The 72089-nt window shown below is 44.7% G+C and overlaps 1 long non-coding RNA gene across 1 annotated transcript; it reads left to right on the forward strand.

Moving 5' to 3' along the window:
• The first annotated feature begins 21857 nt into the window (after positions 1-21857).
• Positions 21858-27526, forward strand: LOC143773424 (uncharacterized). The gene is made up of 5 exons (XR_013215179.1): positions 21858-22229; positions 23491-23693; positions 24546-24697; positions 25863-25971; positions 27230-27526. It is a non-coding gene; the product is annotated as an uncharacterized LOC143773424 (long non-coding RNA).
• The last annotated feature ends 44563 nt before the right edge of the window (positions 27527-72089 follow it).

The following is a 72089-nucleotide window of genomic DNA, read 5'->3' on the forward strand; positions in this document are numbered from 1 at the left end:
TAAGGTTCAAACACATGCGAAAAATGTAAAAAAATCTGTTGCTGATTTGTCCACAAATCCATAGCGAATCAGTGGCAAAATTCAAAATTGGATTTGTCATGAGTTTCATCCTTTGCATTACAAAAGGTGAAATTTGTGATGAACATCCATAGAAAGAACTATTTTTTTTATGCCGCACGTGAAGGAGGTTAGATAAAAATCTCATTGACTTTTCTACACTGTGGATTTTCCATTTGCAAATCTGATTAAAAAATCCAAAGCATTTTCCAGTATGTGCGAAAGCAAACAAAGAAATGTTTTGGCAGCTGCAAAACATTGAAAATATATAAATAAAAACATCATAAAAAATGTAATAGATACAGTTGCAATGAAAATTAGTTTTATTAGCAAAATTTATTAACAAAAGTTTATAAGGGACCAATCAAAGAAAGAATTTAAATGGCTCAACACAAGTAAAATAACAAGCGGTTTCTCCAAATTGAAGACAAATTGAAAACTTTTAATAACTACTGCAGTCTCAGAGTTATGGGACCCTCTGCAAAATCCAAGAAATGAGCCAGAGCATAAGTTGGTGTGCGTGCAATGTATAAGAGCATGTTCACACTGTGGCCATTTCAAAGACAAAACCCAAGAAAAAGAAACTAAACTGTTATAAAAAAAAAAAGTCCCCCTAACTGTTAATTATAAGCATTTTATAAAGGCTGAGTCACACATAACGATATCGTTAACGATATCGTTGCAACGTCACGCTTTTGGTGACGTAGCAACGATCCCGCTAACGATCTCGTTATGTGTGACAGCGACCAACGATCAGGCCCCTGCTGGGAGATCGTTGGTCGATGGGAATGATCAGGACCTTTTTTTGGTCGCTGATCACCCGCTGTCATCGCTGGATCGGCGTGTGTGACGCCGATCCAGCGATGTGTTCACTTGTAACCAGGGTAAATATCGGGTTACTAAGCGCAGGGCCGCGCTTAGTAACCTGATATTTACCCTGGTTACCATTGTAAAAGTTAAAAAAAAACAGTACATACTCACATTCTGATGTCTGTCACGTCCCCCGGCGTCCACAGGGTTAAAACTGCTTTCGGCAGGAGCGCTGGTAATGCACGCGCTGCTGCCGAGAGCATTCCCTGCACTGACTGTGTCAGCGCCGGCCGTAAAGCAGAGCACAGCGGTGACGTCACCGCTGTTACTGCCGGCGCTGACACATTCAGTGCAGGGAAGTTCTCGGCAGCAGCGCGTGCATATTAGCAGCGCTCCTGCCGAAAGCAGTTTTAACCCTGTGGACGCCGGGGGACGTGACAGACATCAGAATGTGAGTATGTAGTGTTTTTCTTTTTTTACTTTTACAATGGTAACCAGGGTAAATATCGGGTTACTAAGCGCGGCCCTGCACTTAGTAACCCGATGTTTACCCTGGTTACCCGGGTGCTGCAGGGGGACTTCGGCATCGTTGAAGACAGTTTCAACGATGCCGAAGTCGTTCCCCTGATCGTTGGTCGCTGGAGAGAGCGGTCTGTGTGACAGCTCCCCAGCGACCACACAACGACTTACCAACGATCACGGCCAGGTCGTATTGCTGGTCGTGATCGTTGGTAAGTCGTTTAGTGTAACGGTACCTTAAGTCCCCTTTAGGGCTCAATGATCTTCATGGCTGCAGTATTTCATAGATTTTCGGACCAGTCGACCAAAAAATCTACTTAGCTCCCAAAAGGAAATCTGTCACCAGATTTTTGACACCTAATATGAGAGCAGCATAATATAGACACAGAGGCTCTGATTCCAGCGATGTGTCACTTGCTGGGCTAGTTGCTGTAGTTTTTTTTTATTATACTTTTATCAGCAGGAGATTATCACTAGAGGACTAGTAAACCTGCTGCCAGGTAGTCCTCCATATTCATGAGCTATGTATAACCCCACCCCAGTCACTGATTGGCAGCTTCCTGGCTATGCACAGTGTACGCTGAAAGCTGCCAATCAGTGTTGTGGGTGGGATTATGTAGAGCTCAGCATTCTGAGAACTGCTTGATCTGCAGCAAAGAAAACTGCGATTTTATCAAAAGTGCAGCAAGCAGCCCAGTAAGTGACATATCGCAGGAATCAGGGACTGTGTTCCTACAAACTGCTGGTCTTATATAGGGTAGGGAAAACATGGTGACAGTTTCTAGGTGTGTGCCTCTTATGGAATTTGATGCATCTTAGTCCAGCAACAAATGTTTTATCAAAGCTGAGATATAAAACATCCGTGCTGATGAATCACCCTAGGTTTTCTTTTGACAATACATTGGGTAGAGAATAGTTGTATCACTAAAGCAGTACAGAATTCATATCCATACAATGTCTTTGAAGGACCTCATCAGGGTGAACACAGTGCTGTGATAGTTTTCTGGTGTTTTGTGCCTTAATTCTAGTAAACATTTCTAAATATCTGCCTAAATGCTAGATAATGTGGCAACATTTGCTGGTGTGGTAGAAAAATGGTAGGTTATTATGCTGTAAAAAAATGTATTGCCGCCTAAGGGTAAATTCATTCTGCCCGTTGCACTAATAACTGTCTGACTAGTGAGCCATGATATGAAACAAGACACATAAGCTTAATATATGCATTTTTACACTCCGTTTTTTACCCTGTAAAGTTTTGAAGGCTTTGAGGGATTTTTTTCCAGTTTGGAAATATCATTTTTAGGTTTTCTAGGTAATATGAAGTATTTTTAAAGCAGTTAAACAGTTTTAAAAAATTATAGAGGTAAAGTCGCCCTCATTGATCCTCCACAGTTCCAGTTCTAACGCTTACCGGGCCACGATGGTCTCTACTTTCTGGTCTCATCTCAACATGGCCGTAAATTCTTGTCGGCCAACCACCCTCAGACTAAGGCCTCCTTCACACGTTTATTTAAAACTAGTAATGGAAAAAACAGCACTGGTGTCATCAATGTTTTGGATCGGTGTGTTATCGGTGAGCCATCCCTGTTTTTCCAGTATGGATGAAGAAAGAATGAAATTACAAAGCTTCTCTGATACTTTGCAATGTTAAACACGGGCAGCACAGGAGTGGTACATGGATGCTACACAGATGCCATCCGTGTGCTGCACATGTTTTCCACGGACCCATAGACTTGTATTGGCCCTCGTCATTTGTGCTGCCAGAAAACGATGGACATGTCTTCGTGTGGTTCACATGGACACGCGGATGTGTGAAGGTCACTGCAGCGCCCCAGAGTCCTGGTCGTTGCAGTACTGTGGCTCCGCCACTAAGGGGAGCTATGGTACGTCTGATGGCACTGAAGGAGTTCATCTGACCAGGTATCACAGACACCAATACATTTCACAGTTGGGCCTCCAGGGGGAGCTAAGGGTTCTATTCATTAGGCCACTCCCCACCATTGTGGGTAAACTGGGGGTCAGGCAGGAAGTTAGTGCAGAAAGCTGACTGGGTTGGAACCAGGCAACACCTTGTGGCAGAGGGTGTTGTGGGGGAAGATTCGGTAGGGTCCCTGTCAGGGGTGGGATCCTGACAGAGGCCTGGCTACAAGAAGGAATGTAACGGGACCGTGCCTGCTCAGCATAGCGGCGGTGCCTAAGGAAGGATTAGAAGCGAGATAGATTGTGCTGAGTGAGAAACGAGATCAAAGCAAGAAGGAGAATACCAGTAGGAGTCGTGCTGTGAGACCGAGGCAACATCCTACTGAGGCGCACAACCGGCGGCCGGAACGCCGAGGGAGTATTACAATATTCAGCTTCAGGCAATACTCTAAACCAACGGCAGGACAGTCAGTCTAAGGCGGGCTGTCTCACCCAAATCACCTATGCAGTCTTGGGGGGCAACTTGTGGAGAGGGGCGACTCTAGGGTCCCGGAAGAGCTCGGAGCCTACCCGTCATACGGGTGCCGTCCTAACCGCAACATCAGGGAGGGACGGAGGATTAGCAGAACATCATCTAATCGAGTTGTGAGGGAACTTAAGAAACGGACACAACAGTTGTGGGGACTTTCCGTAAGCACAGCAGGGAAGGACCGCAACACCTAGCGCTAGAAGGAAGGCACAGATTTCCACCTGTTAAGAGAACTCTGGAGGTGCCATTGGACCGGCCGGACTTGCGCAGCCTGGTTATCCGGATTCCGGACTGAGGACCCAGAGATCTTCAGTAAAGAGGTAAAGAGACTGCAACCTGGTGTCCTCGTTATTTACTGCACTGCACCACCACCACCACTACCACCATCCATATCTATTATTCACTGTACGCCCCTCGGCAGGGTCACGGACCGGGCCTAGCCACCGTGACAACCCCAGAGCAGAGACTCAGAGGCCCGGTACCGGGTACCCCTGCGGCAGTGGGGGCGCTACATCACCACGGGTTATAATGGTACATGGGGTATAAATGAAACAAACGGATGTCACACTTCCAGAAACACGTATATGTGCAGGAACCCTAAGGCAGGCTACCACCAGTCAGTTACGAGCTGAGCTGACATTACTGACCATTTGCAGGACCAGACAGGACCAAGAAATTTAGACCATGGAGGACCAAGTAGGTTTTGCATCAAGGGCGTCAGGGAGTTGGGGAAGGTGAGAACTACTTCTTTGATCCCTTTACAAAAATATTTTTTTCCTGAAAAGAACATTTAAGATTTTACAGTGTTACAGACTTTACAATGTACATTGTCCTACTTGAAAACTTTCCAACTCACCCAAAATTTTTGCTACCTCCAGAAACGCTCTGCTGATAAGATGGTGAGTTTAGAGCTACGTATTTCATGCAGTACTTAGATTTTGGGAACAAAAAGCAAGCTACAGTCTTCCAATACCTTTAAGGTGCACTAAACTAAATTAAGCTAGACGAAATATAATAAATGATATTAGTTATACACATTAATTGTACAGTTCGTATCATTTGTTGGGATATCAAATACTTCTATATCATTTGTATTGGGACATTTTATTTATTGTAAAAATTCTGTATGTGATTTTTTTTTTTGCATTATGTTTTTCTTTCTGTTACTTTTTTTGGAATTATATTGGTGTTTTTCATTTTGATTATTTTTTTCCTATAATTTGCAGGCACATACATGAATCTGCATGCCATGATATTTGGTTGTATACTAGTAAAACACAAGCAGTTTTGAGAACCTAAGCGTACCCTTAGAGAGAATGTGCCATTAGAAAATAACCTATTGTTTTCATATCAGTATTTACAGTACATTAAAAATGAAATGCCCTTTTGGTTACAAGCAAATTGATGGGGTTCAAGTCGTGCGATCTTCATCAATCGCTTAATCCTCTCCCTCCACTGCTGCTCCTGTCTGCTGAGTTGTGCACCTCTTGGGAGGGGATGTTGAGGTGATCTTGTGGACCCCCACAAACCTGTTTGTAATTATAAGAGCACAGAAATATGATGATACCTTATAAAGGTTTGGTTCCTCTGTAAGGCATAGGTGATGACACAACCTGCGGCCAAAACCGACTGTCGATCGGCCACATGTTCATCTATTGACAGTTCCTTAATTGTCTGTTTAGACTGGCTGTCCGCGCTAAGAATGCACAAAGACCAGTAATCAGTAATAGATCGTTATGTGTGCATAGACTACTGTTGTTCTCAGCAGCACATGTTCTGTCTACACAGGGTGATGCGCTGTTGAGAACGATGATTTTCAAGCAAGCTTAAAAATCATTTCACCTCATGAACAAGCGTTTTGCTGGTTTGTTTGGTGATCGTCAGCCTGATTATACAACCCGAATATGGGAAATAAGCATTCCCTACTTCATGTTTTGTACAGAAAATTCTTTATTGTAATCCTGTCGTTACAGACAGGATCAAAGTGACTGAGAACACTTCTATTTACTGTAAATACCACAGCATCCACCATAGATCGTCTGTAATGGACACAACTCACCTCCTCCACAGTTGTCTTTGCCCAGATTTCATCATGCCTAGAAAACTCTTCTTTAGAGGTCCATGTAGCTGCTGTGACTCATATGGCTAAGATTTCTTAAAAAATTAACCAAAATTTTGTTACAAACAGTGGATATAAATAGTCTACATACCCCTGTTAAAATGTGAAGTTTTTGTTATGGAAAGAACTCATACCATGAAGAATTATTTCAGAACTTCTTCCACCTTTAACCTCTTACCAACATATGATGTATAGTTAAGTTATATGTCGGCTCCCTAACTTTGATGCTCAGGAACTGAGCTCATGTAGCGCCCCCACTGCCGCAGGGCCGAGGGGTACCGGGCCTCTTGAGTCTCTGCTCTGGGGTTGTCACGGTGGCTAGACCCGGTCCGTGACCCTGCTGAGGGGCGTACAATAATAGATATGGATGGTGGTGGTGGTGGTAGTGGTGCAGTGCAGTAAACAACGAGGACACCAGGTTGCAGTCTCTTTACCTCTCTACCGAAGGCTTCCGGGTCCTCAGTCCGGAGTACGGTTAACCGGGCTGCGCAAGTCCGGCCGGTCCGATGGCACCTCCAGAGTTCCCGTTGCAGGTGGAAATCTGTGCCTTCCTTCTAGCGTTTGTGTGTTGTGGTCCTCCCCTGCTGTGCTTACGGGATAGTACCCCACAACTGTTGTGTCTGTTTCTCGTGTTCCCTCACAACAACTTGATTCTGATGTTCTTCTTAATCTCGTCCCCCAGATCTTATGGTAGGACGCACCCGTATGACGGGAAGGCTCGGAGCTCTTCCGGGACCCTAGAGTCGCCCCTCTCCACAAGTTGCCCCCTATGTCTGCGTAGGTGATGTAGGTGAGACAGCCAGCCTATAGCTCTCTGTCCTGCCGTTGGTTTGAAGTAATGCTTAGAGCTCTGTACTTCCTCGGCGTTCCGGCCACCGGTTAGTTACGCCTCAGTAGGATGTTGCCTCGGTCTAACAGCACGACTCCTACTAGTATTTCTTCCTGTTGCGTTGATCTTGTTTCTCACTCAGCACAATAAATCTCGCTTCTTGTCCTTTCTTAGGGCACCGCCGCTATGAAGTGCAGGCGCGGTCCCGTAGCTTTCTCTCTGTTTGCCAGGCCTCTGTCAGGATCCCACCCCTGACAGGGACCCTACCGAATCTTCCCCTGCAACACCCTTTGCCACAAGGTGTTGCCTGGTTCCAACCCAGTCAGCGTTCTCTCTAACTTCCTGCCTAACCCCCAGTTTTACCAGACTGTGAGGAGTGGCCTAATGAATAGTACCCTTAGCTCCCCCTGGAGGCCAGACTGTGAAATATATTGGTGTCTGTGATACCTGGTCAGATGAACTCCTTCAGTGCCATCAGACGTACCATAGCCCCCCTTAGCGGCGGAGCCACAGTACTGCAACGACCAGGACTCTGGGGCGCTGCACTCCCCCCCGGTTAAATCCAGTACTCCTGGACTGGGAAGAAAACAACAATAGATGTCAGCAAAAAGACATACAATTTTGAAAATGCAAGTACAAGTCAACTTTTTAACAGAGCTTCCCTTTATGGGAGGTGAGGACACTTGAACGTTACAAACATGGTTAAATACTTTTTAAATAACTTTACTATAAATAACTTTTCTTACCCAACCGGGTATTCTACTAAGTGCAAAATTTTGAACATTAATCCAACTTTGCCTTTAAGGACGTACTCGCTAAATCCACTAAAGACCTTCTTATATCACATATAAGGCTAATTAACTTTTATGCATTCTCCTTCTTTAAATCTGCAGGACCGCCTGTCCTAACTGCTCCAGACCTACTGCCTCTCCTTTCTGTTACAGGACCGCTCCTTTCCGCCCGAGCCTACTGTCCTTCCACTACTATACACAGTATAGAACATATCATTTTTCTTTCAGTGTAGGATCACTGAGCCATCTCTATATGGCTCCTAGGAGGACTCACTACTAACCCCTACGGGTTCACTTCCTGTCCTCATTCTTCTATTAACATTATTGAACATTTCTTACAATCAACTAGTTGGTTACATTTAACTTTCACATATCAACATCATCAATACTTTCTTTTCAAGACATTATTGCCATTCAACCATCTTAAGGCAACACTGTTCATAAGTGCAGGATGTGAACATCCCCTTTAAGAGGGGACCAAGTCTCTATGAGGTAGTGCAACTTTTCAAGCTGCAAGTCCGTATGCAGCAAGGACTCCAGTGCAGGTTCCAAGAACCGTATCTTCACAAAGAGTCCGTCTTTTATGTAAAACCAGTAGAGAGCACCCTTAAGAAGGTGCCATCTATATACAAGGAGTTTGTATCATGCATTGTTCATGATTCAGCAGTTCTGGATAACTTGTGCAAAAACGTAGAAAACAAACAAAAATAAGAAACAATAGGGATCCCGGGTCAACAAAGGGATCCCTTTAAGAGTAACCCTAAACGGGTTTTAGCAGCAAAATAGCAGAGAAAAACAATGAACTATTTACAATCATTAAAGCATTTTTGCTTACTCTGATGGTGGCTGAGCAGGGGGTGGTCTTCTATCCCCGGCCGATGCAGCACCTGTGCTGGTAGTTGGTCTCTCAGGTGCCATCAGATCAGCCGGTGTCTGGATTTGAAGGCTAACCCTGCTTGCAAGCTCGGCGGCTGCTACAAGGCGGACGGTGGTGATAGTAACGAGATCTGCCAAATCTGGATCAATCGGGGTCACGGCAACAGGTGACGCTCCCTCAGGCTCACACCGGTGGACGTTCCGAGCGCACCATCCTTGTGCATTCCGGCGGCGAGTGTAGGTCACCTGATCCCCCCTTTGTAATGGGTCACCATCTCGACTGCAGCAGGGAGTTTTTACGTTGTAACTAGTAACGAAGACATCAGTTGGTAGTCCCGGTTCCTGTATGGAGCCCCAACCCCTCTTTGGGTGGAAGGCTAGCACAGTCCCCCGCTTTACCACGTCGTTCCTATTGTGCGCAGGCTTCCTGCGTTGCGCCTTCGGCATATCAAATTGCTCTGTTTCGTCTCGGTTTTTCCAGTGTTGGATCAGACATTGTTTATACTGTTCCCAAGTGAGCACAGCAAGGGTGAGGCTCTCCCCCGGAGCTCCATACGGCTCGTTCCAGGGGGTGTCCCACCGGAGGATCACCCCATCTGGGCCCACATCTATGGGTTCCCCCATCTTGGTCAGTAGGGGAGGTACCAGCTTCCCCATCACGTCGGGGGTGAGGACCACCCGTTCCACCGTAAAGGCGCGGTTATTGTTGCTGGGGTGAGGAGCGGTCACAGGAGCGGGATCGGTCAGGGGAGCCGGATCGGTCGGGAGAGCAGAATCAGCCGGGGGAGTAGGGGTGCCGTCCATACCTGCGCCTGATGTGATTCCACCGATGTCGATCTGTTCCGCTGACGAGGACACTGGAATCGGCTGCAGCCCGGACCGCGGCTCTTCCGGAGTGGCCTCTTGATGTGCCTCCGCCCTCCATGGCTCCGTGGCTGGGATAGGTAAGCTCGGCTCCTCCACTGGCGGCTCCAAGGAGTTCTGGTCCTTCACTGGCAGTGGACGCGAGTCCGCCTCTGATGGGTGAGGGCAAGCCGGGATCACCTCGCCGTTTCTCGGGCACTTGCTGCTCATCGTCGCTATCTGGCATTCGGCGGCAACGCATGCACCTGGCTCCGCCATTTCTCCGAGGTCGGGCTCATTCTTCACCTCGCTCCCGCCGTTGCAAATCAGGGGGCGGTTCTCCTCTGCTGCTGGGTAGGTCGTCCTCTCGCAGCAGGAGTCGGAGGGGGCGGTCGCTACTTCTGGCGCCGCTTTGGTAGTCTCCTCCCATGGCACGCCCTTCTTCTTCCTCTGCGCTCCCTGTGGCGCTGCAATGGCGGCGACTTTTGGCGGGAACTTTTGGCGGTAAATGGCAGCACACAGTCTTTGCAATAAAGTACAGTCCAAGCACAGTAAATCACAGTTCCAAGGCACACACGACCCGATTCCTCAGGCCTAAGTAAATCCTGTTTGCGACGCCAAGTTTGTAGCGCCCCCACTGCCGCAGGGCCGAGGGGTACCCGGTACCGGGCCTCTTGAGTCTCTGCTCTGGGGTTGTCACGGTGGCTAGACCCGGTCCGTGACCCTGCTGAGGGGCGTACAATAATAGATGTGGATGGTGGTGGTGGTGGTAGTGGTGCAGTGCAGTAAACAACGAGGACACCAGGTTGCAGTCTCTTTACCTCTCTACCGAAGGCTTCCGGGTCCTCAGTCCGGAGTACGGTTAACCGGGCTGCGCAAGTCCGGCCGGTCCGATGGCACCTCCAGAGTTCCCGTTGCAGGTGGAAATCTGTGCCTTCCTTCTAGCGTTTGTGTGTTGTGGTCCTCCCCTGCTGTGCTTACGGGATAGTACCCCACAACTGTTGTGTCTGTTTCTCGTGTTCCCTCACAACAACTTGATTCTGATGTTCTTCTTAATCTCGTCCCCCAGATCTTATGGTAGGACGCACCCGTATGACGGGAAGGCTCGGAGCTCTTCCGGGACCCTAGAGTCGCCCCTCTCCACAAGTTGCCCCCTATGTCTGCGTAGGTGATGTAGGTGAGACAGCCAGCCTATAGCTCTCTGTCCTGCCGTTGGTTTGAAGTAATGCTTAGAGCTCTGTACTTCCTCGGCGTTCCGGCCACCGGTTAGTTACGCCTCAGTAGGATGTTGCCTCGGTCTAACAGCACGACTCCTACTGGTATTTCTCCCTGTTGCGTTGATCTCGTTTCTCACTCAGCACAATAAATCTCGCTTCTTGTCCTTTCTTAGGGCACCGCCGCTATGAAGTGCAGGCGCGGTCCCGTAGCTTTCTCTCTGTTTGCCAGGCCTCTGTCAGGATCCCACCCCTGACAGGGACCCTACTGAATCTTCCCCTGCAACACCCTCTGCCACAAGGTGTTGCCTGGTTCCAACCCAGTCAGCGTTCTCTCTAACTTCCTGCCTAACCCCCAGTTTTACTAGACTGTGAGGAGTGGCCTAATGATTAGTACCCATAGCTCCCCCTGGAGGCCAGACTGTGAAATGTATTGGTGTCTGTGATACCTGGTCAGATGAACTCCTTCAGTGCCATCAGACGTACCATAGCCCCCCTTAGCGGCGGAGCCACAGTACTGCAACGACCAGGACTCTGGGGCGCTGCACTCACATCTTTGCCAGCAGATGATAGCTGTGATATTCAGCCATCAGCAGCCTCTAACAGCCCCGAGTGGTGCAGAGCTCCACCCCAGCTGATAACCTGTTAAATTGCCAATTTCAGTTTTTGACAGTGGAATTTACAGAGCACTGACGGAGGGGGGGGGCTCATCATTCCATGTACCCATTAGCACCCCAATGATGCCATTGTAAGAAGAAGGACCGGACCGGGAGTACCTGTCTTGCGCTGGGTACGGAGCTGTTGGGGCTGTCTCCTCTGTTATCTGGGAGAAAACTTAGAGACCCTGACCGACCTTTGCACGACAGAGCAAGGGGCATGGTTACTAAGAAAAAGCAGACAGACTTGGCGCAGAGATACAGTGCGCGGCAGGGACAAGAGAGTGCTCTGACTACTGAGCACCGAAATAGCGCAGGCCCGCGCTCGTGCTTCCCTACAGTAACTCACAAAGACTGTGACCAGTATCTTGCCATGTGCCCGCTGGCTCCTGCGAGCCGAGGACCTCCAGGCCCATGAGTGACAAGCGCACACTGCTTAAGAAAGACCGGGTGACTCACTGCCACCTGTGCTCTCATCCCCCGGTATACATCTGCCGAGCCACTATAGGCTCCATTAAAGGCAGGGTTCATATTGCATTAGGGCAGTCCATTCAACGCATGCGTTAACCGGACTGCGTTAACGCAAGTGCCATTAAAGATCGCGTTATGCGATCAACCTAGCGCAGATGCTCCATCTGAGCTAGCGGTGACGGACCCTGAAACACTGCAGACGGTCCGTCACAGAATGACGGCACATCGCTAACGCATGCCGATTATGACATGCGCTAGTGATGTGCTACATAATTGCAGTCAATGGGTGCGCTAACGCATCCGATACATAGCGTTAGTGCCGCTATGTAACGGATGCTGTCAGCGCATTGCCATTAACGCAATGTGAACCCAGCCTTAGTGTTGTGGACTGTACTACACCCTGCGCAGCAAACCCCGGACCAAGGAACTCGCTAAATACGCTGAGGACAAGCCGCTGCCGACGGGATTCTACTCAAGGACACCTACAGGACGACACAGGATCCATCCCGCGCTGACCATATTGGCCCCACTGTACCTATTGTGGACTCTTCAGTCAGGAAGCCGTCAGACTGATAAGTTAACTCTTGAGAACTGTTGTTATCTCTTATACACCTTACCCCATCCCGTATACCAAACTGTTAAACCCCAGTTTTACCCTACCCCCTCCCTGCATGGAGTATACCCCTGTTCCAGTAAACCAAATTAACTCTTGCTCTGGCTCCTGTTCGTTACTGCATCCCGCAACCTGCTCACACCATCACAGGGTGCCAATCGATTGCTATGATAGCCTGTCATACAATCAAAGAATATTAGAGTAGGAAGGGACCTCAAAGGTCATCATGTCCAACCCCTTGCTCAAAGCAGGATTCACTAAACCATCTCAGACAGATGTCTGTCCAGCCTCTCTTTGAAGAATTCCGCTGAATTAAAACTCACCACCTCTTGTGGTAGCTTGCTCCACTCATTGATCATCCTCACTGTCAAAAAGTTTTTTCTAATAACTAATCTGTATGTTCTCCCTTTCAGTCTCATTCCATTGCTTCTCGTGTTTCCATGTGCAAATGAGAATGAGGATGATCCCTCTACATTGTGACAACCCTTCAGATATTTGTAAGTCTCCTCTTAGCCTTTTTTTGGCAAGCTAAACATTCCCAGAACCTTTCCTTATAGGAAATATTTTGCAGTCCTCTCGCCATCCCAGTAGTTCTTCTCTGAACTTGTTCTAGTTTTTTAACCCCTTAATGACCCGAGCTTTTTTCGGTTTTGCGTTTTCGTTTTTAGCTCCCCTCCTTCCCAGAGCCATAACTTTTTTATTTTTCCTTCAATATGGCCATGTGAGGGCTTATTTTTTGTGGGACAAGTTGTACTTTTGAACGATACCATTGGTTTTACCATGTCGTGTACTAGAAAACAGGAAAAAAATTCCAAGTGCGGTGAAATTGCAAAAAAAGTGCAATCTCACACTTGTTTTTTATTTGGCTTTTTTGCTAGGTTCACTAACTGCTAAAACTGACCTGCCATTATAATTCTCCAGGTCATTACGAGTTCATAGACACCAAATATGTCTAGGTTATTTTTTATCTAAGTAGTGAAAAAAATTCCAAACTTTGTTAAAAAATAAATAAAATAAATTGTGCAATTTTCCAATACCCGTAGCGTCTCCATTTTTTGTGATCTGAGGTCGGGTGAGGGCTTACTTTTTGCGTGCCAGCCTGACATTTTTAAAGATACCATGTTGGTGCAGATATGATCTTTTGATCGCCTGTATTTTATTTTAATGCAATGTCATGGCGACCAAAAAAACTTAATTCTGGCGTTATGAATTTTTTTCTCTCTACGCCGTTTAGCGATCAGGTTAATCCTTTTTTATTGATAGATCGTGCGACTCTGAACGCGACAATACTAATTATGTGTATGTTTGTTTTTTTATTGTTTTATTTTGATTGGGGCGAAAGGGGGGTGGTTTGAACTTTTATATTTTTTTTATTTTTTTCATATTTTTAAAAGCATTTTTTTTACTTTTGCCATGCTTCAATAGCCTCCATGGGAGGCTAGAAGCTAGCATAGCCTGATCGGCTCTGCTACATAGGGGCGATGCTAAGATCCCCTCTATGCAGCAAAATTACTGCATTACTATGGGCGCCGACCACTGGGTGGCACTCACAGCAATCCGGCATCAACATCCAAAGTGGTCTGCTGGAGACCTCTGGTTGTTATGCCTATGCACCAATGACCCCCTGACCCCTGATCACGAGATGGGGGTCAGCGGTGCGCACATTTTCGGCCGCATGGCAGGAAGCGCTTGTTAAATGTAGCTCTCACAGTTTGACAGCGGCATTTAACTTGTTAATAGGCACGGGCGGATCGTGATTCTGCCCGCACCTATTGCGGGCACATGTCAGCTGTTCAAAACAGCTGACATGTCCCGGCTTTGATGCGGGCTCACCGCCAGAGCCCGCATCAAAGCTGGGGTTCTGCCATCAGACGTACTATTCCGTTTAAGAAGTTTATACCCTTCAGGTACTTTACAAGAATTTTTGGAATGTGGAAAAAAAATGAACATTTAACTTTTTTTCACAAAAAAATAAATTCAGATCCAAATTTTTTTATTTTGAGATGGGTAACGGAAAAATAGACCCCAACATTTGTTGTGTAATTTCTCCTGAGTATGCTGATACCCCATATGAGGGAGAAAACAACTGTTACGGCAGGGCTCGGAAGGGAAGGAGCACCATTTGACTTCTTAAATGTAAAATTTCCTTGAATCGATAGCAAACATCATATTCCATTTGGAGGCCCCCTGATGTGCCTAAACAGTGGAAACCCCCCACAAGTGACCCAACTTTGGAAACTAAACCCCTCAAGGAATGTATTTAGATGTGCGTTGAGCACCTTAAACCCCCAGGTGCTTCACAGAAGTTTATAACGTTGAGCGGTGAAAATATTAAAATCACATTTTCCCCACAAAAATGTTATTTAAGCCCAAATTTTGCATTTTCATAAGGGTAAAAGGAGAAATTGCACTGTACAATTTGTACAACAATTTCTTCTGAGTACGCCCATACTCCATATGAGAGAGAAAACTACTGTCTGAGTGCACGGCAGGGCTTGGAAGGGAAGGAGCATCATTTGACTTTTTTAATTGAAAATTTCCTGAAATCATTAGTGGACATCATGTCCTGTTTGGAGAGCCCCTGATGTGCCTAAAGAGTGGAAACCCCCCATAAGTGACCCCACTTTGGAAACTAAACCCCTCAAGGAATGTATTTAGATGTGCGTTGAGCACCTTGAACCCCCAGGTGCTTCACAGAAGTTTATAAGGTTGAGCCGTGAAAATAATAAAATCACATTTTCCCCGCAAAAATGTTATTTTATCTCCAAATTTTGTATTTTCATAATGGTAACAGGAGAAATTGCACCATGCAATTTGTACTGAAATTTCTCCTGAGTATGCTGATACCCCATATGTGGGGGAATACTACTTTTGAGGCACAGTGCAAAGCTCAGAAGGGAAGAGCGCCATATTGGAGTTCAGATTTTGCTGGAATGGTTTGAGGGTGGCATGTCCCTTTGGCAGAGCCCCTACGGTGCCAGAACAACAGAAACCCCCTATTTGTGAACTAATTTTACAAACTACACTCCCCAGTAAATTAATCTAGGGGTGCAGTGATCATATTAACACAACATGCGCTTCACAGAATTTTTATAGCATTGAGCGGTGAAGAAAGAATAAATTACATTTGTTCCACTAAAATGTTTTTTTAGCCCAAAGTTTTTCATTTTTCTAAGGGCAAATAGGAATTCTTTTTACAACAAACTGAAGTCCATTTTTTCTTGAGTGTGCCAATATCCTACATGTAATCGGGAAATATTTTTCAGGCACAGTGCAAAGCTCAGAAGGCAAGGAGCGCCAGATTTATGTTATGGTTTGCAGGTGCCATGACCCACAGGGAGAGCCCATGAGGTGCCAGAACAGCAGAACCCCTCATAAGTGACCCCATTTTACAAACTACACCTCAATGAATTCATCTAGGGGTGCAGTGATCATACTGACACCGTGGGAGTGCTGCAGAATTTTATACCATTGGGCAGTGAAGACCAAATACCTGTAACTACATTTTTACCAGCAAAATTTAGTTTTAGCCCCAGATTTTACATTTTCACAGAAGAAGTGGGTACAAATGGCACCATATTTTGTGCCACAATTTCTACTGAACGTGGCAATACTCCATATGTGGCTGTACAGTACTGCTTAGCCATACGGAGAGACTCAGGAGGAACGGAGCGCTATTTGCCTCCTCAAGAGTGTGAACACAGCCTCAGGCCCCTTTCACCCATCAGTTTTTTGCCATCAATCACAATCTGCTGGCTCAACGGATCGACGAGATCAGATTGTGAAAAACTGATGCGACGGATTCGTTTTTTTTGACGGATCCAACTAGCGATCTGGCTAATTGGATCCTAAATAAATTGGAGCTAATTTGACGGATCCAGGGCCAATAGGCTTCCATTAGAGCAAACGACAGACGACGACGGATCCATCACTGTCCATTTTTTCGACATACACAAAAAACGTTACTTTGTCCATTGTCTCCGGCCGCCAGACAAACAATTTTCGACAAATCCGTCTTCGACAGAGGCCATCCGTCGCCGGATCCGTTTTTTTCAAATTTCGACGGATTGCGACCGATGGCAAAAAACTGATGTGTGAAAGAGGCGTTAGAGAGAAATAAGTACCGTAGGTGCTTTATGATGAGTCATCAGATCAGGCAACCATATACAGTATCGCACAGGGGCTCTCTAATGTCAGTGTCCGCCCCCACATGTACCTCCTGGCCTTGATTGTTTTCTGTCTTTGTTCTCTTTCATACATATGTTCAGTTGAATTTTAGACTGTACGGAAAGTTCCAAAAACTGAGATTTGTGGCGTAATTTTGTGAACTCATCTGCTCTCCTAGTTGAGCGTAAAAAGCTGTAACTAAGGTGTAAAGTTAATAAACAAAAAAGTTGCACTCTATCGTGCTAAAGCATGTCAATGTGAAATATATGAAATATGAATAGCAATACGGCTTCTGGATACTAGGAAAAAATGAGACGCTTAGCAGATAATTTGGCTAATTCGTGCATACCAATCAACCAACGACAAGGTGGTCTCAAAAGTGATGGGTGTAAAGTTATAAAGGTAATCTACTCTACCAGGCCAAGAGGTCCTTGCCTGACCCTGCAGTGATCTACACACAGCAGAACTGGGGCCATGGTTCATCCCCAATGACATACCCCTGCATAATGCTTGATAGACTGTTCAGTCCTATCCTCGTCACCATGTCGCAATATGTAATAATTTTGCCATGCACCCGTATGACTACAGGATTAAAGGGAATCTGCCACCAGATTTTTGCCACCTAATCTAAAAACAGCATAATTTAGATATAGAGACCCCAATTTCAGTGATGTGCCACTTATTGGGCTGCTTGCTATAATATTGATAGCAATCACAGTTTTATCAGTAGGAGATTATCAGTAGTGAACTAGTATACCTGTTGCCATGTAGTCTTCCATATTCATGAGCTCTGTCAAACCCTGCCCCCACAACTGAATGGCAGCTTTCTGCAAATGCACAGTATACACACATGTTGTGAATTCTGCTTTTGGGTTCCCTCCGGTGGTAGTAGGTGGTAATGCAGTTGTCTCTGGGTTGCAGTCCTGGTCAGGTGTGTCTGCTGATTGCAGTTCTGACTGGGGTATTTAGGTGTGCAGGATTCATTAGTCCTTGCCAGTTGTCAATTGTTGTGGGGAGGTGTTGGACCTCTGCCTGGTTCCTCCTGTCATTCTGCCAAATCAGCAAAGATAAGTGTCTGTTTTTTTTTTCCTGTGGCACACATGCTGTGTGCTTCACAATTCAGTGCTATTCTTTGTGTTTTCTTGTCCAGCTTAGATTGTGTCAGTATTTTCTCAGTCTTGCTGGATTCTCTGGAGTGGCAAATATACATTCCATGTCTTTAGTTAGATTGTGGAACTTTTTGTATTATCTGTTGTGGATATTTTTGGAAGGGTTTTAATACTGACCGCCTAGTAATCTGTCCTATCCTTTCCTATTTAGCTAGAGTGGCCTCTTTTGCTAAATCCTGTTTTCTACCTGCGTGTGTCTATTCTTCTCCTATTCACAGTCATTATTCGTGGGGGGCTGCCTATCCTTTGGGGGTCTGCTCTGAGGCAAGATAGCATTCCTATTTCCATCTATAGGGGTATTTAGTCCTCCGGCTGTGTCGAGGTGTCTAGGGTTTGTTAGGTACACCCCATTGCTACTTCTAGTTGCAGTGTTAGTTCAGGATTTGCGGTCAGTACAGGTTCCACCGACTCCAGAGAAAGTTTTCATGCGGCTCCAAGGTCACCGGATCATAACACACACACTGCTGCCACTGTGGGCGGGGTTATACAGAGCTCAGCATTCAGAGAACTGCTAGATCTGCAGGAGATAAAACTATGATTTTATCAAAACTGCAGCAAGCAGCACAGTAAGTGATATATCGCTGGAATCAGGGTCTCTGCGCTATATCATAGTATTTTCAGATGGGATAACAAAAACCTAGTAACATATTCCCTTTAAAAGATGATTAAGATATATCTCATGCACATAGTTTGCAATTGTCCATATATAAGAAACAAAGGAGACAGCTCTTTAGAACAAATAAGTGGCTGCATCATTAAACTAATATATCAGCAGTCAGTATATTGATATAGTGGGAGCCACCACAGGAGAACATTCACATCATGGCTCGGCTGAGTATTAGAGCGCATTAGCTATAGCACAATCATTGTGTCCATGATAATATATCTCATGTTATCCACTGCACACAGGTATCTGTCACATGTAGGTTGTGGTTAGATAGATAGATAGATAGATAGATAGATAGATAGATAGATAGATAGATAGATACACATAGCCTTCCATATAATATAATGGTGCAGACATAGCCTTCCATATAATACAGGTGCTTCTTACAATATTAGAATATCATCAAAAAGTTAATTTATTTCAGTTCTTCAATACAAAAGTGAAACTCATGTATTATATAGAGTCATTACAGACAGAGCGATCTATTTCAAATGTTTAATGTCTGTTAATGTTCATGATTATGGCTTACAGAGAATGAAAATCCAAAAGTCATTATCTCAGTAAATTAGAATACTTTATAACACCAGCTTGAAAAATGATTTTGAAATACGAAATGTTGGCCTACTGAAATGTATGTTCAGTAAATGCACTCAACACTTGGTCGGAGCTCCTTATGCATCAATGAGGCGATCAGTCTGTGTCACTCCTGAGGTGTTATGGAAGCCCAGGTTGCTTTCATGGAAGCCTTCAGCTTGTCTGCATTGTTGGGTCTGGTGTCTCTCATCTTCCTCTTTACAATACCTCATAGATTCTCTATGGCAGACCTGGGCAAGATGCGTTGTATAGTTGACCGATGCACAGTGACACCATCTGCAGCAAGTTGATGCTGCAGCTCTCTGGAGATGGTCTCATTATTGTCCTTGACTGATCTCACCATTCTTCTTCTCTGCCTTTCTGATGTTTTTCTTGGCCTGCCACTTCTGGCCTTAACAAGAACTGTACCTGTGTTCTTCCATTTCCTTACTATGTTCCCCACAGTGGAAACTGACAGGTTAAACCCCTGAGACAGCTTTTTGTATCCTTCCCCTGAACAACTATGTTGAATAATCTTTGTTTTCAGATCATTTGACAGTTGTTTTGAGGAGCCCATGATGCCACTCTTCAGAGGAGATTCAAACAGGAGAACAACTTGCAAGTGGCCACTTTAAGTAGCTTTTCTCATGATTGCATACACCTAGCTATGAAGTTCAAAGCTCAATGAGGTTACAAAACCAAAAAAGGTGCTTTAGTAAGTCAGTAAAAAGTAGGTAGGAGTATTTAAAACAAGAAAATGATAAGGGTGCCCATACTTATGCACCTGTCAAATTTTGTTTGAATGCAGATTGCACATTTTCTGTTAGTACAATAAACCTCATTTCAAGGCAGAAACATTACTGTGTCCAACAGTTATTAGATATATGAAACTGAAATAGCTGTTGCAAAAAAAACTATTTTTATAAAACATTAAGCTTAAGATTAATAGGGGTGCCCAAACTTTTTTATATGACTGTATATATTTTTGTGTGTGGCATTAGATAGATAGATAGATAGATAGATAGATAGATAGATAGATAGATAGATAGATAGATAATCAGTGGTGTGGGTGGGGTTACACAGGGTTCATCACTCAGAGAACTGCTAGATCTCTAGCAAATAAAACAGCGATTTTACCAAATGACAACAAGCAGCAGAGTAAGTGACACATCGCTAGAATCAGGATTTCTGGCCCTACATGATACTGCCCTCAGATGGGGGGGCAAAACCTTATGATCATCAGGTACCCTTTAATAACACATGCTTGGTGGGAGTGTGGGGAACATGTGTGATTCAAATGTCTTCTTCCATAGCAGAGGGGGCAATTCTGGAATTGTAGCATGCACTGAATTCGTCATATTGGGCTGCTCAGCCTTCTGTTTTCTTACCTCCTGCACTATGGCATCTTTTGTCAGTCATTATTGTATGACCATTAGGAACACCAGGTAGTTGGATCCCAAATAAGTACAATTTTACTGCAGATCTTCATTGCAATGTTCTTCGGCGCAGCATTTGTCCTTTCATTGTTCCAGTCTCAGTCATTAGCGGTGGCATCGGGACACATTGGTTGGCGGTTGTTTCACCAACATATTTTCTGCTTTAATTAACAGAAGCTCAACAGATTGATTAATTAGCATTAAAACGCATCCGGCATCCAGTATCTGATTGTGCCCAGATTACTGCAATTATATTATAAGTGGAGAACACAGGAGCCCGTTGTCCCAGGTGACATTGCGCTAGAAATATTGACCACATTAATAAAAGTGAAGGCTGGGTCTCCAGTTTCTAATACAAATTACTGCATTAATTGATAATATATATTGAACTATTGCACATGTCAAGTATACTATCAAAGGGATTTTCCAATCCTTGATGGAATTGGTGTGCTTCTGTCCGCAGCAGTCACCAGATGTGTCATCATTATGTCTGTGCGTAATGAGGGATGACACAAGTATTGGGGATACATGTTTGTCACAAATGAAGGGCCCATATGCAAAACAGTCTAATAATGTGTCTATGACATGGCAGTGTATGGTCAATTCGCTTCAATCAACCCCCCACCCCTCCATTAATTCACTTCCGAGCCCCCGTACCTCACAAATTATAACAAATAACACACAGGAGGCTTTCCTTGGATATAATTGCCCACAATGGCCATTTATTAGCAAATAATACCAATCACCTAATTTAAATTACCGGAATTGATGGAGGTCTTTGAAGCTACAAGATCTGGCACATGTAAACCATGCAATTATTTCACCTTCAGCCGTAACCCACTGCTCGAGGACACCACACCACCATCAGTGGTAAGAAGAATGCCACCACTGGCTCCCAGGGTACACCCCCGTCCATATATGACTTTAGTCTAATGTGATTGGGAGCTTTACGTGTAATGTACACAATGATATCCCTTTATAGGGACAGTAAGTAGTGTGAAGTCAAAGGACAGGCATAAATAACTACGGTAATGTTACAAAACGAGACCAACAAAACAATGTACATAAACAATTTCCAATATTGGATTATTGCACACAGAGATGTCATGGTACGGTAATAATTCACACATTTGTGTCACAGAACAGAGCTAATAAATATTATTGTCACAGAAAAGAGCTAATGAACATAATTTTGTCACAGGTAATGGACAAACGACCAGTGATATCACAGTATAAGAACGATAAATACATCACATAGGACAAGATTTATGTACAATAGTGATTTCACAGCACAAGACTTATATATATCTTGGAGTAATATAATGATGCCACAACGATGATGTCACTTCACCGGAATAATAAGTACAGCAGTCAAGGATAATGTACACAGTGATGTCACAGTATAGCATTAATGAATACAGTGATGCTACAATTTAGTTAATTAACACAACAGTCACAAGGATAATGGACATGGTGCTATCACAGTAGAGAAGTAATAAAAACAATGATGTTGCAGTTCAGGGATAATTTACACAGAGATGTCACAACTGATGAGTGGCAAACACCAGTATTCCTAGAATTCTCCTGGATGAGAGAGGACTTGCTGGGAACGTCACACACTAGGGTCCGGTTCCAACTCCAAGATCTGCACCCTTTATAAAAACTGGATGTTCCTGCTTCAATAAAAGCAAATAAGACTGAAAGGTCCAGCTCAAGACAAGGCTGTCATGATTTAGCAGGACAAAATGAGGCCACAGGATGACAGAAGTAAAGGAGCAATGACGGGTCACAAAGTAACAAAAATATTAGTAATCTAGAATATTTGGCTGAGGCTAAAACACAAAAAGAACAGAACGGGAAGGAAGCACAACATCTGCTCTGCTAAGTACCAACATCTGCTCCACAGAACTCCAAGTCATCAGTTATAACAACATATTCAGCCTATTGCCATTTTACATCTCATATAAGTGGTAATAGCAGCATTTTATGAGCAATGAATAGTGCAAGCCTTTTATTCTTTAAATCAGCAAAAATGATCTTTTGTATCATAACATAACATGGCATGCCGACCCCATGAGGAAATGCTCATGTACTGTCATATATTGACTTGCACTTGATGAATTACATTTCCTAATTCATTAGAAAGTGTGTTTTACAAGTGCAAAACCTTTAGATTACTAAAAAAACATTAGTGGGTGTATTCCCACTAAGCCAAACAGTGATTTTGTGGGCAAAATGTAAGTGTTGTGTGCGTACCATTATGTTTGTGCTATTGATCTTGTCCATGGGCCACAAGATCAATAGCACAAACATAAAATTACCTAAAGCCCGCCGTTACAATTTGTCTGGGCCTGAACACACTGCCCCTGGAGCTGGTGGATTTTTCTTTGTAAAGAAGAAAGATAGTGGTATCTGTCCTTGCCTTGATTTCCAAGAACTGAACAAAATCATGGTTAAGAATATTTGCCCACTTCCACTCACCAATATAATCAGCTGATGGGGGCTAAGTGGTTTTCGAAAACTGGACCTTAGATGGGCTTACAATTTGTTATGCATCTGGAAGGGTCATGAGTGGAAAACTGCATTTTTAACATCCAAGGGTTTCATTAGGGGTTTCTCAGAGTGCTAAACCTCTTACTGATCTTACAAGTAAGTGGTAATCTCAATGTTTGGCCACTGGATGCTATTAGGGCTTTTGAAAACTTAAAAGAGTGTTTTATGTCTGCTTCTGTTCTTCTTCAATCCGATCTCCAAGAACCATTTATTATGGAGGTGGATGCTTTGGGGTAGGAGCTGTTTTATCTCAGGGTTCCAAAACTCTGACCAACTTGCAGGCATGATCATTTTTATCAAGAAAATTTTCATCTGCTGAAAGAAATTATGATGTTGGGAATCATGAATTACTTGCTGTTAAATTACTTTTGCAGTTCTGTGGTGACTGACCATAACAATTTAGTGTATATTGAATCAGCTAATCAGCTAACTCCTAGACAGGACAGGTGGTCCTCATTTTTCCCTAGGTTCAATTTCTCTATCAGGTTCAGACTGGGGTCCAAAAATGTGAAGGTTTGACGCATTGTTACCCAGTCTTAGTTTATTGTCTCCTCCAGAACCACCATCCTGCATTCTCCCTAAGGGTATTGAGGTTTCTGTGGTATCCTCAGAAATGGAGGCTGAGATCGTAAAGTCAAGTTATTTGTATCTGTGTACCCAAGATTGCATCTTTTGCAGGAGTTTCATGATTATGAAAGAAGGAATATAAACCAGCTCACCCATGATGCATAAGCCAAGTTTCGGGAGCACGGACCCGCTGTGTCCAGGCGTGTAGAATCCAAGAGAAGAAAATGTCCAGCTTCACCGAATCCATGAAAAAAAGTTTTCTTTATTCACAAACTTAAACATGGAGGATACAAACTTCAGCACAAACCATATGGGTAAGAATCTCAACGCGTTTCTGGAGACTAAGCTCCCTTAATCATGGTCATATAGGTTACTGACGCGGGCGTGGTGGCATGACCATTGAGAGCCCGAGAGTCAAAGAGAGAGAACCCCCGTTTTTTTCTGAAAATAGCTATGTACCCTAACAGAGTGTGAATTTCCCCTGATGATTCTAAGAATTGATGAAACGCGTTGGGACACACAGGGACAAGTAGGGCTGATGTTGTAAGGGTCAGCTGTGGACTTCCCTTGTAAGGGCGGGAGTTAATGGGGACAGGGCCATATTAGCCTTTACAGTGCATAACAGGTTGAGAGTGCCCCACTCCTGTGCATGGAGACCGGCTGCCTGGAAAATGAGGAAGTAATGGTCGGTACCTGAACTGCTGATGGAGGAGATTTTTCCTAATTATTTTGTTTTGTTAAACACTGTGGAAATTGATACATGCACCTAAGCAAGCAAGTCCACATGGAGATCGTGATAAGTGCTCTATGGATCAAGTATCGTATATGTTATGAGGATCCTTTGATTTAGCCTCACGGTCCATAAATATATGTGATTTGGTATCCTATCTAAATGTTGATTGGAATTGGAATTACTCACTATTATACGATATAGGGTGTCTATTATAGGAGACATTGGTACACCTATAGTGCTTGGTCGGGTTGGACATATAGTGGATAAGTGAGTTTTTATATTTTATTTACACTTGGTCACTATTTTCTATAAGGTAGTTTTAATAGATATAATTAAAGGTTATATTTTAAATTTATTCTCTATGCTGGTTGATATTTGAAGGAGAGAGAATGTTGGGCTTTGACCCTTTATCACGTTGTTGGTTCATTACCAGGCAGTGGTACAATGCAATGCTACTGTAGAGAAAAGAGGAATCATACCTTCTGGGAATCGCTACTGCACCCCCGATGTTCTACCGGCCACTCTTGAATTGGTTACAGGGCAACAAAATGAGTACAAGCAGGACTGAGACATTGCACAGGATATGTAAGTTATTTAAAATCACCTATTGTTTAAATCCAGTTTTTGTGTTACTTTTTTTATGTTGGCAATGTTTTTTTTCTTCATATTTAGGATCTTTATTTAAAAAAAATATATATGCAAAATTAGCAATCCTGAAATTCTCCCACTTGCCACTGGGGCTTTTTTAGACTCTTCTTATTCTTTCAGGAAGAGTTGAGGGCTCTATATTAGTACAGGCAGGATTATGCTGACAAGTAATTAGGTGACTTGACTTCACATCTGACCCTGCTCTCATCCCATCACAATGGCCTTTGTACAGGCTCATTTCACACATCAATACAATTGTGACCAGTGCCGGATTACCAATTCGGAATGATAGGACCTATGGACATTTTGTCTTTTGGGGGTTTTGTGCAATGGATGAGAAATAATATATATTTGATATAGAAAGATATTTACAATCAGCGTGCCGGCCCAGATGACGTACGTTGGGGATCAGCTGGAGCAACAGAGCTCCGATGTGAACATTATAGCAAGCGGCAGTGAAATGATGTTTTGTCTGTTGTTGGGTATATTTGAGAATTCACGAGTAGTATAGGAGGGGCATCTGTGTGATAGGGCATGGAAACGGTTTGATTGGCCAGAATAGAGGTGAAGGAGTAGAGCAGAGGTAAGTGGCCGCAAGTTCTTGACGGCTCCAGATCATAGTAAGACATTCATTGGCAAAGCTTCGGGAACACAGACGAGTATGTATAGGTTGATACCTGAGGTTGACCTTAGCTAATTAACTTTTTGGGGTTATAATAAAGTTTGATTAACTTAATTTTGTTCTGTTTAATACAATTTATTTGGTGTATTACAATTGTTGTTAGTAAATTTAAAAGGAGTATTAGGACATGATTTGCTGTAGGGGCCCCAAATGTTCGACTGCCTAAGTGCCTCCACAAGGTTTATCCATACTGTTTGTGGCTTTGTACATGTGTTATTTCCTGAAACAATATTAAGCTAAAATCTAAAAAAGCCCCCTTTTTAATACAGCTTGTGATATGTAAAAACAAAAAAATAACATTGCCAAAAATGAAACAGAAATACATTCAAAGCAAAAACCTGATTTAAACCATATATAATTCTCTAATTACATTTTCTTTTAAATCCTTTTAATAAGTTCCAAATCTATTTTATTATACAGAGCTCGAAATCCCCATAGTATCATGGCTATCTGCATCCCCCTCCAGGGAAGTTCATAGAGAATGCATAGGTGTTTATACCACCCCTAATGAACTCTAACACATCCAGAGGTAGGGAGCCTGTCTTAATGAGGACAGTAAATTTTATTATTTAAAGAAAGTGCATTAGCATTTCAACCCTTTAAAGCTGTTGATACAACAAAGATGTCCATGAAAGTTGGAGCAGTTTATACATACCTTGATTGATGGCTACGATAATTGTGTGACTGACAAAAAGAAGTTTTAATCCTCTGCACACTGGAATTGCAAGTGGCCAGGGTCATTGCGACTCCCTTCTGCTCTAGAGTGCTGCTCTGGCATTCTCTTGGATGGACACTACAGGTGTCCCTCAGAGCAGAGGGAGATCGTTCAGTGCAAAAAGCTTTGGACAATTCACCTAGCAATCTCTCTCTACTCTACTTTATTTTTTTGTTTTACCTATGCCTGTGTTGATTTCTTTTTGTTTGAGAATCCCAGTGCATGCTAGGATACGCAAACAAGATGTCATCAGGGGGCAGAGGCTGTGGTTATTGCCAAAGCCTCTGTCCCCACCCTGAAATGAAGAGTTATCAGTAACACCTATTTCAGGGACTGGGCTAGTCCCAACTCTACTGAGCACACATCAGTTGTTAATTCCAATGTATGCTCAGTTCCAGCTCGCTTGTCACTGTGTAGAATCCTTTTCAATGCACAGTGACAGTGCGCTCCCTCACCTGTCTCTAATGAAAAGTGACAAGAGAGCGCACTGTCAATGCATTGTAAGTAGAGAACCCGATGAGGAGAGACCAGTTCCACCCCTGAAATTGATGTGTTTTTTTGGGGACGAGGACTGGTCTCTGCTTCTCCTGCTTGTAGGGTTATCTCCTTACAATGTGCATTGACAGTTCGCGTTTTTGCCGGCTTGGCTGAAAGCAGTTAAAGATAGTAGATTGAACGATAGGACTTTTTAATTAAAGTATATCATAAATGCAATTAGATTATTACATTGAATAGACATTTAGAATTAAATCAGTTTGTTTTCGACTACCACTTAAAGCGACCTTCTACCACAGCAGTTGTCTGCCATTGACCTCCGGTGTAACATCCTCTGCTTGTGTTGCATTCCTCCTGCTTCGTAGATGGCTATCCCTGGCATGGGGAAAACAGTGTTAAGTTTAAACCACATTTTTTGTATTCCCTATCCTACAGCAAAAGAAATACAGGGAATCGTCTTACCCGATAACATAAAAAACAATACATTTTTTATTTTTATTTTATCACATCTCCTTGAAGACGACAGGAGCCATCTAATCTGGATTTCTATATTCCTATTTGTGTGAATTGTATCTAGGTCACAACTATGCAGCTATTTAAAGCCAGTGCCAAATATGTAGAAAAAAAAAAGAAAATGTTCACATCAGAAGGTGACTCTCGTACAATCCGGCAAGGCGCGCGGATCCAATATGCCGGCTGGCAGGACTACAACTCCTGCGTCCTCCATCTACATTACTACAGTTCTGACATTCCTGAGGATATAGTGTACAGGACGGTGCAGTATTAATGAATACCATTTCCGGGGATTAGCAGACTTTTCATATCCCCCCCGATCAGCTAGAATTAAAACAAGTGTAACGTATCTTGGAGGAGAATCTGGAAGCCGTACACGAGATTGTCTGTGTTTTTTGTATTTGCTATAATAAAGCAGCCTACTAGTCCCATCCTATCGATAAGCTGCCAGAGCCCCGTGTAGCAACCCGTCAGCACAGATTCCATGTCATTACATATTTGGGCGTTCTGCTGTGCGTAGTCAGCGGCAGGTTCGCTTGTTTCTATGGAGACTGGCTGTGTCACGTCTTTCTATTTTTTGTCCTTGCAGTGTTTCCATGGTAACTTATATTGACTATTCCAGAAAGGCTATTTTCATAATTTCCTAGTTGTTGGAGTGATATATATGTTTACATCCATCAGGGTGTTTGTGTTTATTCCATTGCTTTTGTGTATAACGTGTGTACCCGAACAAGCTTTCTATATATGTGTGACGGGGTATCCGAGTGTCACGTCTGTCTCCCTGCAAGTGTTCATTCCTCTTAGTACATAGTACACTCCAACACCACGCACCATTGAATATGGGAACGACTGTTGCTTCTCTGTATACACTGAACATACATTATAACATAGGGATGTACAGTGTACGTGGTTATTCTACTGTAAAAGCATACGAAACACACTTGTTTCTAAAGAACTTGGGATTTTGTTACTTAAATGGTGACTGTTGTTTCAATAAAGTTTGCATAAATCGATACTACAAGGAAATATAAGAACTTTGCGATATGTTTTATATCAGACAACTGTTCTTCTTTCTCCACTTAACAGCCATTTTTCCCCTCCCCCACCTCCCATGCTGCTGCTTCTTCTTTCTATGTGCTACAACATAAAAAGAACAGGATTCCCTTATCTGTACCATGTATGGGAGTCATCCCAGCAGCTAGTCTCCACCTACCAGCTCAGAGAGAACTGAAAATTAGAGATAGAGACTGCAGTGTAGGAAAACATGGAAAATACAGGATACAAGTCATATAATGACCAGAAATAATGTTACTCCCTATGTATACACACAGGACAGATGTCACGTGGGCGAGTGTAGACCCTCTGCGTGACAGACCAGGCCTACCCCAGAGAGGCAAGCATTAGTGCCTACCGGGTATACACTAACTTTCTCATGGTGAGTTTGGACTTTACAGCCGGCAGACACCAAGCACCACTCCATGGCAGTTCCTGGATGCCTTGCTCCACCCAGAAGCCAGACGGCGCACTGCGAAACAGATGTGAAGTGAAACACTGCCACAAAGGAAAGACGGGTTATTTCACCCCGTGCGGTTATCATGCTCCTATCCCTGTCTTTCCGTAAGCACGGCCCTGGCTAGTACGCTGGGCAGCAGGAACATTAGTCCTGCTCTATGATAAAGACACAAAAAGGGAAACAGACAATGGTTAAAGAGACAGAAATCACTCAACCTGCACCCAGACTAAAGAAAGGTACAAAGGGCAAGAAAGTGAGAGGCAAAACAAAAGGGAGATAAAGAAAAAAACAAAACATGAAACAAATTTCTGAATATAAATCTCCAGAGAAGACTCAAACTACTACTCTCTCCACAGCTCACATCTCCGTACTGATAGCAATATATAGCAAGCTACCACTGGCAACTACCTAAGCTAAGAGGTGAGTATTTACAGGGGGGAAATAAGTATTTGATCCCTTGCTGATTTTGTAAGTTTGTCCACTGACAAAGACATGTACAGTCGATAATATTAAGGGTAGGTTAATTTTAAAGTAACACCCCAGGAAACCGGTTGTTGCAGTGGTGTTGCCTTCCTTTCGGGGAGGGTGATACCATGCCTGGAAGCGAGGAGGATCCATTTAACAGGTGGTACTTAAATGCAACATATTCTGATTCCAGGCCAGAAGTTGGAGCTCTAGACTCGGTTTCAGGGGAGCTTTCCTAGATATATATATGTATTCTGGCTTGGAGGAGTTAGTTAGTTGGTGTCAGACAGACAGTCAGAGAGGACAGTCTGGGAGAGGAGAGTGAGGAGAAAAGCTGGGACCGTGCAGTGACGAGTGCTGCAGCTCCAGGCCAGAGAAGAGAAGCAGACAGCGTTGCATTTGTAGAACGTGCCAGAGGAAAGAAGCACAGGATTTTTAAGGAGCTGGAAGAGAGCTGCGACTGAGCTCCTTCCACGCTGGAGCTCAGGAACCGAGGAGCCCGAGGCTGTGTGGTACTGTATGTCCCACAGCAGAACCGGAGGGCCGAAGATTTTAGGTCGACTGTACGCACCCACACCCGAAGGTACAGCAACATGCAGAACCCAGAGTCATCTGAGAGACCCCTGTAAAAAGGCTCGCGTTGCCTACCATGCGGGTACTGTCTTAGGACAGGAAAAGAGAGCACCTTGTGTGAGGCCTAAGGCAGCAAGGGACTCACCTTACAGTGCAAGAAGGAAGGCTTACAACCTCACCTGAAAGGGGGATCTATAATCGCTTCCAGGCTGACCGGACCTCGCTTACACCTGTTACCAGTACCAGGGCCGGACTGGCCATCGGGCACTTCTGGCAAATGCCAGAAGGGCCGGTGCCAGTAGTGGGCCGCTTGATCCGCCTCCCCCCGCCCCCGCCATCACATTCAACTATACCGGCGTATAGACGCCGGTACAGTTGAACGCAATGATGGAGGAGAGAGCGTCCGCTGTCGCTCCATCACCCATCATTCCCCGCTCTGCCTCTGACACTGCGGGTGCGTGATGACGTCATATCATCGCGCACCTGCTGTGTCCCCCGGGCAGACTGCAGCTGCTGAGACAGGAGCAGGAACCAGGAAGCAACGCTGGGCACGAGGAGAGGTGAGGAGAGGTTTTTTGTTTTTTTTTACTGGACTGTGTGGGGCCATTCTCGGGGGGGTGGGGGAAAAGAAGAGATGCAGGCTGTGCTCTGTGCTGTATACTACTGAGTGGGCTGTGCTATATATAGTACTCTGTGGGCTGTGCTATATATATTACTCTGTGGGCTGTGCTGTATATATTACTCTGTGGGCTCTGCTGTATTAAGTGCTCTGTGGGCTGTGCTGTATATAGTGCTCTGTGGGCTGTGCTGTATATAGTGCTCTGTGGACTGTGCTGTATATAGTGCTCTGTGGGCTGTGCTGTATATAGTGCTCTGTGGGCTGTGCTGTATATATTGCTCTGTGGGCTGTGCTGTATATATAGTACTCTGTGGGCTGTGCTGTATATAGTACTCTGTGGGCTGTGCTGTATATATTGCTCTGTGGGCTGTGCTGTATATATTACTCTGTGGGCTGTGCTGTATATAGTGCTCTGTGGGCTGTGCTGTATATAGTACTCTGGGCTGTGCTGTATATAGTACTCTGTGGGCTGTGCTGTATATAGTACTCTGTGGGCTGTGCTGTATATAGTGCTCTGTGGGCTGTGCTGTATATAGTGCTCTGTGGGCTGTGCTGTATATATTACTCTGTGGGCTGTGCTCTATATATTTCTCTGTGGGCTGTGCTGTATATATTGCTCTGTGGGCTGTGCTGTATATAGTACTCTGTGGGCTGTGCTGTATATAGTACTCTGTGGGCTGTGCTGTATATATTGCTCTGTGGGCTGTGCTGTATATATTACTCTGTGGGCTGTGCTGTATATAGTGCTCTGTGGGCTGTGCTGTATATAGTACTCTGGGCTGTGCTGTATATAGTACTCTGTGGGCTGTGCTGTATATATTGCTCTGTGGGCTGTGCTGTATATAGTGCTCTGTGGGCTGTGCTGTATATAGTTCTCTGTGGGCTGTGCTGTATATAGTTCTCTGTGGGCTGTGCTGTATATAGTGCTCTGTGGGCTGTGCTGTATATAGTGCTCTGTGGGCTGTGCTGTATATATTGCTCTGTGGGCTGTGCTGTATATAGTGCTCTGTGGGCTGTGCTGTATATAGTGCTCTGTGGGCTGTGCTATATATAGTACTCTGTGGGCTGTGCTGTATATAGTACTCTGGGCTGTGCTGTATATAGTACTCTGGGCTGTGCTATATATAGTACTCTGTGGGCTGTGCTGTATATATTACTCTGTGGGCTGTGCTGTATATATTGCTCTGTGGGCTGTGCTGTATATATTACTCTGTGGGCTGTGCTGTATATAGTGCTCTGTGGGCTGTGCTGTATATAGTGCTCTGTGGGCTGTGCTATATATAGTACTCTGAGGGCTGTGCTATATATAGTACTCTGTGGGCTGTGCTGTATATATTGCTCTGTGGGCTGTGCTGTATATATTACTCTGTGGGCTGTGCTGTATATAGTGCTCTGTGGGCTGTGCTGTATATAGTGCTCTGTGGGCTGTGCTGTATATAGTGCTCTGTGGGCTGTGCTGTATATAGTGCTCTGTGGGCTGTGCTGTATATAGTGCTCTGTGGGCTGTGCTGTATATAGTGCTCTGTGGGCTGTGCTGTATATAGTACTCTGTGGGCTGTGCTGTATATAGTACTCTGGGCTGTGCTGTATACTACTGTTTGGGCTGTGGTGTATACTACTGCGTGGCCTGTGTTATCTACTACACGCGCTGTGCTATATTATGCAGGCTGTGCTATATACTATACGGTTTGTGCTATATACTATGCGGGCTTTGCTATATACTATGGGGAGTATATTATATTCTATGGGGGAGGCCATGTTATGTACTATGTGGCTGTGTTTTATACTATTGAGGGGGTATATTATATACTATGGGGGAGGCTGTGTTATATACTATGGGGGAGGCTGTGTTATATACTATGGGGGGCTGCATTATATTCTATGGGGGCTACATTATATATTATGGGGAGGTGGGCTGTATTATATTCTATGGGGGGTTACATTATACTCTGTGGGGTGGCTGCATTATACTATATGTGGGCTGCATTATACTGTATCGAGGACTATGGGGAATACGTTATACTATATGGAGAACTATGGGGTGCATTATACTATGGGAAGTGAATTGTAGTACATGGATGACTATGGCGGTGCATTATACTATATGGAGCACTGTGAGGAGTGTATTATACTATGTGGAGGACTGAGCAGTGTATTTTAATATGGAGGACTATAGGGAGTGTATTATACTATATGGAGGACTGTGGGGCACATTATAATAAATGGAGGACTATGGGGTGTATTTTACTAAACAAGTAAAATGCTGCATATTCAGATTGTTCTTGCTGGAACAAAAATCATTGTTCTCAGCAGCACATCGCCAGCGTAAACTGTAGATGTGCTGCTGATAACATGATACTGTATGGTGATCTGTTAGTGATCTATTAGTGATCGTTCTGTCCCATCATTATTCCTCAGTTGGTGGAAAGAGGCCGGGAAACAAGCGTTGAACAACTTCCGTATTGTCGATCAAACTCATTTAGCGGCCTGAACTCAGCGCACGTAAATACAACAGAAATGCTTTTGTGTGATGTGCAATATGTTAGCATTTGGGGCCCCATTTTAAACTTTACCTAGGGCCCCACTTTGCCTAAAACCGGCCCTGCCTACAAGTGTACAAAGATATTATACAGTCACCATGTGACAAGTGGGCCTGTGTAACTTCAAATGCCAGGGCTGAATTTTAGTCCCAGTCCGGCCCTGACCAGTACCCTGGACTGTGGCCGTGAATCACCAGTAAACAGGTAAAGAGACTGCAACCTTGTGTCCTCTGGTTATTGTTGACACCACACCATCTTTGCCAAATACACCGGGAGCCCTGGGGACCCAGCTTCACCTGTGGGAAGCCATACCATCCCTGCTGCCACAACATCACCCCAGTGGACTTCTTTAAGCAGCATCGGTCACCCCTGACCGAACACCACAGGTGGCGTCACGAACATTCTTATTTCTAATAACCCATGTAAAGACTTTTCCTTCAATTTGGACGCCCAGGGCCAAGGACCGGGTCGCTGCCACTGTGAATTCCCCTTTAATGACCATTGGACCCGGTACCGAGTAACCCCTAGGCCCTGGAGGGCGCTCCATTAAAATTGAGGGATAGAATATCAAAAATAAAATCCAGAAGATCACATTGTATAAATTATATAAATTTATTCTTGTAGATTGTGAGCCCTCGCGGGCAGGGTCCTCTCTCCTACTGTACCAGTCGTGACTTGTATTGTTTAAGATTATTGTACTTGTTTTTATTATGTATACCCCTCCTCACATGTAAAGTGCCATGGAATAAATGGCGCTATAATAATAAATAATAATAATAATTTGCATTTTGCAGTGAGAAATAAGTGTTTAATCCCTCTGGCAAACAAGACTTAATACTTGGTGGTAAAACCCTTGTTGGCAAGCAAAGCAGTCAGATGTTTTTTGTACTTGATGATGAGGTTTGCGCACATGCCAAGAGGAATTTTGGTCCACTCCTCTGCAGATCATCTCGAAATCATTAAGATTTTGAGTCTGTCGCTTGGTATCTCAGAGCTTCTTCTCCCTCCATAAGTTTTCTATGGGATGAAGGTCTGGAGACTGACTAGGCCACTCCATGACCTTAATGTGCTTCTTTTTGAGCCACTCCTTTGTTGCCTTGGCTGTATGTTTTGGGTCATTGTCTTGCTGGATGGTCCCAGCCACGACCCATTAATTATGTCCTGGCAGAGAGAAGGAGGTTGTCACTCAGGATTTTACGGTTATGTCTCCATCAATTCTCCCATTGATGTGGTGAAGTAGTCCTGTGCCTTTAGCAGAGAAACACCCCAAAACATAATGTGGTTTCAACAATGTGGGGTACCTTTTTAAAAAATATACTAGTGCTATCGCAGGCCCCTTGCCCAAAATTCACCGGCCTATAACAGTACAGAGCACATTCACCTTGGTGATCTAGTGGCAGTTAAAGGACACATTGCAGGAGACAGAATGAAGAAGTAGGCCCAATGTAATGTCATGCCCAATTCCCCAATGTGGAGTACCTTTTTTAAAAATATACTAGTGCTATCACAGTCCCCTTGCCCAAAATGCACCGTACAGAGCACGTTAACCCTGGTCATCTAGTGGCAGGTAAAGGACACATTTCAGGAGACAGAGTTAAGAAGTAGGCCCAATGTTGGGGTGTGGGTCTCTTAGACTTGTAATGGAGTGCCAGGCCTGACAAGCATTTGCTCATAGGTGGTTCATTTGTAAAAAATTGTTCATGTGGATCATAGACACCCTTTCCCAAAAATTTACTTTCTGTAGCAGCAGGGAACACGTGAACCATGGTGCTCTAGTGGTGGAATATGAGGAGACATTGCTGAAAGCCTGATTAAAACCTAGGCCCAATGTAAAGGATTGTGTCTCCTACACTTGTAATGCCCATACACTAAATGCATGGGCTGACAAACATTTCCCCATGGGGGTGGCAATTTTTTTAAAAAAATTGTTTACGGCCATCATAAACACCTTGCAAAACTGTAAAGTTATTTCATACACAGTTGCGGCTGGGAAGGTGCAGGTTTGTAGTAAAAATATGGCGGACGAATCGTTGTATGAAGTGACCAGGAAAAGGGCCATGGTGATGACAGGAATAGGAATGTACATGATTAATAACAGTGGTGGCTATGGGAGGTATGATATCCAGGATACAGCCTACAATGATTAGTCGTTTAGCCGCCACCGATTACCAGAATGTGCTTCATGCCCGTCAGAAGATCGGTGTAACAGATGTGCGTGTTTGACTCGGCCTAAAAAATGCCTGTCAAAAATATGTTGCCAAACCAAAGACGCACGTGTCTGTCTAAAGGGTAAAGTGCAACATGTTCATGAGATGCTGAATTATAGAAAGCAGATCAGTGTTGGAGGAAAACCAAACAAACTGATGGATGCTTGTGAAAAACTAAGTTTAAAGAGGAGAGCACGAGGAGGGGGACAAGGCGGGTCATCTCCATTCTAGAATACTGACGGCACAGAGAGACTCCACACATATAGTTGCTTTGAAGGGAAAGGATGGGTTGGAGCATACTGGTCGCGGGGCAATTTTGGAGGTGATGACGGAGTATTATTGTTGAAACCACATCCTTGTTGGCAAAGACTTCATAACATTTGTGTACCTTAAAGAGCTCCCTTAAAAAGCTCTTTTTTGGTTGCTCACATTGGACACAATACACTTCATATAAATTTGATAAAGCAATGCTGTTAGTTTGGCTCTGTAGCTCATTACAAATATTTCTTTGTCAACCACATTAGTTTCTCTCCTTGAGAGCCATAACTTTGGCTGCCTCGAATGTACAAATGACAAATATATAAATGGCGATTTGTAACCAAGATTTAAATACTGTATACAGAATGCACTCAGACAATCACATAGCTGCATTTCTTGTAAAACATTTACAGATGTGACAGACAATGCTCATAGTGACAGAATCTTGAAAAATGTTTGTTTATTAACTTCACAAACAGCTCTAAGCCTCTATATGTTTGCCGATTGTCATTGTAAAACATTAAGGTTTACTGAAACTATGCTGGTGGTGGTTTGATCTAAATCCTTGTGGCTTTTATTTTCTAGGGGTTTATGGCCCCTCGTCTGATGAGTCCATGATATCTCAGTTTCATCCAACCTAGAAAAGTGGCCACTTGATGGTGTGGGTGAAACTAGAGTTACTACATAGTGTAAATCACTATATAAAACCAGAGAAACATGACTAAGACAGATGCCAAAACTGGGGTACCTGTACATGTACAGTGTGCTGATACCTGCATAATTGGGGATGCCCATGCAGTGTAGGTAATCTCCCAGGAGTTCTCTGTCTTGGTGCTGCTTCTCTGATATTCCAGAAGGATGATGTTTAAAAGCCTCTTGGTGTTGATCTAACTATACTGTATGTAGTTAATCTTCATATATACGTAATCACTATATTTATTTAATCCTTATATGTACTTAGTAACCTGTGTATGTTAACACATACAAAAGTGTACACACTCACACTATTCAAGCATCCTATTCCTTGAATTTTGTAGCTTGCAATAAAATTGCCTTGTATTGCAAGTATTTGCCTTTTTTAAAGCCGTATCTGAACCTTAGTGTTAAAAACATGTCAAATAAAATTGCAAAATTTTCCTGTAAATAATTGTGCAAAGAGGGAACCATCATACCATTAAAAAATACAAGTGAATTTTCCTGAGCCCATCCAGTATGTGGGTTCCAAGGCCTGATGGGGTGCATATGATTATGCAGCAGGGCTCGCCTTCCTGCCAATGTATAAAACAAAGGAGTATGGAGCACAAAATGCATATTGTGAAGTGGATTTTCATGGGTCCATCCAGTATGTGGGTTCCGAGGCCTAATGGGGTGCATATGACTGACTATGCAACAGGGCTGGCCTTGCCGCCAATGTGTAAAACCAAGGAGTACGGGAGTACAACATGCATATTGTGAAGTGGATTTTCATGGGCCCATCCACTATGTGGGTTCCAAGGCCTAATGGGGTGCATATGACTGACTATGCAGCAGGGCTGGCCTTGCTGGCAATGTGAAAAAACAAAGAAGTACGGGAGTACAACATGTATATTGTGAAGCGGATTTTCATGGGCCCATCCACTATGTGGGTTCCAAGGCCTAATGGGGTGCATATGATTGACTATGCAGCAGGGCAGGCTTTGCTGACAATGTGTAAAACCAAGGAGTACGGGAGTACAACATGCATATTGTGAAGTGGATTTTCATGGGCACAACCAGTATGTGGGTTCAAAGGCCTAATGGGGTGCATATGACTGACTATGCAGCAGGGCTGGCCTTGCCGCCAATGTATAAAGCAAAGGAGTATGAAGCACAAAATGCATATTGTGAAGTGGATTTTCCTGAGCCAATCCAGTATGTGGGTTCCAAGGCCTAATGGGGTGCATATGACTGACTATGCAGCAGGGCTGTCCTTGCCGCCAATGTGTAAAACCAAGGAGTATGGGAGTATGAGTCGCCCCGCGGGCAAGGGGTACTTGGTACCGGGTCCTGCGGTTCACAGGAGGATGTCACGGTGGGTGGGACCCGGTCCGCGGACCAGGGCGCCCATGTAAAAGGGAAAGGTCTTTAAAGGGATAGAGTTTATGTTCGTGACGCCACCTGTGGTATTCGGTCAGGGTAACCGACGCTGCTTTAAGGGGTCCGCTGGGGTGATGTTATGGCAGTTAGATGGTATACCTTCCCACAGGTGAAGTATATCCCCAGGGCTTCCCAGTGTGTAGATGGTGAGTGGTGAATGTGCAGCGCCCCAGAGTCCTGGTTGCTGCAGTAGTGTCGCTCTTCCACCAGGGGGAGTGATATTACGTCTGATGGTACTAAAGGAGTTCACCTTGCCAGGTATCACAAGTCACACACCACACTTCACACTCCAGTCCACCAGGGGAAGCCTTGCTTCTATCTATTAGGGCACTCCTCACACACGGGTAAAACTGGTGGGTTGAATAGGAAGTTAGTCAGAAGCTGACTGGGCTCGGCCCAGGCAAGACCTGTCAGGCAGACAGGGGGAGAAGGAGGAACATCTGAGCTGCAGACAGAGGGTCCCTGTCAGGGGTGGGATCCTGGCAGAGGCCTAGCACGAGATAGAAAGCTACGGAGCTGCGCCTGCCCCACGTGTGGCAGCATCCTAAGAAAGGTCACGAAGCGGAGTGTATTGTGGAGAGTGAGAAACGAAGTCACAGCACAAGGAGATAATACCGGGAGGAGTTCTGCCCCAAGATCGGCAGGCTCCTTCTGAGGCGCGTAGCCAGTGGCCGGAACACCGAGGGAGTAATTGACTCTACACATTACTTCAGAGACCGGCAGGACAGTTGATTCCAAGTTGGCTGCCCGACCTTAATACCTAAGAAGACACGGTGGCAAATTGTGAGGGTCGGGGCGTCTCTAGGATCCCTACAAACAAGCCCCAGGCTATCCCAGTCATACGGGTTGTCCTATCCATACCATCTGGGGGACAGAGAGAGAGAACATCAGAAACATCTGTGAAAGTTGTGAGGACTATCCCGTGGTGCTCAGCAGGGAGGTACTACAACACACAGGCGCTAGTAGGAAGGCTACTGATTTCCACCTGGTTAAGAGAACTCTGGATTTGCCTTCGGACCAGCCAGACTCTGCCTGCCCTGTGAACGGTACTCTGGACTGTGGACGCTGAAGTCTTCAGTAAAAGGTAAAGAGACTGCAACCTTTGTGTCCTCGTTATTAATTGCGCCTTACATTGTCCGCCATCACCACCTACACATCTGGGAAGCCCTGGGGACATACTTCACCTGTGGGAAGGTATACCATCTAGCTGCCATTCCATCACTCCAGCGGACCCCTAAGCAGCGTCGGTCACCGTGACCGAGTACCACAGGTGGCGTTACGAACACCAGACAAACTTCACCTTTAATTGGACGCCCCTCAGAAGGGCCACGGACCGGGTCGGGCCACCGTGACATCCCCAGAACCGAGAGAGATAGACCCGGTACTGAGTACCCCATTGCCCTACACGTGGGGGCGCTCCAAATGGCGCAATGAAGAATGAGGACACAAGGTTGCAGTCTCTTTACCTTTACTGAAGACTTCAGCATCCACAGTCCAGAGCACCAGATCGCAGGGCAGGCAGAGTCCGGCCAGTTTGGAGGCAAGTCCAGAGTTCCCTTGTCCAGGTGGAAATCAGTAGCCTTCCCTTGCGCTGCGGTGGTGTAGTCCCTTACTGCCTATGGCTTCACATAAGGGTCTCACAGATGTGGTGTTTCGCCCTCTCTGTCCCCCGTATAGGATAGGACAAAACCTGTATGACTGGTGACTTGAGCCTGTTTATAGGGTCTCTTAGATAACCTGGATCTGCGTGGTGTCACCGTGCCTCCTGGGTGTAGGTGCGGACACATAACCTGCAATTAGCTGTCCTGCCGGGCCCTAAAATAAGGCGTAGAGGTCCTTACTCCCTCGGTGTTCCGGCTACCGGGATTCTGCGCCTCAGAAGGAGGCAGCCTGTTCGGGGCTGGTCCCCTTCTGGTATCCTCTCCTTTGCTTCGACTTCCTTCACGCTCGCTGCAATACAATTCTGCCTTTCAATGTCTTTCTGGGAGCTGCAGCTCTGAGGGCATGCACAGCTCCGTTGACCCTCTGTCCTCCTCAGACTACTGTCTGGAACAGTACAGACTACCAGTTACATATCTGTGGGGAGTGACCTAATAAATAGGAGCACAAGCTCCCCCTGGTGGCCTGGAGTATGAAATGTGGTGCATGTTTGTGATACCTGGATGCAGTTATCCTTTCTTGCCTCCAAACGTAGCATCACTCTCCCCAAGAGGAAAGCAATAGTACTGCGACGACCAGGACCCTGGGGCGCCGCAAGTACAAAATGTGAAGTGGATTTTCATGGGCACATCCAGTATGTGGGTTCCAATGCCTAATGGGGTGCATATGACTGACTATGCAGTAGGGCTGGCCTTGCCGCCAATGTGTAAAACCAAGGAGTACAAAATGCATATTGTGAAGTGGATTTTCATGGGCACATCCAGTATGTGGGTTCCAAGGCCTAATGGGGTGCATATGACTGACTATTCAGCAGGACTGGCCTTGCCGCCAATGTGTAAAACAAAAGGAGTACGGAGCACAAAATGCATATTGTGAAGTGGATTTTCCTGGGCCCATCCAGTATGTGGGTTCAAAGGCTTATTGGGGTGCATATGAATTGGTAGCAGGGCATGCCTTGAATTCAATGCAACACTTTTTCAGGAGTCCCCCCTGGACATCTTATCACAGGGGTATTGTGGTGAATCTTAATTCTTGGCAGCCCATCCACTCAAAGTATAGGCTACAACAGCTTAGGAGACCCACTGTTTCACAATGGCCCTTTAAGAAGATTAATGCCGCCTTGATGCACCAGTAAAAATAGGCCCTGTGACTTTAAGAGTCCCTCCTTCGTAAATGAAACAAGATGGGTCTGCTTATGTGTCACACACCACATGGCCAGCTAGGGGTGTTAAATGTTACAATGACATTTCCCAGTGAATGCATTTGTAGTGGTTGAAAACAATGTTAAAGTTGAAAAATGCTTCAAAAACGCAGCGTCTGAACTAAGCCTAAGTGGGATAGGACATTTTCGGTCTGGGGTTAAATATTTCGCCTTACAGGCAAGTCATTAATCATAAAACCCGTTTTGGTTTCGTTTTCATGTGTTTTTTGTGGCACCGGGAAAAATGGCATGAATCTCGGAAAAAAATGATTAAGGCTGTGAACTAGGAGTCAGGAATGCTTCCAGGGGCGCTCTCCATGAGGTCCCTGTGTGATTTAAGCAGTGTTTCCATCATTTTCAGATGTTTTTAGACCTTAAAAGGACCCACGGGGGGATCGCGGTAAAAATACTCAGGTCTCCCATAGACTTACATTGGGCTCGTTATTCTGGCCGAGTACCCGAGTATTCCAATTTGCTCGACCCGAGCAACGAGCACCCAAGCATTTCAGTGCTCGCTCATCACTAGTTGTCTCCTCCTAACCCAGCGTCTTACTTATGGTTTGTAGCCCATTTCAGCTTTGTGCAGGTCTATGATCTTGTCCCTGACATCCTTAGAAAGCTCTTTGGGCTTGCCCATGTTGTAGAGGTTAGAGTCTGACTGATTAATTGAGTCTGTGGACAGGAGTATTTTATAAAGGTGATTATGTAAGACAGCTGTCTTTAATGCAGGTAATGAGTTGATTAGGAGCGTCTAACTCGTCTGTAGGAGCCAGAACTCTTAATGGTTGTTAGGGGAACAAATACCTATTTCTCACTGCAAAATGCAAATAAATTGATATAATTTATACAATATGATTTTCTGCATTTTATATTTGATATTCTGTCTCAATGATAAAATTAACCTACCCTTAAAATTATAGACTGTTCATGTCTTTGTCAGTGGGCAAACTTATAAAATCAGCAAGGGATCAAATACTTATTTCCCCCACTGTATACCAGAGGGGAGTGGAGAAATGAAAACAGCTGGGATAACCCAGGACTGCAAGCTTTAGGAGACAAACAGAACTGCTTAATCCTTGCAACAACGGAACAAGGGAAATCTGCACAGCTAACTGGAAAGCAAAGTAGATCAAACCAGTGCAGGCGTGCATGTAGCCAAAAGCAGGGATTTTCTGACCTCTGAAATAGAGGAGACCCCTCTCTGTCGCTGTCTCCCTGTGACTACAGCTCATTCTTAAGAAAATCCCGAAACTACAGGAACGCTTTAAAGCTTTAGATCAAACCCTAATTTGCTAGCATTCAGCTTGTTCCCTCCAGTAGTAAGCCTTATATAAATATAGAGCATTCTTCTTCTCTTTTTCCATTAGGTCTATGACATAACGTGATTAAAAACAGACTAGTGGAATCCTTCTAAGCGCTATGTAGAAACAAGAAGTCTCTTTCTCCCTGCATGAGTCAGCATTAGAACTACAATTCGACATCATTGCAAAGTCCCTGGCACTCCAGCTCTACCTCCTCTTCAACTCCTAAGCCAGTTGCTCTGCTTCTCCTCCCTCACAGGATTTTTCAGTAAGTAGAATTATAGTTGTAACAATGATTCACGCATGGATCAGAGATCTCCTGTTTCGACATAGAGCTTAGATGGATTCACCTAGTCTGTTTTTAATCATGTCTTAGACCTAATCGAGAAGAATTAACTGAGTAGAAAGGCAAAATAAGCAGTTGTAAGTACACTGTGTTATGTTATGTTATATGATGACTGCAATATTTTAAGAGGATAAAAACTTTGATAGGAGTGATTCTTTAATGCTAACCATGAACAAATTTTACACCGTACCCACACACCCTTTTAGAGGTCAACCTTCTTCCATGTCAATTTCCCAAACCCTGAATGTGTGATGCCAGGTTTCCATCTGATGAATTGTATTCTGGCATCATGCACAAGAAATCTATCTGAAAGGACTGGTTTCCAGGTGGTTTAGGAAGGCTTTGACAGCATGCTCGAGATTTGCCAACTCTCCTAGGAGTTCAGTAGGTCTTCTCTCTATCAGGTAGCCTTAGAAGGTATTCTAAGAAGAGTTGGTAACTACGTTATAGAGCTACAGGCAGGGCCAGGAGGAGAGGTAGGCACCTTCCTAGGGCGCCACTTCCTGCCTATCCGGAGGGGGGGCACTTTGAAAAAAAATACTTAATGTCTGGTCACCCGACTTCTTCCTACAGCCGCAGACATTCAACACAATGACAGCGGGGGCACAGGCATGGAGGTGAGCACTGTCATTCACTGATATCGCTCACTCCTCTCTCTGTCTTGCGCCATGGCCGTCGCTCCCTCCCTGTACTCAATAGCATTCGCATCTATAAGACGCAATTGCTATGTGTACTGCCTGGGACAGGAGCTGCCATCTCCCCTATTCCGCCAGGATCTCCTGCACAATGCAGGTCACTTTCGGCCGGCGCCTTGTTGAAGAAGGCACACACAGGATATTGTATGGCGTGGTGCAATGATGTAATCGCGCCATCCAGTGCCCACTGCTGCACAGAGGAGATGGTGGATACGGTGGATGGGAGCCTGGATTAGGCGAGTATGAGCGCTTTTTTAATTATTATTATATTACTGTGCAGGGGGGCATAAACTGAGGGGAGGGGCTGTGCAGATGGGGATAAAGTGAGGTGAAAGTCTATGCAGATGGGGATAAAATGAGGGCAGGGTCTGTGCTGTTGGGGGAATAAAATAAGGGGCTGTGCAAATGGGGGAAATTAAAATGAGGTGAGAGGCTGTGCTGATGGGGGAATAAAATTAGTGGAGTGGCTGTGCTGATGGAGGGAATAAATTGAGATGCTGTGCAGATGAGGGAATAATTAAAATGAGGGGAAGGGCTGTACTAATGGGGGATAAAATGAAGTGAGGGCTGTGCTGATGAGGGAAATAAAATGAGGTGAGGGGCTGTGCTGATGGAGGGGAATAAACTGACAGGGGAATAAGCTGAGGGGCTGGGCACATGGGGGAATAAGTTGAGGGGATGTGGTGGTGACCATACAATATATTGGGTGGTTGTGGATATCATACCGTATGGGGGGCTGTGGTGACCATCATAATGTATAGGGGGACAGTGTGAGGAGTGGTTACAGTTTGAAGACTACAGCGTGGTGGGCAGTATGAAGTCATAGTGTGAAAAACATATAGTGTGATAAATCGTGGCACAGCTGTGACGGTGCACAAAGAGGGTTCCCAAACCCACAAGTAATATAGTGTGAAAAACGGCACAGAATGGATATGGAGAGGGGACAGTGTGAAATGGAGGCACAATATGGAGATAGGTTAGCCAGGTGTGACGACAGTGTGGATATTTTGAAAGTGCAAAGGAAAATTAAAGAGGGGACAGTCATGGTATAGTCCGTGGTTGATAAGGGCGGACGGTGTGGCGGTAATAGCTGATAATGGTAGACAGTGTGGAAGTCATATACCATAGGAGGCTTATTTAGGGTCATAATATGTACAGATATTTTTATGCAGAGGGCATAACAACTCCCAGTATCTCCTTACCATTGTTAATGACATACTGGGAGTTGTAGGTTCATGCGAAACAATTGTTTATGGAGCTGACTTGATATTAGAATTGATTGTTGTACTAAGCTTGGTTCTTGTATTCAAGTATTCTTGGTTTTGGTCATGTATTCATGTACTTATGGTAGTTCTGGGGACGTATTCAAGTCCTGATGGAGTTTCTGGTAACATATTAATTTACTAATGTTGGTCCCGGTGACGTAGTCAAGTACTGATGCTGGGTTTGTTGATGTATTCATATACTGATAGTGGATCTAGTAATGCATTCATGTACTAATGACGTTAAGGCCATGTTCACACTTTGCGGTTTTTACCGCAGAACCGCGGCGATTTTGATGCTGCAGGTCCGCAGCAGTTTCCATTGCGTTTACATTTACATGTAAACCCTATGGAAACCGCAAACCGCTGTGCACATGCTGTGGGAAAAACCGCGCAGAAACGCAGCGGTTTACAACCCGCAGCATGTCACTTCTTTGTGCAGAATCGCTGCGATTCTGCACACATAGAAATGCATTGAACCGCTTACTTCCCGCATGGGGCTGTGCCCACGTTGCGGGAAGTAAGCGGATAATGTGCGGGTGGTACCCGGGGTGGAGGAGAGGAGACTCTCCTCCAGGCCCTGGGAACCATATTTGGGGTAAAAAAAAGAATTAAAATAAAAAATCATGTTATACTCACCTCTCAGCGCTGCACGCGGCCGGCCGGTCAGAGTTGCTGTGCGAACAGGACCTGCGGTGACGTCGCGGTCACATGACCATGACATCGCGGTCACATGACCGTGACGTCACGAAGGGTCCTTCTCGCACATCATCTCTGGAACCGGACCGCAGGGTGCAGCGCCGAGGAGATCGAGACGTCAGAGGGTGAGTATATAAACTTTTTTTTTATTTTAACATTACTATTGATGCTGCATATTGCTGTATATGCAGCATCAATAGTATAGGAGTAATCCCGCAGCGGAAACCGTGGAACAAACCGCAATAAATCTGCAGGGATAACCGCAGCGGTTTTGCCCTGCAGATTTATCAAATCCGCTGCGGGAGAACCCGCAGAGGTCACCCGCAAAGTGTGAACATGGCCTTATAGTGACTTATTCATGCACTGATGGTGGTTCTGGTGACATTCGTGTACTGATGGTTGTTCTGGTGATGTATTTATTTACTGATGATGTTCCTGGTGCCATATTCGGGTACTATTGATTAATCTGGTGCTGTAATTATGCACTAATGGTGATTTTGGCTTCGTATTCATGTACTGATGATGGTTCTGGTGATGAATATATCACCAGAATCATCACCACTACATGAATACAGCTCCAGAACAGCCATCATTACATGAATATGTCACCATAACCGGGATACATCACCAGAATCACCATCAGTTTTGTGCAAGCGGTATTTGTCGCATGGTGGAAGCAAAAACCTTTAGACGTATACCTTCATTTATAATGGGAGTCTGTTTATTTTCCATTAGGGAATTTGCCAAATGTTTGATACCTTATTTGAAACCAAACAGCCCCAATTACAGTATAGTTATGATTTATTAGTTTCCAGAGCTATCCTTGGGTTCTACATTTAAAATATGGGATGTCAGGGATGAATATTGCAAATTTTTTCCCAGTGTTGTGTAAATGGTCAGAAAAAAGTGATTTTGTATCTAACTTTGAAATTACACTCCCTGTTAAGTCACATAACTAAAGTTCACCACTTTTTTTTACCATTGATAAGTGTTTTGTTAAAAAGGTAATGATTCTAATGGAAGTGGGCATCATTGCTACCTAACCCATCGGAGGGGAAGGGCGGGATGTGCATTACGGGTCGTGTTACCCTAGACTCTGAGCCATTCCTTTGCTTTGGAGTAGGGGGGCATCTGCCTAGGGCATCGAGATACTTTGTTCCAGCCTTTGATACAGGAGGTACAGAGAGGTAATAGTCTAGCTTGGGCACTAGAGCCTGAAATAGACCAAAAGGCTCCATGTAGGTAGCTGATTAATCTCTGTACTGTCCAGCCATTCAATAGTGAATGTATATTTATTCAGGAACAAACATAACACAGCTTACAATTTGTATTTCTTATAGCTTAGTATCTTAGCATCCTGTCTGTCAGCTTGCAAAATGAAAGTAAAATTTGTTCCAGCTACACACACTGTGAGTGAACAGGAACTTCCTGTATTTTTTGACTTTCCTTTACTGGCAATACAGCACTATTGACAGAAACTCGTGCACTATTAAACAGTAGTAAATAGTATTTCTCATTGTCAAGTAACAAATCATCTTTTTCTTCCAGCTTTAAGTAGGATGAATCCATTGGGGTTGATTATACCTTTGGCTTCTGACATTCCAAACGGATTCAGAATTGAGTCTATTTTTGCACCTTGGTTTAGAAGAAAGCTATCACCTTCTTCTCTTTGGACCTGGATTCCTAGATAATCTGTCACATTTCCAAGGTCTTTTGTTTCAAAATGCTGATTCAGAATTTTAGTCATTTTTGCAATTTCTGTTTCCTCTTGATGAACCATAATCAGCTTATCCACATATAAGAGAATAAAGAGAATATATTGTACATCCACTTTCAGTCTGTACATTTTATGTTATGATCCTGGTGGTAGGATCTCAAACTGACCAGACAAATATACCCTGAGTATATAGGACAAGTTCTGGGGATGTGGAAGCTATACTGACCGCAATCCTGATCCTATCCAAACACACTAAAGGCAGCTGTGGAACGTTACCTGAAAACCTAGACGTCTCGTCACAGCCTGAGAAACTGACTTCCCCTAGAGAGAAAGCAAAGACCTCACTTGCCTCAAAGAAAGATCCCCAAAGTTTTAGATAGCCCCCCACAAATAATAACGGTGAGTCAAGGGGAAAACACAAACGTAGAGATGAAACAGATTTAGCAAATGAGGCCCGCTAATACTAGATAGGCAGAAAATAGATAGGTGTCTGTGTGGTCAGTACAAAAACTATCAAAAGTAAACCACGCAGAGAATACAAGAACCCCCACACCGACTCACGATGTGAGGGGCGCACTCTGCACCCCAGAACTAACCAGCAAGCAAAAAATCACATAAAAGCAAGCTGGGCTGAACTCATAATATAATGAGAAACGTTTTCAAGGAAATAATGAGAAACTGGACAAGCAAACTTAGCTTCTCATAGCAGGAGACTGGTCACAAGGAATATTCAGGAGAGCACAGGATCAGGACTGAATACACCGACAGCAGGCGACAAGTAAAGGTCCAGGTGAGTTAAATAGGCCCAGCCTAGCAGGAGATGAAACAGCTGAGCCCAGCCAAGACCAGCCATATCGCCAAAGGCCACCAGAGGGAGCCCAATAACAAACTCACACAGTACCACTCATGACCACAGGAGGGAGCCCGAGAACGGAATTCACAACAGTACCCCCCCCTTGAGGAGGGGTCACCGAACCCTCAACAGAGCTCCCAGGCCGATCAGGATGAGCCAAATGAAAGGCACGAACCAAATCGGCCGCATGGACATCGGAGGCGACAACCCAGGAATTATCCTCCTGACCATAACCCTTCCATTTCACTAAGTACTGAAGCCTCCGTCTCGAAATACGAGAATCCAAGATCTTCTCCACCACATATTCCAACTCCCCCTCGACCAAGACCGGAGCAGGAGGATCAACAGAAGGGACCACAGGCACCACATATCTCCGCAACAATGACCTATGGAACACATTATGAATGGCAAACGATGTTGGGAGGTCCAAACGAAAAGACACAGGGTTGAGGATTTCCAAAATCTTATAAGGACCGATGAAACGAGGCTTGAACTTAGGAGAGGAAACCTTCATCGGGACATAACGAGAAGACAACCATACCAAATCCCCCACACGAAGTCGGGGACCCACACAGCGACGGCGGTTAGCAAAGCGCTGAGCCTTCTCTTGGGACAAAGTCAAATTGTCCACCACATGGTTCCAAATCTGCTGCAACCTATCCACCACAGAATCCACCCCAGGACAGTCAGAAGACTCAACCTGACCCGAGGAGAAACGAGGATGAAAACCAGAATTGCAAAAGAAAGGTGAAACCAAAGTAGCAGAACTAGCCCGATTATTGAGGGCGAACTCAGCCAATGGCAAAAAGGTCACCCAATCATCCTGGTCAGCAGAAACAAAACATCTCAAATAAGTTTCCAAGGTCTGATTAGTTCGTTCGGTTTGACCATTCGTCTGAGGATGGAAGGCTGACGAAAAAGACAATTCAATGCCCATCTTAGCACAAAAGGATCGCCAAAATCTGGACACAAACTGGGATCCTCTGTCGGACACAATGTTCTCCGGAATACCATGTAAACGAACCACATTCTGAAAAAACAATGGCACCAAATCGGAGGAGGAAGGCAACTTAGGCAAGGGTACCAAATGGACCATTTTGGAAAAACGATCACAAACCACCCAGATGACAGACATCTTCTGAGAGACAGGAAGATCCGAAATAAAATCCATGGAAATATGCGTCCAAGGCCTCTTCGGGACAGGCAAAGGCAAAAGCAATCCACTGGCATGAGAACGCGAAGGCTTGGCCCGAGCACCAATCCCACAGGACTGCACAAAGGAACGCACATCCCGTGACAAGGAAGGCCACCAAAAGGATCTCGCCACCAAATCCCTGGTACGAAAAATCCCAGGATGACCCGCCAACACCGAAGAATGAACCTCGGAAATAACTCTACTGGTCCATCTGTCTGGGACAAACAATCTCTCCGGTGGACAACGGTCAGGTCTAGGGTTGAGCGACTTTCATTTTTTTAAGATCGAGTCTGGTTTTGTGAAACCCGATTTAGTCCAGAGTCGAGTCGAGTGAAGTCGGCCGATTATCGCTAAAAGTCGGGGATCGACCGAAACACGAAACCCAATGCAAGTCAATGGGGAAGCATAGCCGGCAGTGAGTGGAGGCCAGGAAAACACCTACAGTGCACATTTTACTGCCAATATAGGACACAGACACAGACTACTTTAAGTTGCATCATAGATGTCTACAAATTTGTATTGTCAGTGCCAGACATTGAATGATGTCAGCGAATAGACTAAAGATTGGTGGAGCTGTGCGACATAATTTTGCACGTGGTAGAGCACATTTTGAGCTGGGGTAGGGGGGAACTCTCTTGAGGCCGGCGGGACCGCCCCAGGGCCCCTCATGTTACAACGGTGTGTCTGACGTTGGGTGCGCACCACCACCGCCAGAGACACTACATTGTACTATGAGGGACCCAGTAGCAATGCCGTCAACCAAAAGCGAGCACACCCACCTCTTCAGACAAACAGCAGTCTCACGGGTGCTTGCGCCAAGTCGCGATACCACGGCCCCGTGTGGGGAGTTTTGCCATTTAGGGAGGTGTAAACATGTCGTATGCTGTACAATCAGCTGCAGCAAATTAGACATTAGAAAAGTAATTCACAGGCAAGAGCTTTTCATAGGAAAGCTAGGTGTCGGCCGGGCAAGGTGGGGCAAAAGATTTCGAAATCCAGTTGTGGTTCATTTTAATGAATGTTAGATCGTCAACATTTTGGGTAGCCAGACGAGTCCTTTTTTCGGTTAATATTGAACCTGCAGCACTGAATACTCTTTCTGATAGGACACTTGCTGCCGGGCAAGCAAGCTCCTGCAATGCATATTCTGCCAATTCTGGCCAGGTGTCTAATTTGGAGGCCCAGTAATCAAATGGGAATGACGGTTGAGGGAGAACATCGATAAGGGATGAAAAATAGTTAGTAACCATACTGGACAAATGTTGTCTCCTGTCACTTTCAATTGATGCAGCAGTACCTGTCCTGTCTGCGGTCATAGCAAAATCACTCCACAACCTGGTCAGAAAACCCCTCTGTCCAACGCCACTTCTGATGTGTGCACCCCTAACACTCCTAGTCTGCTGCCCCCTGGAGCTCGTGTGAGAACGATCACGTGCGCTGTGTGCTGGGAATGCCTGAAGCAAACGGTCAACAAGAGTTGATTGTTTGGTTGCTAATATTAGTTCCAAGTTCTCATGTGGCATAATATTTTGCAATTTGCCTTTATAGCGTGGATCAAGGAGGCAGGCCAACCAGTAATCGTCATCGTTCATCATTTTCGTAATGCGTGTGTCCCTTTTTAGGATACGTAAGGCATAATCCGCCATGTGGGCCAAAGTTCCAGTTGTCAAATCTCCGGTTGTGATTGGTTGAGGGGCAGTTGCAGGCAAATCTACGTCACTTGTGTCCCTCAAAAAAACAGAACCCGGCCGTGACACGCAACCAATTTCCTGTGCCCCCGGGAAAGGTTCGGCATTAAAAATATACTCATCCCCATCATCCTCCTCGTCCTCCACCTCCTCTTCGCCCGCTACCTCGTCCTGTACACTGCCCTGACCAGACAATGGCTGACTGTCATCAAGGCTTTCCTCTTCCTCTGGTGCAGACGCCTGCTCCTTTATGTGCGTCAAACTTTGCATCAGCAGACGCATTAGGGGGATGCTCATGCTTATTACGGCGTTGTCTGCACTAACCAGCCGTGTGCATTCCTCAAAACACTGAAGGACTTGACACATGTCTTGTATCTTAGACCACTGCACACCTGACAACTCCATGTCTGCCATCCTACTGCCTGCCCGTGTATCCTCCCACAAATAAATAACAGCACGCCTCTGTTCGCACAGTCTCTGAAGCATGTGCAGTGTTGAGTTCCACCTTGTTGCAACGTCTATGATTAGGCGATGCTGGGGAAGGTTCAAAGACCGCTGATAGGTCTGCATACGGCTGGCGTGTACAGGCGAACGTCGGATATGTGAGCAAAGTGCACGCACTTTGAGGAGCAGGTCGGAGAACCCAGGATAAGTTTTCAATAAGCACTGCACCACCAGGTTTAAGGTGTGAGCCAGGCAAGGAATGTGTTTCAGTTGGGAAAGGGAGATGGCAGCCATGAAATTCCTTCCGTTATCACTCACTACCTTGCCTGCCTCAAGATCTACTGTGCCCAGCCACGACTGCGTTTCTTGTTGCAAGAACTCGGACAGAACTTCCGCGGTGTGTCTGTTGTCGCCCAAACACTTCATAGCCAATACAGCCTGCTGACGCTTGGCAGTAGCTGGCCCATAATGGGACAACTGGTGTGCAACAGTGTCATCTGCCGATGGAGTGGTTGGCAGACTGCGTTCTGTGGAAGAGCTGTAGCTTCTGCAGGAGGACGAGGAGGAGGAGGAGGAGGGGGTGCGAACGCCTACAGCCAACTGTTTCCTAGACCATGGGCTAGGCACAACTGTCCCTAAATTGATGTCGCCTGTGGACCCTGCATCCACCACATTCACCCAGTGTGCCGTGATGGACACATAACGTCCCTGGCCATGCCTACTGGTCCATGCATCTGTAGTCAGGTGCACCTTTGTACTCACAGATTGCCTGAGTGCATGGACGATGCGCTGTTTAACATGCTGGTGCAGGGCTGGGATGGCTTTTCTGGAAAAAAAGTGTCGACTGGGTAGCTCGTATCGTGGTTCAGCGTACTCCATCAGGGCTTTGAAAGCTTCGCTTTCAACTAACCGGTAGGGCATCATCTCTAACGAGATTAGTCTAGCTATGTGGGCGTTAAAACCCTGTGTACGCGGATGCGAGGATAAGTACTTCCTTTTTCTAACCAGAGTCTCATGTAGGGTGAGCTGGACTGGAGAGCTGGAGATCGTGGAACTTTCGGGTGTGCCGGTGTACATGGCAGACTGAGAGACGGTTGGAGACGGTATTGTTTCCGCCGGTGCCCTAGATGCAATATTTCCTCCTACAAAACTGGTGGTTCCCTGACCCTGACTGCTTTTGGCTGGCAAAGAAACCTGCACAGATACTGCCGGTGGTGCGGAAAATGGTGGCCTTACAGTGACGGAAGGGATGTTGCGTTGCTGACTAGCTTCATTGGCCGAGGGTGCTACAACCTTAAGGGACGTTTGGTAGTTAGTCCAGGCTTGAAAATGCATGGTGGTTAAGTGTCTATGCATGCAACTAGTATTTAGACTTTTCAGATTCTGACCTCTGCTTAAGCTAGTTGAACATTTTTGACAGATGACTTTGCGCTGATCAGTTGGATGTTGTTTAAAAAAATGCCAGACTGCACTCTTCCTAGACTCGGATCCCTTTTCAGGGATTGCAGACTGAGCTTTAACCGGATGGCCACGCTGTCCTCCAACAGGTTTTGGCTTTGACACGCGTTTTGGGCCAGATACGGGCCCGGCAGATGGAACCTGTTGCGATGTTGATGCCTGCTGCGGCCCCTCCTCCACCTCCGCTTCTGAACTACTGCCGCCTGCACCCTGTTTCCCCAATGGCTGCCAATCGGGGTCAATAACTGGGTCATCTATTACCTCCTCTTCGAGCTCGTGTGCAACTTCGTCTGTGTCACTGTGTCGGTCGGTGGTATAGCGTTCGTGGCGGGGCAACATAGTCTCATCAGGGTCTGATTGTGGATCTGTACCCTGAGAGGGCAATGTGGTGGTCTGAGTCAAAGGAGCAGCATAGTACTCTGGCTGTGGCTGTGCATCAGTGCACTCCATGTCAGAATCTACTTGTAATGGGCATGGCCTGTTAAATGTTTCACTTTCTAAGCCAGGGACGGTATGTGTAAAGAGCTCCATGGAGTGACCCGTTGTGTCGCCTGCTGCATCCTTCTCTCTTGTTGTAGTTTTTGCTGAGGAGGACAAGGAAGCGACTTGTCCCTGACCGTGAACATCCACAAGCGACGCGCTGCTTTTACATTTACCAGTTTCGGAAGAGGAGGCAAAAGAGCTAGAGGCTGAGTCTGCAATGTAAGCCAAAACTTGCTGTTGCTGCTCCGCCTTTAAAAGCGGTTTTCCTACTCCCAGAAAAGAGAGCGTTCGAGGCCTTGTGTAGCCTGACGACGAAACTGGCTCCACAGCTCCAGACTTAGGTGGAATATTTTTATCCCCACGACCACCTGATGCTCCACTACCACTACCATCATTACCAGCTGACAATGAACGCCCACGACGACCTCTTGCACCAGACTTCCTCATTGTTTTAAAATCTTAACCAAAGTAACTTTATTTGTTGCTGTCAAACAACTTACACGGTGAGCTATAACTTCAGTATGATTTCAATATCCCTTAACAGGTTGGTGAGACCACAAGGAAAATCAGGCACAATGTTACACACTCTGTTTTCTGTGGCACAAAATCACAGAGATGACACACACGCAGGACTGTCACTCAAGCACTAATGTCAATATTAATCTCCCACCTAATTTATTTTTTTTTTTTTCTCAGGGAGACTTTAGAAACCAAATAATATTAAAAAAAAAACAAAAAAAAAAAAGGCTTTCTATGGCCCACAATTAGAGAGAGAGAGGTGGCACACCCAGGAGTCAAGACTGGCGCACAAGCTGAAAGGGCAATATTACTCTCCCACTGTTTTTTTAAGTTTTTTTTTTTGTTATTTTCAGGGAGACTTTAGAAACCAAATAATATTAAAAAAACCAAAAAAATAAATAGCCTTTCTATGGCCCACTGAATGAGAGAGAGAGGTGGCACACCCAGGAGTCAAGACTGGCACACAAGCTGAAAGGGCAATATTACTCTCCCACTGTTTTTTTATGTATTTTTTGTTTTTTAAGGGAGACTTTAGAAACCAAATAATATTAAAAAAACCAAAAAAATAAATAGCCTTTCTATGGCCCACTGAATGAGAGAGAGAGGTGGCACACCCAGGAGTCAAGACTGGCACACAAGCTGAAAGGGCAATATTACTCTCCCACTGTTTTTTTATGTATTTTTTGTTTTTTAAGGGAGACTTTAGAAACCAAATAATATTAAAAAAAAAACAAAAAAAAAAAGGCTTTCTATGGCCCACAATTAGAGAGAGAGAGGTGGCACACCCAGGAGTCAAGACTGGCGCACAAGCTGAAAGGGCAATATTACTCTCCCACTGTTTTTTTAAGTTTTTTTTTTTTTATTTTCAGGGAGACTTTAGAAACCAAATAATATTAAAAAAACCAAAAAAATAAATAGCCTTTCTATGGCCCACTGAATGAGAGAGAGAGGTGGCACACCCAGGAGTCAAGACTGGCACACAAGCTGAAAGGGCAATATTACTCTCTCACTGTTTTTTTATGTTTTTTTTTTTTTTTCAGGGAGACTTTAGAAACCAAATAATATTAAAAAAACCAAAAAAATAAATAGCCTTTCTATGGCCCACTGAATGAGAGAGAGAGGTGGCACACCCAGGAGTCAAGACTGGCACACAAGCTGAAAGGGCAATATTACTCTCCCACTGTTTTTTTATGTATTTTTTGTTTTTTAAGGGAGACTTTAGAAACCCAATAATATTTAAAAAAAAAAAAAAAAAAAGGCTTTCTATGGCCCACAATTAGAGAGAGAGGTGGCACACCCAGGAGTCAAGACTGGCACACAAGCTGAAAGGGCAATATTACTCTCCCACTGTTTTTTTATTTATTTTTATTTTTTTCAGGGAGACTTTAGAAACCAAATAATAAGAAAAAAAATAAATAAATAAATAGGCTTTCTATAGCCCACTGAATAAGAGATAGCACACACAGCAGTGGCACACAAGCCCTGACTGAGGCCAATATTTTTCTACCACTGATTGATGTAGTGTTTTTGTGTTGAGGTAGAATTTAGAACACAAATCACGGAAAAAATAAATAGGCTTTCTATGGCCCACTCAGTGAGAGATGGCACACACAGGGATGGCACTGTAGCAGAAATGCCAATCTTAATCTCCCACAAAAAAAAAAAAAAAAAAAAAACAGGGACTGTCCTACAATTACTATCTCCCTGCAGTAATCTAAGCCAGGTATGGCAGGCAGCAATAGGAGTGGACTGATGCACAAATTAAATAAAAAGTGTGGACAAACAAAAAAGATAGCTGTGCAGAAAGGAACAAGAGGATATGTGCTTTGAAAAAAGCAGTTGGTTTCCACAGTGGCGTACACACAGCAATACAGCTATCACGGAGCCTTCTAGGGCAGCCCAATGAGCTACAGCGCTGAGGAAAAAAAAAAAAAATAGCTTCCACTGTTCCTGCACACCGAAGGTGATGTTGGACAGTGGAAATCGCTACAGCACAAGCGGTTTGGTGGTTAGTGGACCCTGCCTAACGCTCTCCCTGCTTCTGACGATGCGGCAGCAACCTCTCCCTAAGCTCAGATCAGCAGCAGTAAGATGGCGGTCGGCGGGAACGCCCCTTTATAGCCCCTGTGACGCCGCAGACAGCAAGCCAATCACTGCAATGCCCTTCTCTAAGATGGTGGGGACCAGGATCTATGTCATCACGCTGCCCACACTCTGCGTTCACCTTCATTGGCTGAGAAATGGCGCTTTTCGCGTCATTGAAACGCGACTTTGGCGCGAAAGTCGCGTACCGCATGGCCGACAAGCACAGGGGTCGGATCGGGTTTCATGAGACGCCGACTTAGCCAAAAGTCGGCGACTTTTGAAAATGATCGACCCGTTTCGCTCAACCCTAGTCAGGTCTATTGGCCTGAAACTCCTGCAACACCCGTCGCAGATCAGGAGAGATAGCAGACAAAATCGCCCCCTCTTTGAGAACACCAGTCGGTTCAGAAACTTCCGGGGAGTCAGGTACAAAACTCCTAGAAAGGGCATCAGCCTTCACGTTTTTCGAACCCGAAAGATATGAAACCACGAAATTGAAACGAGAGAAAACAGCGACCATCGAGCCTGTCTCGGATTCAACCGTTTGGCAGACTCGAGATAAGTCAAATTCTTGTGATCCGTCAAGACCACCACACGATGCTTGGCTCCCTCAAGCCAATGTCGCCACTCCTCAAATGCCCACTTCATTGCCAACAACTCTCGATTACCAACATCATAATTCCGCTCGGCAGGCGAAAACTTTCTTGAAAAGAAAGCACATGGTCTCATCACAGAGCCATCAGAGCTTCTCTGCGACAAAACAGCCCCTGCTCCAATCTCTGAAGCATCAACCTCGACCTGAAAGGGAAGAGAGACATCGGGCTGGCGCAAGAAAGGAGCCGAAGAAAACCGACGTTTCAACTCCTGAAAGGCCTCCACGGCCGCAGGAGACCAATTCGTCACATCAGAACCCTTCTTGTTCAAATCCGTCAAAGGCTTCACCACACTAGAAAAATTAGTGATGAAGCGACGGTAAAAATTAGCAAAACCCAAGAACTTCTGAAGACTCTTCACAGATGTAGGTTGAGTCCAGTCATGAATAGCCTGGACCTTGACTGGATCCATCTCGATAGTAGAAGGAGAAAAAATAAAGCCCAAAAAGGAAACCTTCTGGACTCCGAAGAGACATTTAGAGCCCTTCACAAACAAGGCATTGGCACGCAGGACCTGAAATACCATCCTGACCTGCTTCACATGAGACTCCCAATCATCAGAAAAGACCAAAATATCATCTAGGTACACAATCATAAATCTATCCAGGTACTCTCGGAAGATATCGTGAATGAAGGACTGAAACACAGAGGGGGCATTAGAAAGCCCAAAAGGCATCACCAAGTACTCAAAATGGCCTTCGGGCGTATTAAATGCTGTTTTCCATTCATCGCCCTGCTTTATGCGCACAAGATTATACGCTCCACGAAGATCTATCTTGGTGAACCAACTGGCCCTCCTAATCCGGGCAAACAGATCGGACAACAGTGGCAAGGGATACTGAAATTTGACCGTGATGTTATTTAGAAGGCGATAATCTATACAGGGTCTCAGAGAACCATCCTTCTTGGCCACAAAAAAGAACCCCGCACCCAAAGGGGATGAGGACGGGCGAATATGTCCCTTCTCCAAGGACTCCTTTATATAACTCCGCATAGCGGTATGTTCTGGTACAGACAAATTAAAAAGTCGTCCCTTAGGGAACTTACTACCAGGAATCAGATTTATGGCACAATCACAATCCCTATGAGGAGGTAGGGCACTGGATTTGGGCTCATCAAATACATCCTGGTAGTCCGACAAAAATTCAGGGACTTCAGAAGGAGTAGAAGAAGCAATTGACACCAAAGGAGCATCGCCATGAATCCCCTGGCACCCCCAACTTGACACAGACATTGCTTTCCAATCCAGGACTGGATTATGAGCCTGCAGCCATGGCAGACCCAACACGACAACATCATGCAAATTATGTAGCACCAGAAAGCGAATTACCTCCTGATGTACAGGAGCCATGCACATGGTCAATTGAGTCCAGTACTGAGGTTTATTCTTGGCCAATGGTGTAGCGTCAATTCCCTTTAGCGGAATAGGGAATTGTAAAGGCTCCAAGATAAAACCACAGCGCCTGGCAAATGACAAATCCATCAAATTCAGGGCAGCACCTGAATCCACAAAAGCCATAACTGGGTAGGATGACAGAGAGCAAATCAAAGTAACAGACAAAATAAATTTAGGTTGTACAGTACCAATGGTGACAAACTTGGCAACCCTTTTTGTGCGCTTAGAGCATGCTGAGATAACATGAGCAGAATCACCACAGTAAAAGCACAGTGGTTTTGCTGTTCAACTCTGGTCAGAATCCTGTCACATTGCATAGGCTCAGGTTTCTGCTCAGAAAATACCGCCAGAGGGTGCACAGGTTTGCGCTCCCGCAAACGCCGATCAATCTGAATGGCCAAAGACATTGACTCATTCAGACCCGCCGGCGTGGGGAACCCCACCATAACATCTTCAAGGGCTTCAAAAAGACCCTTTCTGAAAATCGCCGCCAGGGCGCACTCATTCCACTGAGTGAGCACTGACCACTTCCTAAACTTCTAACAATAAACCTCTGCTTCATCCCGACCCTGAGAGAGAGCCAGCAAAACCTTCTCTGCTTGGTCTACCAGATTTGGTTCCTCATAAAGCACTCCAAGCGCCAGAAAAAACGCATCAACATTTAGCAGTGCCGGATCTCCTGGCGCCAAAGAGAATGCCCAATCTTGAGGGTCACCCCGCGACAAAGAAATAACAATTTTGACTTGCTGAACAGAGTCGCCAGATGAGCGAGGTCTCAGAGAAAGGAACAACTTACAATTATTCTTAAAGTTCAAAAACCTAGATCTATCTCCGGAGAACAGCTCAGGAATAGGTATTTTAGGCTCAGACATAGGACTGCGGACTACATAATCCTGAATGCCCTGTACCCTTGCAGTGAGATGATCCACACTAGAAGACAGACTCTGAATGTCCATATTAGTAGCTGCATACAGAACCACCCAGAGACTAAGGGGAGGAGAGAGGCAAAACACAGTGCAGAGGAAAAAAAAAAAAAATGACCTTAAGATTTCTCTTCTCCCTCTTTAGCTGCATTAACACTTTCGGGCCTGCTGTACTGTTATGATCCTGGTGGTAGGATCTCAAACTGACCAGACAAATATACCCTGAGTATATAGGACAAGTTCTGGGGATGTGGAAGCTATACTGACCGCAATCCTGATCCTATCCAAACACACTAAAGGCAGCTGTGGAACGTTACCTGAAAACCTAGACGTCTCGTCACAGCCTGAGAAACTGACTTCCCCTAGAGAGAAAGCAAAGACCTCACTTGCCTCAGAGAAAGATCCCCAAAGTTTTAGATAGCCCCCCACAAATAATAACGGTGAGTCAAGGGGAAAACACAAACGTAGAGATGAAACAGATTTAGCAAATGAGGCCCGCTAATACTAGATAGGCAGAAAATAGATAGGTGTCTGTGTGGTCAGTACAAAAACTATCAAAAGTAAACCACGCAGAGAATACAAGAACCCCCACACCGACTCACGATGTGAGGGGCGCACTCTGCACCCCAGAACTAACCAGCAAGCAAAAAATCACATAAAAGCAAGCTGGGCTGAACTCATAATATAATGAGAAACGTTTTCAAGGAAATAATGAGAAACTGGACAAGCAAACTTAGCTTCTCATAGCAGGAGACTGGTCACAAGGAATATTCAGGAGAGCACAGGATCAGGACTGAATACACCGACAGCAGGCGACAAGTAAAGGTCCAGGTGAGTTAAATAGGCCCAGCCTAGCAGGAGATGAAACAGCTGAGCCCAGCCAAGACCAGCCATATCGCCAAAGGCCACCAGAGGGAGCCCAATAACAAACTCACACAGTACCACTCATGACCACAGGAGGGAGCCCGAGAACGGAATTCACAACAATTTTATGTGTAAACACGGATCTGCTTGACCTCTTTTAAATCCTTCTTACAATAAGACTTTGTTCATTTTGGTGTTTCATGCTCTTGCCGATTGCTTAAGACAATAGAGAGATTTTTCAAGTTTGGAAACGAGATTCTCTTCACCCTCTTTGATATAACCCTCAGATTGAGTCATGTACAAGTCCTCTTCAATGTCACCATTTAAAAAGGCAGGTTTGGTGTCAAAATGTCTGACAAACATCTTTTTTTTACAGCAGCTATAGCTATTAGAGTCCTGAATGTGGTCTGCTTAGTAACTGGAGAAAATGTGACATCATAATCTTTACCATATTTCTGAGCATATCCTTATGTGACTAATCTTGCTTTAAATCTGTGAACCTTGCTTTCAGAGTCATATTTGGTCTTAAAAACCTATTTACATTTGATTGCATTCTTGCTTTGTGGTAGTGTAGTGAGTTTCCAAGTTTGAAATTGATGAAGGGACTCCAATTCCTCATTAGCAGCATTTATCTAATTCATTTTTACATGGACAAGTAGTTGTTGTATCTCATCACATGACTGCGGGTCTGACTCAAGAAGTGTTTTGACAAAGTAGAATAAAGGTTTAGCTGGTAAACTCTTGTTTGATCTTGACGAGCTCCTGACTTTAGGTTTGTCCGATTTTTCTGTTGCATCTTCAGTGGTTGAAGAACTTAACCAAACTTCTACATCCTTTTGTCATTTTGAAATTGTGACTGAGATTGTTGTTGCTTCAGCTAGACTACTAATATGATGTCATTAAACTTGAGCAACATGAAGTTCGCATCAATCATTACATCTCTGCTTATTGTGACCTTGTTCGTTTCAAGGTGCAAAATTATATATCCTTTCAAGGATTCACTGAAGCCCACCAGGATACCCTCTTTTGCATGAGACTCCCCCTTGGTGCATTTCTCTTCGGGAATATGTACAGTATACATTCTTTACTTCTGAATATCCTTATGTGTTGTTCAGTCTTCTTGCCATTACATTGCTCAAATAATTTTTTCTCAGTAGCTTTACCTGGTTGTCTGTTTTGAAGATAGCAAGCTGTCATGATTGCTTCACCCCAATATGTTGTTGGCAAATCTACATCAAATGGCATTCTTCTTCCACTTTCACAAAGTGTTTGCTTCCTTCTTTCCGCTACACCATTTTGTTCAGGGTTGTATGGTACAGTGGTCTGAAACACAATTCCATTTTTCCTTAAAACACTTTGTGTCTCATTGCTTGTATATTCAGCTCCATTATCTGCACATAGAATTTTTGGAATTTTCACAAATCTGTTATATACTACAGGGAGACATACAATATTTCAAGTTTCTCTGGAACTTCATATTTGCTGTGAAGCAGATAGACAATGCTATACCTTGAATAAATATCAATAAATGTGAGAAAATATCTCTTCTTAACAGAAGTTTGAGAACTCATTGGACCACAAACATCTGTGTGTATTAAGTCCAGAAGCTGTTCTGATTTTGTAGTACTGTTCTTAGGAAAACATTTTCTTGTTATTTTCCCTTTAAGGGCTTGTGCACACGCTACGGATTCCATTGCGAATTTTCCGCAGCGGTTTTGATAAATCCGCAGTGCAAAACCGCTGCGGTTTTTACTGCGGATTTATTGTGATTTCTATTGCGGTTTCCTCTGCGGGTTGTTACCTGCAGATTTCTATTGGAGCAGGTGTAAACCCGCAGCGTAATCCGCACAAAGAATTGACATGCTGCGGAATATAAACCGCTGCGTTTCCGCGCGTTTTTTTCCGCAGCATGTGCACTGCGGATTCGTTTCCCATAGGTTTACATTGTACTGTAAACTTATGGGAAACTGCTGCGGAAACGCTGCGGTTCAACAGCAAAATCCGCAGCGTGTGCACATACCCTTAATCAGTTAGTACATTTCATTGTCTGATAACACAGATCGACTGTAATACCATCAGCAAGTTGTTTTTGAACTTACTTCTTATTGCTTCTGGGTCTATATGTGCAAGACGCCTGTGCAAAACATGGATACAATTCTTGAGCTTCTCATGTTTAGAAGTGTATACACTTTATTTGCATTTTACCATATTACCTGGTACATCTCATCTTTAATTTTTCCTTCTGCTAGTGTGTAATCTTTTGAGATGATACAGCTGTCATCTTTAAATGTAACTTAATTTCCATGTCTTGTGAGTTTCTTCACAGATAACAGATAGCTTTCAAGATTAGGGACATAGAGCATGTCCTTTACTGGGATCTTTCTGCTTCGTGTTGGGGAGACTTGACAATTAATGTAATCATCTCCTATTGCCTCTGAATTCATATACTGACCAGTAGCCAAGATCACATTCTCTTACTTACTTTGGTCAAGGTTAGAGAAGAAGCTTCTGTCATTAGTCATATGACTAGTTGCCCCAGAGTTTATACACCATGAATGCTTTGATGTACTTGCATTAACAGTAAACACAGCTTCAGTACTAGAAGTACTTTCTGCAGCTGTTCCCACATTTATTTTGCACTTTCACATTTACATACAAGCACAATCTGATCATCATCTATACTGAGAGAGATAGTGCTTTGTGCTTTTTGTTCCTTCTTTACCTACTCTTCTGGTAGTGGGTCAGATCTAGACAGAGGTGTATCTAGCGTTTCTGGCACCCGGGGCAAGAATTCATTTTGGCGCCCCCCCCCAAGGACATATGCCCCCCGTCAGCCCCATCACTGTCCTCTCCTCCTCCACCATCCCCATCATTGCTCTCTCCCCGTCAGCCCCATCATTGCCCTCTCCTCCCCCACACACACACACCATTCACTTCTCTGCACATTCCCCTGCGGCGCAATACACACACACACACACACACACACACACACACAATACTGAGCCACACACACATACACACATTCACACACACACACACACTCACATACACACACATTCACACACACACACACACACATACACACTCACATACACACATTCACACACACACATACACACACACATACACACACACATACACACACATATTCACACACACATTCACACACCTACACACACTCACATACACATATGCCCCCCGTCAGCCCCATCATTGTCCTCTCCTCCTCCACCATCCCCATCATTGCTCTCTCCCCGTCAACCCCATCATTGCCCTCTCCTCCCCCCACACACACACACCATTCACTTCTCTGCACATTCCCCTGCAGCGCAATACACACACACCCAATACTGAGCCACACACACACATACACACATTCACACACACACACTCACATACACACACACACATATTCACACACACACATGCACACACTCACATACACACACACATTCACACACATACACACACTCACATACACACATTCACACACACACACACACACACACATTCACACACACATTCACACACACATACACACACACTCACACACACACACACTCACACACACACTCACACACACACTCACCTCTCCTCGCGCTCTGCCGCAGCAGCTCCATCGCCTTCCCCTGACACAGCCGGCCACTGAATGATGACGTCATCCAGCGGCGCGTCTGTGTGAGAGGAGGCAAGAGGAAGCAGGAAGACAGATCGCTGGGCAGCGGAGCTGCAGGGATTTCTCCCTGCCCGCCGCAGCCACTCTGCAGGGGCTCCCCTCCCCCTCTGCACACATTGGGAGCCGGCACTCTGCAGCTTCTCTGTGCCGGCTGTCAGCTTGACAGTCGGCACAGAGAACAGCTGACTCCCAGACCGGGGGCGGCAGAATGCAGCCGCCGGGGGAGACACTGCGGACCGCCGAATTAGGCGGCCCGACTGTGCCCCCCTGCCGGCTGCACCTGGGGCACATGCCCCGGCTGCCCCCCCTAGATACGCGATACGCCACTGGATCTAGATTTCTGTGTGTCTTTCCATATACCTTCTCTTAACAGCTGAATCTTTACTTTGAGTTTCTAGGATTGGTAGTTCTGGTAAGGCTACTTTCACACTAGCGTCGTGCACTGCACGTCGCTATGCATCGTTTTGGAGAAAAAACGCATCCTGCAAAAGTGCTTGCAGGATGCGTTTTTTCTCCATAGACTTTTATTAACGACGCAGTGTGACGCATTGCCACACGTTGCTACCGTCGTGCGACGGTTGCGTCGTGTTGCGTCGGACCGTCGCCACCAAAAAACGTTGCTTGTAACGTTTTTTGGTGCGACGTTCCCGTCTTTTCCGACCGTGCATGCGCGGCCGGAACTCCGCCTCCGCCTCCCCGCACCTCACAATGGGGCAGCGGATGCGTGGAAAAACAGCATCCGCTGCCCCCGTTGTGCGGTGCTTCCACAGCTAGCGTCGGTGCGCCGCAACGTCGCATAGCGACGTGCAGCGCACGACGCTAGTGTGAAAGTAGCCTTAGTCAGATTTGGCACTGTGAACTTCACAGAGTTGCTGCTGGAGGCTATCTTTGCTTCTTCTTAGTATACTGTTGTTCTCTCACCTCTGGGCTGTTCTCTGGGTCTTTGGGTTTCTGGGCACATAACCTGTTGGCAGCAGATTAATCTCTGTACTGTCCAGCCATTGAACAGTAAATATATATTTATACAGGCACAAAGATAACAAAGCTTACAACTGGTATTTCTTATAGCTTAGAATCTTAGCATCTTCTCTGTTAGCTTGCAAAGTGTAAGTAAAATGTGCTCCAGCTACACACACTGTGAACAGGAACTTCCTGTTTTTTTGTTTTTTTTTTAACAATGTATTACTGGCAATATAACACAATATAACACTATTGCTGGAGACAGAAACTCATGCACTATTAAACTGTAGTAAATCGTAGTTGACGCAATATATACAATAATAAGCATTATTCCAACACCCCATCCCCAACCAGGTGACTATTAACATAAATGACCTATGATAGTCGAAGGTCTTCTTCTGCAACCACAGGGGTCTCCTGCTGACTCCAGGCTGTCATGCCAACCCAACCCATCGGCAACCCACAGTCAGGTGACACAGGCGATGATGAAAGGAGGTAATGACGCGCTTCCTGCGCTTGCATGTTAAATGCCGTTGTCAGAGATTGGCAGCGGCATTTAACATGTTAACAGCCGTGGGTAGATCGCGATTCCACTCGCGGCTGTTAGGGGCACATGTCAGCTGATCAGATCAGCTGTCATGTGCCGGAAAAGGTGCGGGCTCCTCACCGGAGCCTGCACCAATCAGGGAGAGATGTCCAATGACGGACCCTGCCCATCATTGGATGTTAAGGGGTTAAATTTTCAGGCCGTGGCCCTGGAGAGGTAAGTCTGATAGAGCTATGGTTCTGTCAATAAGGTCCCCTTGTCGTGGATGATGGGTACATATAAATTTGCCAATTTGTGGGCTAAGTTTTTCAATTACAAATAAGGCCCAACCGTGACAGAGAGAGAGATTGTGTGTGTATATATATATATATATATATATATATATATATATATATATACACACACACACACACACACACACACACACACACACACACACACACACACACACACACACACAGTTGAAACTAGAAGTTTACATACACTATATAAAAAGACACATCTGCATGTTTTTCTCAATATGTGACATGAAATCAGACTAAACCTTTCCTGTTTTAGGTCAATTAGGATTACCATAATTATTAATATTTTCCAAATGCCAGAATAATAAGAGAGAGAAAATGTCTTAAGGCATTTGTATTCGTTACTGAAAAATCAAAAGTTTACATGCACTAAAATTACTATGCCTCTAAATAATTCTGGACTGCCCATGTGATGATGTCATGTGTTTGGAAGCCTCTGTGGATGTATTACGTTTGGAGGAAAAAGGGAGAAGCTTGGAAGCCTAAGAACACCATCCCAACTGTGAAACACGGTGGTGGCAGCATCATGTTGTGGGGTTGTTTTGCTGCACTTCAGAAAATAGATGGCATCATGAGAAAAGAAGATTATGTGGCAATACTGAAGCAACATCTCAAGACATCAGCCAGGAAGTTAAAGCTTGGGCGGAATCGGGTCTCCTAAATGGACATGACCCAAAGCATACTGCCAAAATGGTAACCAAGTGGTTTAAGGATAACAAAGTCAATGTTTCGGTGTGGCTATCACAAAGTCCTGATCTCAATTCTATTGAAAATTTATGGACAAAACTGAAAAGGAAGGTGCGAGCAAGGAGACCTACAAACCTGGATCAGTTACACCAGTTTTGTCAGGAACAATGGGCCCAAATTCCAACCAACTATTGTGAGAATCTTATGGAAGGATATCCCATATGCTTGACCCAAGTCATTTGGTTTAAGGGCAATGGTACCAAATACTAATGAAATGTATGTAAACTTTTGACTTTGCAGTAAGTAATAAAATGCCTTAAACATTATCTCTTTCTCATTATTCTGGCATTTGGCAAATATTAATAATTATGGTAATCGTAATTGACCTAAAATGGGAAAGGTTTATTCTGATTTCATGTCAGATATTGAAAAAAGCATGCATATGTGTCTTTTTATATAGTGTATGTAAACTTCTAGTTTTAACTGTATACAGTATGTGTGTGTGTAGATACAGTACAGACCAAAAGTTTGGACACACCTTCTCATTTAAAGATTTTTCTGTATTTTCATGACTATGAAAACTGTAAATTCACACTAAAGGCATCAAAACTATGAATTAACACGTGGAATTATATACTTAACAAAAAAGTGTGAAACAACTGAAATTATGTCTTATTATCTAAGTTCTTCAATGTAGCCACCTTTTGCTTTGATGACTGCTTTGCACATTCTTGGCATTCTCTTGATGAGCTTCAAGAGGTAGTCACCAGAAATGGTTTTCACTTCACAGGTGTGCCCTGTCAGGTTTAATAAATGGGATTTCTTGCCTTATAAATGGGGTTTGGACCATCAGTTGGGTTGAGCAGAAGTCTTGTGTATACACAGCTGATAGTCCTACTGAATAGACTGTTAGAATTTATGTTATGGCAAGAAAAAAGCAGCTAAGTAAAGAAAAATGAGTGGCCATCATTACTTTAAGAAATGAAGGTCAGTCAGTCCGAAAAATTGGGAAAACTTTGAAAGTGTCCCCAAGTGCAGTTGCAAAAACCATCCAGCGCTACAAAGAAACTGGCTCACATGAGGACCGGCCCAGGAAAGGAAGACCAAGAGTCACCTCTGCTTCTGAGGATATGTTTATCCGAGTCACCAGCCTCAGAAATCGCAGGTTAGCAGCAGCTCAGATTAGAGATCAGGTCAATGCCACACAGAGTTCTAGCAGCAGACATCTCTACAGCAACTGTTAAGAGGAGACTTTGTGCAGCAGGCCTTCATGGTAAAATAGCTGCTAGGAAACCACTGCTAAATACAGGCAACAAGCAGAAGTGACTTGTTTGGGCTAAAGACCACAAGGAATGGACATTAGACCAGTGGAAATCTGTGCTTTGGTCTGATGAGTCCAAATTTGAGATCTTTGGTTCCAACCACCTTGTCTTTGTGCGACGCAGAAAAGGTGAATGGATGGACTCTACATGCCTGGTTCCCACCGTGATGCATGGAGGAGGAGGTGTGATGATGTTGGGGTGCTTTGCTGGTGACACTGTTGGGGATTTATTCAAAATTGAAGGCATACTGAACCAGCATGGCTACCAAAGCATCTTGCAGCAGCATGCTATTCCATCCGGTTTGCGTTTAGTTGGACCATCATTTATTTTTCAACAGGACAATGACCCCAAACACACCTCCAGGCTGTGTAAGGGCTATTTGACCAAGAAGGAGAGTGATGGGGTGCTACGCCAGATGACCTGGCCTCCACAGTCACCAGACCTGAACCCAATCGAGATGGTTTGGGGTGAGTTGGACCGCAGAGTGAAGGTGTCATGCCCTCACCTGCAGGTCCAGTCTCCAGTGCGAAGGGAGACCGGCACCTTTCACGCAGCTCCACTGGTACTACTCACCCTGTCCGTGGCTCCAGACAATCAGCGGCTCCTTTCTCTGCTAAGAACCTGCATCCTCTTGGCAGGTCTCCTGGAAATGCTCTTAGGATGTGCGCCCCGCTTCCTGCACATACTTAAAACAGCAGAGCACCTGTTCTCTATTAAGGCTCTCTGTGCTATGATGCTCTGTGCAAAAAAGGCATCCTCCCATTATGGGAGGTGCCTGGGCAATGTGTTCATTTTATTGTTTGTGGCCTTCTGCTCAGGCCACACTCTGCTGTGCTCTGCTCTGCAAGTGTAGTTTATTACTTTTGGCTTTCTAATCCCTCTGTCTCCTCAGAATCCTCCGCTAGCAGTTCCCCATTCTGGATCCTTCTGGACTCTCCGGTTTCCACTCCAGGCTGACTAAGCTGCTCCTTTCGGAACCATCCAGATATTGCTGCCGGCTGGATCAGCCTTTCCGTAACTACACAGAGCTTCCAGGATTCTCTTCACTGACAGAGCTTGAATTCCACTGTCTTGTTAATACGGTCTGTACGGTTCGTCCCTCTGGTCCGGGTACTTTGGCATTTAGGCCATCTGGTGTTGTGACGGGGGAATCCCTGTATAGGGGTACACCTTGCGCGGTGCTCCACCACGTGGTTCAGTGTTGTGGTCCAGAGGGTTCTTCTCTCAGGCACCTCTTTCTGTTTGTTTAAGCTCAATTTAAATAAATACCTTTGCTTTTTGGAAGCACATTCTCCTGTCTCTTGTGTACCGGGTAAACAGCTACCACTGCTCCATCAGTGGTCTAGTGAGTCCACTATATTTCCCCACGCCTTATGGGCGTAACAGAAGGCAAAAGGGTCAACAAGTGCTAAGCATCTCTGGGAACTCCTTCAAGATTGTTGGAAGACCATTTTCGGTGACTACCTCTTGAAGTTCATCAAGAGAATGCCAAGAGTGTGCAAAGCAGTCATCAAAGCAAAAGGTGGCTACTTTGAAGAACCTAGAATATAAGACATAATTTCAGTTGTTTCACACTTTTTTGTTAAGTATATAATTCCACATGTGTTAACCCCTTCACCCCCAAGGGTGGTTTGCACGTTAATGACCGGGCCAATTTTTACAATTCTGACCACTGTCCCTTTATGAGGTTATAACTCTGGAACGCTTCAACGGATCTTGGCGATTCTGACATTGTTTTCTCGTGACATATTGTACTTCATGTTAGTAGTAAAATTTCTTCGATATAACTTGCGTTTATTTGTGAAAAAAACGAATATTTGGTGAAAATTTTGAAAATTTCGCAATTTTCCAACTTTGAATTTTTATGCCCTTAAATCACAGACATATGTCACACAAAATACTTAATAAATAACATTTCCCACATGTCTACTTTACATCAGCACAATTTTGGAACCAAAATTTTTTTTTGTGACGGAGTTATAAGGGTTAAAAGTTGACCAGCAATTTCTCATTTTTACAACACCATTTTTTTTTAGGGACCACATCTCATTTGAAGTCATTTTGACGGGTCTATATGATAGAAAATACCCAAGTGTGACACCATTCTAAAAACTGCACCCCTCAAGGTACTCAAAACCACTTTCAAGAAGTTTATTAACCCTTCAGGTGTTTCACAGGAATTTTTGGAATGTTTAAATAAAAATGAACATTTAACTTTTTTTCACACAAAATTTATTTCAGCTCCAATTTGTTTTATTTTACCAAGGGTAACAGGAGAAAATAGACCCCAAAAGTTGTTGTACAATTTGTCCTGAGTACGCTGATACCCCATATGTGGGGGTAAACCACAGTTTGGGCGCATGGCAGAGCTTGGAAGCAAAGGAGCGCCATTTGACTTTTCAATGCAAAATTGACTGGAATTGAGATGGGACGCCATGTTGCATTTGGAGAGCCCCTGATGTGCCTAAACATTGAAACCCCTAACAAGTGACACCATTTTGGAAAGTAGACCCCCTAAGGAACTTATCTAGATGTGTGGTGAGCACTTTGACCCAACAAGTGCTTTACAGAAGTTTATAATGCAGAGCCGTAAAAATAAAAAATCATATTTTTTCACAAAAATGATCTTTTCACCCCCAATTTTTTAATTTTCCCAAGGGTGAGAGAAGAAATTGGACCCCAAAAATTGTTGTGCAATTTGTCCTGAGTACGCTGATACCCCATATGTGGGTGTAAACCATTGTTTGGGCGCAGGGCAGAGCTCGGAAGGGAAGGAGCGCCATTTGACTTTTCAATGCAAAATTGACTGGAATTGAGATGGGACGCCATGTTGCATTTAGAGAGCCCTTGATGTGCCTAAACATTGAAACCCCTAACAAGTGACACCATTTTGGAAAGTAGACCCCCTAAGGAACTTATCTAGATGTGTGGTGAGCACTTTGACCCAACAAGTGCTTTACAGAAGTTTATAATGCAGAGCCGTAAAAATAAAAAATCATATTTTTTCACAAAAATGATCTTTTCACCCCCAATTTTTTATTTTCCCAAGGGTAAGAGAAGAAATTGGACCCGAAAAATTGTTGTGCAATTTGTCCTGAGTACACTGATACCCCATATGTGGGTGTAAACAATTGTTTGGGCGCAGGGCAGAGCTCAGAAGGGAAGGAGCGCCATTTGACTTTTCAATGCAAAATTGACTGGAATTGAGATGGGACGCCATGTTGCGTTTGGAGAGCCCCTAATGTGCCTAAACATTGAAACCCCCCACGAGTGACACCATTTTGGAAAGTAGACCCCTTAAGGAACTTATCTAGATGTGTGTTGAGCACTTTGACCCAACAAGTGCTTCACAGAAGTTTATAATGCAGAGCCGTAAAAATAAAAAATCATATTTTTTCACAAAAATGATCTTTTAACCCCCATTTTTTTATTTCCCCAAGGGTAAGAGAAGAAATTAGACCACAAACGTTGTTGTGCAATTTGTCCTGAGTACGACGATACCCCATATGTGGGTGTAAACCATTGTTTGGGCGCATAGCAGAGCTCAGAAGGGAAGAAGCGCTATTTTACTTTTCAATGCAAAATTGACTGGAATTAAGATGGGATGCCATGTTGCGTTTGGAGAGCCCCTGATGTGCCTAAACATTAAACCCCCCCACAAGTGACACCATTTTGGAAAGTAGACCCCCTAAGGAACTTATCTAGATGTGTTTTGAGAGCTTTGAACCCCCAAGTGTTTCACTACAGTTTATAACGCAGAGCCGTGAAAATAATTTTTTTTTTTTTTTTTCACAAAAATGATTTTTTAGCCCCCAGTTTTGTATTTTCACAAGGGTATCAGGATAAATTGGACCTCAAAAGTTGTTGTCAATTTGTCTGGAGTACGCTGATACCCCATTTGTGGGGGGGGACCACTGTTTGGGCGCATGACAGAGCTCGGAAGGGAAGGAGCGCCATTTGGAATGCAGACTTAAATGGATTGGTCTGCAGGCGTCACGTTGCATTTGCAGAGCCCCTGATGTACCCAAACAGTACAAACCCCCCACAAGTGACCCCATATTGGAAACTAGACCCCCCAAGGAACTTATCTAGATGTGTTGTGAGAACTTTGAACCCCCAAGTGTTTCACTACAGTTTATAATGCAGAGCCGTGAAAATAATTTTTTTTTTTTTTTCACAAAAATGAAATTTAGCCCCCAGTTTTGTATTTTCACAAGGGTATCAGGATAAATTGGACCCTAAAAGTTGTTGTCCAATTTGTCCTGAGTACGCTGATACCCCCTATGTGGGGGGGAACCACTGTTTGGGCGCATGACAGAGCTCGGAAGGGAAGGAGCGCCATTTGGAATGCAGACTTAAATGGATTGGTCTGCAGGCGTCACGTTGCATTTGCAGAGCCCCTGATGTACCCAAACAGTACAAACCCCCCACAAGTGACCCCATATTGGAAACTAGACCCCCCAAGGAACTTATCTAGATGTGTTGTGAGAACTTTGAACCCCCAAGTGTTTCACTACAGTTTATAACGCAGAGCCGTGAAAATAAAAATTAATTTTTTTTTTTCACAAAAATGATTTTTTAGCCCCCAGTTTTGTATTTTCACAAGGGTATCAGGATAAATTGGACCCTAAACGTTGTTGTCCAATTTGTCCTGAGTACGCTGATACCCCCTTTGTGGGGGGGAACCACTGTTTGGGCGCATGACAGAGCTCGGAAGGGAAGGAGCGCCATTTGGAATGCAGACTTAAATGGATTGGTCTGCAGGCGTCACGTTGCATTTGCAGAGCCCCTGATGTACCCAAATAGTACAAACCCCCCACAAGTGACCCCATATTGGAAACTAGACCTCCCAAGGAACTTATCTAGATGTGTTGTGAGAACTTTGAACCCCCAAGTGTTTCACTACAGTTTACAACGCAGAGCCGTGAAAATAAAACATATTTTTTTTCCCACAAAAATGATTTTTAGCCCCCCAAATTTTTATTTTCCCAAGGATAACAAGAGAACTTGGACCCCAGAAGTTGTTGTTCAATTTGTCCCTAGTACGCTGATACCCCATATGTTGGGGTAAACCCCTTTTTGGACGCACGGGAGAGCTCGGAAGGGAAGGAGCACTGTTTTACTTTTTCAACGCAGAATTGGCTGGAATTGAGATTGGACGCCATGTCGCGTTTGGAGAGCCCCTGATGTGCCTGAACAGTGGAATCTCCCCAATTCTACCTGAAACCCTACCCCTAACCTCACCCCTAACCGTTTACTGAACATTTTCTGACAGTCATAAGTGCCACGTATATAAGTGCCACGTATATAAGTGCCACGTATTTAAGAGCCACGTATTTAAGAGCCACGTATTTAAGAGCCACGTATTTAAGTGCCACGTATTTCAGTGCCACGATATTTCAGTGCCACGATATTTCAGTGCCACGTATTTCAGTGCCACGTATATCAGGCACTGAAAAATACGTGGCACGTAAATACTTCAGTGCCACGATATTTCAGTGCCACGATATTTCAGTGCCACGTATTTCAGTGCCACGTATTTCAGGCACTGAAAAATACGTGGCACGTAAATACGTGGCACGTAAATACGTGGCACTGAAATACGTGGCACTTAAATACGTGGCACTTAAATACGTGGCACTTAAATACGTGGCACTTAAATACGTGGCACTTAAATACGTGGCACTTAAATACGTGGC

This window comes from Ranitomeya variabilis, chromosome 5, assembly GCF_051348905.1.
Source record: "Ranitomeya variabilis isolate aRanVar5 chromosome 5, aRanVar5.hap1, whole genome shotgun sequence".
Taxonomy (NCBI): Eukaryota; Metazoa; Chordata; class Amphibia; order Anura; family Dendrobatidae; genus Ranitomeya; species Ranitomeya variabilis.